Below are 60948 nucleotides of genomic sequence, written 5' to 3'. Positions count from 1 at the left end.
AGCTCCAGACAAAGTATGTATCAAGCATTTGTTTTCCAAATTGCCTTTCTAAAAGAGCTTCTTGGCACTCTGTAAGGCTTATTGCTAAAGTTATCATTGCCTTCAAGTGCTATCAGAATGATTGTGAATAGGAATGCAGTAGTTAAAGGTTGCGTATGAAAGCAATGTGAGTCGATCGCTTGAAGTTGTCGAGCTCATAATCAGAAGTGAAACTTATAAAGTTTGTGATAGCATGAGACCAGCTATGTTGTTATTTTTAACCCGCCGTGCTCCCCGTCTGTGTAATTCATAAACGCAAATTTATTATGTACAGTATAATCAGATGACTGACTTTGAAACCGTTTAGTTTTCTGTAAAGATAACAGGCTTGTACTAATAGTGAAATGTTTAATTGCAAAGGCTAGCACTGTCTGCTAATGCAGAGCTCTTGAAGCTCCGCCCTCTTCTCCGGGAGCACCAGCTCATTTGCATTTAAAGCAACATACTCAAAACAGCAAGTTTTGGCTCATACCCTAAAAGTGGCAATTTTAACAAGCTATAAAAAAAATTCTGTGGGGTATATTGAGCTAAAACTTCACATATACGCTCTGGGGACCTCAGAGACTTATTTTACATCTTGTAAAAAGGGGCATAATATGTCCCCTTTAGTCAGTCGTGACGTATTGTCAAGTATGGTTACCCATACTCGAAATTGGTGCTCTGCGTTTAACCCATCCAAGTGCACACACACAGCAGTGAGTAGTGAACAAATGCACACACACACACACCGTGAACACACACCCGGAGCAGTGGGCAGCCATGCTGCGGCGCCCGGGGAGCAGTTGGGGGTTCGGTGCCTTGCTCAAGGGCACCTCAGTCGTGGTATTGAGGGTGGAGAGAGCGCTGGACATTCCCTCCCCCCACCTACAATTCCTGCCGGCCGGGGGCTCGAACTCGCAACCTTTCAATTACGAGTCCGACTCTCTAACCATTAGGCCACGACTTCGTAACACTTTAATGTCTTACGAAGCAAAAAGCTTTGAGTTTGTAAGAAACAAATAAATCATTAACGCAAATTTAACTTCAAATCATTTTCTTACAAGTCCTCTATATATAATATTTTTTTCTCAGAGTCCTCTTGTCTGAATCAGGAGAGAAATACATACAGACCAAGGATGATTTACAAGGCAAAACAGTCCAAAACAACTCTAAACAAGGTGGATTTGTATGTGAGAGGACAACAGAAGATGGACTTTATCACTCGAGGAAGCATTATTACGGATTTTTTATGGATATTTTGCCCAGAAGCCAACTCATTGGGGTCAATCATTCAATGTAAAATAAAAATTAATTAATTAATTAATCAATTACATTTAAAATAAAACTTTTTTTTTTTTTTTTTTGCAAGAAAAATATTTTATGTGACCCTTTATTGACAGAACCATGAATATTAAATATTAAATTAAAATCTCAGGAGGTATGTCCTCTACATATTTTATGCCAAAGGGGTTCGGCTGACAAAAACTTTCATAGCAGGAATCCCTGCTATACTGTAGGTGATATGGGGGTCGCCTGTGTCATGCATGTCAGGAGTCCATAGTATATTCATAATTCACTATATCTGACCACAAGGGCTGGGAGGAGGTGTACCTCAACATGCTTTCATTATTTCATCATTATAATTAACAATCTAACCTATTTAACTCTCAAGCCAACACTGACAAAATATACCCTGTGCATAAAAGATTTACAGTTTTGAATTACCAACACAAGACATGACAAATAACTAAACACAAAAGCAGCAACAACATTCAGTTCTCAGAAAGCGGCATCATTTATTCAGCATCATTCAGACTCCTGTACTTTATGAAATACTGTTCATTAACACTTTACAATAGCGTCCAATACAGTTGGCTAACATGAACTATACACTAACAATGCATTTATAGCATTTATTAATCTAATCTACATGTACTGATACAATTTTAGCATTTAAGATACATGAATAAACAGTTATATTAACATTGCTTTTGTGAATTAACATTAAACTAGATAAATAAATGCTCTAAAAATTGTTGTGATAATGCATTAACTAATGTTAACATTGAATATTTTTGTAAAGTGTTATCAAAAATCAGGTAATGTTTCACATACATTTTTAGAGAGACTGTTCCTCAAAGAGAAAGTGTACATTGCAGACAATGCCTCAGGCCCTGGGCACCCTACACCCAAACCATCAAGATGACTGAATTTAAAATATATCATCAGTCCTTAAAATCATTGGTTGAAACAAACAAAAACTATTTACAATACAATGAGCAATATGAAAGAAACAGATGAATATTACATTGTGTGTAATGTAAATCTAACATGATAAAAATTAATTCCAGCCACTCTTCATAAAACTTCCCTATACAGTGGAAAAAACCCAAGTGAAGAAAGGCCCTTTGAGTAAACGGGGAAGAGAGATGTGATCAACAGTGCATCACTGCCACCTGCCAGACTCTCAGAGACTGTTGAATGATGGCAGATCTTTACTTTCATTTTCTATCCCTATTGCTCTGCGATAATAGCTTCTGCTTGTTCTTCATCGTCCTTAATAACTTTTGCCGTTTTTCATGCTAAGTCACTCAAAAATGAATATTCAGTCGTTATTTACTCACCCTCACATTGTTCAAAAATTGTATGATTTTATTTCTTCTATGAAATATAAAATACATATTTTGTTTTGACCAGTCAATGGGTTTGTTGGAAATCAGTGCTTTTTGTTTTCCAATGTCCTCCAAAGCATTTTTTCATGTTCCTCTCCAGAAGAAAGTGGTTTGTATGGAAACTTAGCCTATTTCAAAATGTATATGTATAATGGTCATTGCTTCTTTTTTTTAACCTTGCAATTTTAACTTTTTTTTCTTCTCAAAAATACGAGCTTCTCAAAATGCAGCATGACCATGTGGTCAGGTGTCTAAAAAAAAACAATCTGAGAGGAATACCTACATTCCAAGATGTAAATCAAAATGCAGAGAAAGAAGTCAGAATTGTGAGATACAAATGTTCAACGGTGAGGAAACAGGTACAATATATTTTATTTTGTGGTGGACAGAAGCTTCTGTATAGGTTTGGATAGACATGAAGATGAATAAATGATAGAATTGTCATTTTTTTGCTGGACTGTGCCTTTAAATACACGAGTGATTCTGCAGTGCAAAGTCAAAGTGCACAAAACAATATGATAGCTAAAGGCAGCAAGTGCAGGAAAACCCCAGACAAACACTATCTGCATAAATAATTGTGGTACGTGGCTTTGTGTTTGTGGAATACAAATATAAAGGATCAAAAAAAAAAGTAGCCATGTATTCAGCCCAAGCAACCATGTCAGGCCATCAAACTGTCAGGCCATCAAACTGGTCACAGCCAAAACTACAACAGTCCAAGCCACCCACCGCTTCATTTCAGAAAAGATGATGGGATGCAGGCACAAGTTTTGATTTCAAGCACCCACAGCTTATATCCATAATCATCCTGTGCCTGTACAGGTGTCATGGTGCTCAAATTCAAAGCATGTCTTCGAGCAACAATGGCCTAGAGCACTGTCTCCCAAAAAAATTTCATAGCACAAAAACAAAAAAAACCCCTGGAACCCCTTTGCAGCTCAGCTGAACAAGCATTGTACAAATGTGGAGCGATACAAAGCCGCAAATCATCACCCACATTCACAGCCGGACGTTTCTGTGCTCCATTCTCTGTTTACAGATCTCACCCAGAGTGTTGAACTTTGGCCCAAGGTTCTGCAGGAAGTCCACGTTATCGCCGAGGTTGCTGACAGTCAGCTGATCCAGTGATTGACCGTCACTGGCCCTCCCCTCAAATGCATACAGATGCGGGACATGCACTGGATTGATCCACGACTCTTCTGCAAAGCCACTGATTTTCTATGAAATAACATAATGGAAAGAGAAATCTAATCAAAATGCTTATGTTGATACAGTGTGAATTTCTTTCTTATCTTTTTTTTTTATCTGATGCTGCCACCTTGTGGTGTCTGCATGGTCTGCAGGTCTTTGTACATTAATATTATGTTGTGCTATGAGGGATCTGGCAGATAGGTGGCGACAATGCATTGAATTTTCAACTAAGAACAAGTTGAAGCAAGGTCACCTTTCCACCAATAGTGTCAAAGGAATATCATGCAGTGCAAGATTTCTTTATTTTTATTTTTTTACACATTAAAGAAAGCTTTGTATATTCACATTTACATTTAACTTTAATAAGTTGTATAGTATAAAATTATAAGTTATAATTAATTATAAGTTGATAGTATAAAATAAGTATATTTATTAAAACTGTACTTGCAGATAATGTAATGTTAATCAAATAAAAGGCCGCTTAAGTGAGAGGGACACTTTAAGTTCACTTTTAAAAAGCGCACTCTATCAACTTAAAGTTTTAAAGTATTTAAAGTAAAATCTTTTGTCATACTTTATATATATATGTATATATATATATGTGTGTGTGTGTGTGTGTGTGTGTGTGTGTGTGTAAATATATTCAAATACACTAAAATACATTATTTATTATACATAATATGGACATTTATTTTTTCCTTAGTTTTTAATTCATAAATTGACATTAAAGTAACTGCATTTCTGAGTATGTTTACATATGTACATCTTTATATCAGTATAAATTATATGTGAAAATTAGCATTATAAAAGTTTCTCTCTCTCTCATGTACTCCAGGTTTCTGTAAAATCACACTCGTCGGGTGTTTTGTGTATTGGACTCACCTTATCAATGTGTTCTACCAGGTTCCTATCTGTTCGTGCCAGGCTGTATGAGCGGGGCATCCGGTGACTTTCATTCTTAAAAACAAGCAAAATTTAATTTAGATAATTTATTTAATTTCACTTGTTATTTCTGAATTTAACATTTTTAGCTATTTCTACTATGCTCTAAAAATATCTCGGTAGCACTTTATCTTACAGTACATGTACTTCTCTGGTACATACATAGTGAATATCTTGTACCTACAGGCAAATGAGTGGTAACAGAAGGTACTTACCTGAGGTGTATGTACATGGTAACAAATAAGAGACACGGCTGTATTTATCAGTCGTACATGCATGGTAATTAGTTTGTACAGACAGACAAGTGTGGGTAAGAATGGTCACTTACAGGAAGTGCCCGTACATGGAAACTAATTAGATACTATACTGTACTTACTAATGTATACACGTGGTAAATATGTAGAACTTACTAACAAGTGTGTGTTAATGTTAAATTGCTCTCCACAACAGGGCTTACAAAGTTTGAAGAACTGGTAATTCCTGTTTAATATTTATGTAAAACGGTGCACTTTATTTTACAGTCCTATTTCAATATACTTACTATGTAAGTACTGGTGTATGTACCTATTAGTTAATGGACAGAATAAGTTATGCAGTGCTCAAGTTGGGGGTATATAAACATGGACCAAGGTACTTATTGAGATGAATTGATGGTAGATGGTACATAGTAAGTATATTTAAATAGGACTATAAAATAAAGTGCACCATTTTACATAAACACTACACAGGAATTACCAGTTCTTCAAACTTTGTAAGCACTGTTGTGGAGAGCAATTTAAAATTAACACACACTTGTTTGTAAGCACTACATATTTACCACGTGTATACCAAGTACAGTATGTGTCTTGTTTGTTACCACATTATAGCACATTTTTCTGTAGGTGCTACACATTTATCATGTACATATCATTAGTATCTACAGTAATGTGTCTTATTAGTTACCATACATGGATACTGTAAGGACATGCCTGTTTGTACTTGTCCTTAATTAAGTACTACATATATACCATGTATATACATTAGTAAGTACAGTAAAGTATCTAATTAGTTTCCATGTACGGGCACTTCCTGTAAGTGACCATTCTTACCCACACTTGTCTGTCTGTACAAACTAACTACCATGCATGTACGACTGATAAATACAGCCGTGTCTCTTATTTGTTACCATGTACATACACCTCAGGTAAGTACCTTGTGTTACCACTCATTTGCCTGTAGGTACAAGATATTCACCATGTATGTACCAGAGAAGTACATGTACTGTAAGATAAAGTGCTACCAATATCTCAGTACTTAGTTGATTAGTGTTTGAAAATTATTTATTTTTTATTTTATTTTTTTATTTATATGAATCATTTGAAAAGCTTACCCTAAAGCTTTCCCTATCCCTTCGGACCGATGACCAGCTGGGACGGGACTTTAGAGAAAGAGGAAAAAAACACCTACATTATTAAATATCCATCATAATCATGACACTTACACACTTACTGTATATACACTATTGTTCAAAATGTTTGGGTCAGTAAGATTAAAAAAAAAGGAATTAGCAAGGATGCATTAAATTAAAATAACAATAATAATGAAAATGTATGATCATAAAATTGAATCAATAATAAAAAGTTCCATGTGTTTATATTACAATGATACACCAGATCTTGTTGCCGATCTACTAAAAATGCCTTTTTTAAGGCACTCTTTTGCAGACAAAAGAGCATAACTGAGAAAGGAAGACCTACACCCAAACTGAATTCGCTAACAAAGGCCAGCAAAGTTTTTATGCGCCATTTCAAAGATTGCAACTATGAGTGCTATGAGTGGCTAAAAGCTAGCACCGAGCACAAATTATTTTGTTTACTTTTTAATACGAGTAAAGGGGCATGGAATGATAGACCCATGGACTTTAATTACAAGTGACAGGTGAGTGCTTTATTATTTGATGAGTATTGTATCATGCACAATGTTATGGAGGTGTACGTGGTACGTTGATAATACTGTGGTGTGGTCTGTGGATGTCCAGCATTTGTACAGTTTTGCTGCTTTGGGTGTGTCGTCATTTTAGAGTGACGTGAATGTGCATAGTGAACTGTGTATTGGTGGATTACTTTTACTGACCATGAAGGGAAATTTACTCTGCATTTAACCCACACTAATTTAGCCTACTGTTGAAATTGTTGATCAGCTGTCATTGTTGTTGAGAGCCTGTGTGCGGCATAATATGTGCATTATATGCATATGGCTGCAATTAGCTGTAACAGAGATGTGTGCATGTAGTTTACAGTTGCTTACTGAAGGCCCTGACTGAAACCCCACGGTACGCCATTGCTTAAAAAACAGCTGTTAAGAGGAATTGCACATAGAAAAAGAACATGTTCTATGTGAACGGCACCAGTCTACCTCGGATACTGACAAACCCGATTGTAAAATTGATAGAGTGCTGAAGGTATGCCATCAGAGCCCGGAAGAGTAATTCCACTGGATCCTTCGACATTTTCGTCTGGGGTTTTCTAATGGAGGTTTTCAGTTTATGAGTAAAATAAAGCCTGTGGTTAACAGAACTTGATGATACTTTGATGTTTTGTTCTACATCTTAAACTGCACACAGCCATGCCCAAAACATGAATTTTGATGCAGTTTTAAAAACATGTTTCTAATAAGTAACTACATAAGACCTTTGGGTTGTGAGTGTGTGCAGTTTAAGTTGTAGAACAAAACATCAACAATTTAAAAACCCCATTAGAAAATCCCATAGGAATATCTCGAAGGGATCAGCGGCAAGTTAGTCTTCCTGACGTTAGGCTGCATTAGTATAGATAGACATATGTTGAATGATATAATGTAACCAAGTACAGGGGGGAAAAAAAAATATATATATATATATATATATATTTGATCCCCTACTGATTTTGTATGTTTGCTAACTGACAAAGAAGTATATAATTTTAATGGTAGGTTTATTTGAACAGTGAGAGACAGAATAACAACAACAACAAAAATATAATGAAAAAATAAAGGCATTTCAAAAAAGTTATAAATTGATTAATTGTCATGAGTTAAATGCGGTTCTCCCTCTCACCACCAGAGGTCGCCATCATTCCTGATCCTATCGTAAAGATACGATCTGTTTTTGGTTCTGTTTGTCTACCTTTTTGTTTATTAAACTGAAGTTTCACCTGCATTTGGACCCAGAACTTGTTTTCCACGGTGCTCCCTTATTGTACCGTGACATTAATGAGTGAAATAAGTATTTGATCCCCCATCAATCAGCAAGATTTCTGGCTCCCATATGTCTTTTATACAGGTAAGGAGCAGAGATTAGGATCACTCTCTCAAAGAGAGTGCTCCTAATCTCAGTTTGTTACGTGTAGAAAAGACACGTGTCCACAGAAGCAATCAATCAATCAGATTCCAAACTCTTCACCATGGCCAAGACCAAAGAGCTGTCCAGGGATATCAGGGACAAGATTGTAGACCTACACAAGGCCGAAATGGGCTACAAGACCATCGCTAAGCAGCTTGGTGAGAAGGTGACAACAGTTGGTGCGATTATTCGCAAATGGAAGAAATACAAATGAACTGTCAATCTCCCTCGGACTGGGGCTCAGTTCAAGATCTCACCTCGTGGAGTTTCAATGATCATGAAAACGGTGAGGAATCAGCCCAGAACTACACGGGAGAATCTTGTCAATGATAGTCACCAAGAAAACAATTGGTAACCCACTACGCCGTGAAGGACTGAAATCCTGCAGCGCCCGCAAGGTCCCCCTGCTCAAGAAAGCACATGTACAGGCCCGTCTGAAGTTTGCCAATGATTCAGAGGAGAACTGGGTGAAATATGACCCATACTCAGAATTCGTGCTCTGCATTTAACCCATCCAAAGTGCACACACACATTAGTGAACACACACACACCGTGAACACACACAGCAGTGAACACACACACACCGTGAACACACACCCGGAGCAGTGGGCAGCCATTTATGCTGTGGCGCCCGGGGAGCAGTTGGGGGTTCGGTGTCTTGCTCAAGGGCACCTCAGTCGTGGTATTGAGGGTGGAGAGCGCTGTACATTCACTCCCCCCACCTACAATCCCTGCCAGCCCAAGACTCGAACCCACAACCTTTGGATTGCGAGTCTGACTCTCTAACCATTAGGCCACGCCATGTACTGTCAGGGCCAGGACATTGAAGCCAGTCAGGGCATTGAAAATGGGTCATTGCTGGAATACCCATCCACGACCCATTTTCAATGCCCTGACTGGCTTCAATGCCCTGGCCCTGACACACACGGCCAAGGCAACAAAGGAGTGGCTCAAGAAGAAGCACATTAAGGTCCTGGAGTGGCCTAGCCAGTCTCCAGACCTTAATCCCATGGAAAATCTGTGGAGGCAGCTGAAGGTTCGAGTTACCAAACGTCAGCCTCGAAACCTTAATGACTTGGACAGGATCTGCAAAGAAGAGTGGGACAAAATCCCTCCTGGGATGTGTGCTAAGTCATGTTTTGCGAAGCGGTCAAATACTTATTTCACTCATTAAAATGCAAATCAATTTATAACTTTTCTGAAATGTGTTTTTCTGGATTTTTTTGTTGTTGTTACTCTGTCTTCAAATAAACATACCATTCAAATTACAGACTGATCATTTCTTTGTCAGTTGGCAAACGTACAAAATCAGCAGGGGATCAAATTATTTTTCCCCACTGTAAATCTACCATGAATTTACATTTGATTAACAACAGAGATAGTGCAGTCTTCTTCATTTTGCGCCTGAATTTTCTGTTGAATTCCAGATTACAATGCGGCCTCAGGCATGTGAAGACTGCTCTACTGTGTATTTTAGCACATTTCACAGACTGCTCTGAAGCAGGAACTCGTGTCAAGGAACACCTTGGGCAAAAGCCAAAATTTCATAGTTGTTTTTTACATAACTCTTCCCCTCCCAGCCTGTCATGCCTCAGGTGTTATAGCCAAATGTCTCTATTTGACGGATGCTGTCACTCACCATGCTCACTCCTCCACCACTGGACATTTCCTGGACGTTGTACTGAACGTTATACTGTGAGAGAAAGCATGCATCATCATCATCAAAGAACAATGTGACTTATGACCATGATTTATGATATTTAGTATTATTAATTTTTGAATTAAGAGTTGTAGTGTTTTGAATAGAAAATAAACAATGTCACCCAAACACAACACAATCTCATGGCAACTCCTGAATTATTTTACATTTTGCCAAATTGGTAGCCAATTTGAATGAATTTGTATAATCTCATTTGTACATTTTTGTATACTCTGCTTACATCTGATTTGATCTGCTGATGGTTATGTTTAGGGGTGGACCTTCAAGCTAACTTTTTTCCCTAAAAATCACACTTTGGTAACACTTTAGAATGCTGTTCCATCATTAATGAATAACTACACAAGAACACATGAGTAACACAATATTAGCACTCTAGTAACTAACAAGAAACTCTGATTAATGAATTAGTAAGTAATAGTGCTTATTCGAAGTGGTAGTTCACTATTAGATAATCAATAACAATTATTTTTTCATACTTCCCTAAGAACTACAGGTTCATAATTAATATGAATAATACATAATGTATAATTAATTCTAAAGTAAAGGTCATGGTAACCCACTAGTAATGACTCAAGTATTACCAAATCCTTCAGAAGAAATTACTAATTATTTGGATCAGTATTCTAAAGTGAAGATCATGATAACTCCCTAGTCATGACTGAAGTTATTGTAAACTTTTAAGTTTTTTGTAAGATTTAGTTTAGTTTATTATCGATGATAATAAATAATATGATAATATTGCACTTGTTTTTGAAGCTGCGGTTGCTTATTTATCTTGCAAGAGCTGGCAACCACCCTGTGCTAATTGAAGAAGAACAAGGGTGGAATATGTCATACAGTTTTAACATGTTTTCACATCAGTTAATTTTATTTCGGATAAAAAGGAGGGGAATCAGATCCAAGCTATTTTTTTCCCCTCAAAGGCTGAAATTGTAGCACAAAATATATCTGAAATAATGTTACATTTTTACCATATTTAAATCTATTTTGGAGATTTGTGAAACACGTGTACTGTGCGTTCTGGGTGTTGCACCACAGGTTATAGTTAGTTTTTCCATAAATGTCAGCAGAATGATCTAGGATTAATTCTTGGCAGTCAACACATTTACTTCATTTGACACTCACCCCTGCAGAGCTTCTCATCATACCATTTTCACCCCTCATGTATCCATCAGTAAACGCGTACTCAGGCTGGAACAACAGGCAAACAGTTAGTCGCTTATTAAATTATGAGATGAAAAGAGCCATGTCATATTATTTTCTTTTAGATCCTGTTGTTACTTAACAGTTAAAATCCCAAAAGTGACTAATCTCGCATTAAAGGATTAACGTTAGTTCACTTCCAGAACTTCCAGTTTAAACCGTATTATCTGTATTTGAACGTGTTTAATGTTAACTGTTTACACCAAGGGTCTGAGGGTAACGCAATTTCAATTCTCTGTATGTATGTGCTGTACATGTGGAAGAATTGACAATAAAGCAGACTTGACTTGACTTGAGAATAATAAATTCCTGATAATTTACTCACCGTTCATGTCTTTCTTTCTTCAATCGAAAAGAAATTAAGGATTTTGAGGAAAGCATTCTAGGAATTTTAGTGGACTTCAATGGGGATCAATGGGTTGAAGGTCCAAACTGCAGTTTCAGTGCAGTTTCAAAGGGCTTTAAATTTGATTTATTTTAGATTTTTTTAAATGTATGCTCTTTTTAATCACAAATGCTCATCTTGCACTTGCTCGACCTCACGCGTTACATAGTCATGTTGGAAAGGTCACGTGCCGTAGGCAGAAGTACTGACCCAGTGTTTACAAAGCAAACGTGCAAAAAAAGTCAAACCCCCTTTACAAAAAAAAGGTAAAACAACAATGTCGAACGATTTTGAAGTTGCAGGAGAAAATGATATGGAGTACACTGAAGTACACAGATAACCGCGCGTGACCTTTTTTAACATTATTATGTAATGTGTGAAGTCGAACTAGTACAAGACTAGCATTCGTGGTTAAAAAGTAAATACATTTTTGTTTTTAAGAAAATCGTTTTCCTAAATAAGACTCTTATTCCTCGGCTGGGATCATGTAGAGCATTTTGAAGCTCCTGTGAAACTGTATTTTGGACCTTCAAGCCGTTGATCTCCATTGAAGACCACTATATGGAGAAAAATCCTGGAATGTTTTCCTCAAAAACATGAATTTCTTTGCAACTGAAGAAAGAAAGTCATGAACATCTTGGATGGCATGGGGGTGAGTAAATTATCAGGATTTTTCTTTTATTCTGGGAGTGTACTAATCCTTTAATGCTTATACGACAAAACAAAATTAAAATCCATGGACACAAAATAAGATTTTATCAGAATCTTCTTCTTATGTATATATACTGTACATACTACAGCACAGAAGATTGGGATTGGTAACGTCTTGTTTCTTATGCTCACAAAGGCTGCATTGATTTGATCCAAATATATTATAAAATGCAATTTATCCATGTGATCAAAGCTAGATTTTCAGCATCATTACTCCAGTCTTCAGTGTCACATGATCCTTCAGAAATCAGTCTAATATGCTGATTTGCTTCTCAAATGTCTTTACTGTCACTTTTAATGAATTTAATGCATCCTCAATGAACAAAGTAATAATTTATTTTGAGGACAAAACAAATTACTGACTCCAAACAATACAACAGTAGCTGTAGCACCATACAGAAGTTAACAGACACTATGTGCCAAACTGCCACTGGTGCCAAAAAAAGTGCTTGGCACCCTGTAACTACACATAAATAATTTTATTATAAAATTAACATTTGGCATAACCAGTCCAAACATGTAATAGAACCTCAAAAGCCAAATTATAACAAGTGTGTTGTTAACAACCTGCTGTTATGTTTAAGTCTTACAGACAGCATGTAGCAACATGTAGTGCTTTTTCATTCAGTATAAGTCATCTTGGGATCTTCTTCACGGTGCCAAAATGCGACAACATACATCATCTGGCTTTTGGCCATGTAGGCATTAGGCCAATGAGAAAAGCAACAGAAAAAAAAGAGAGAAAAAAACTTGTATGTACCGGTGCAGAAGGAGTGTTCAAGCTTACCGCCCGATACGCTGGCCCAGGCTGAGGAGAAAAAAATATATATAATCACAGGCAAAATGATGATCACATGTTCAGCTCTTAGACCACATGTGCTGCTTGTAAAACTGCACCAAATATTCTCAGGTAAACAGGTCCAGGCTTTACTTGCAAATATCAGTGCAAACACTTTACAATGTCCTGGAACAAGTTATGGGTACACACAAATAATCTGTAGTCGATCGAAATTAATTTTTAAACAGATACAATCTCATTCGAAAATACCAAGTTACATTTTTCAAAATGTGCAAAATGCAATCAGATTTAATTTAATTTAGACAGACACATATCAGCCTATGAAAACAGTCTGTGAAAAAATGATTGTGTCATATATTTGTGTAAAATTTTACTATATACATATGCAATACAAGACACACAGCATCAAAGGGATATCAAATACCAAATTATATTTCTTGAGATATGAAGCGCAGGCACACAGTCGATAGTTTTTACAGCTCCTACTAAATTCATAACTCTAAACTCTCGACAAGCCTGATAGTTTTGCATACCTTATAGATTGAGCCTCCTCCCTCTTCATTGTATTTGACAAGGGTTTGGTTACCCTCATCCTGCAGGTTCAGAGGGATGTGTTGAAACTTCTTGCTTTGACAATCACAGAACAAAGGAAAGAGGAACACCACTGCAAAACAACAAGGTGACATTATATAACATACAGTACATATTACACAACATTGGAGGATGTGGAGAGTATGTGCCATAATAAGAACTGCACTCTCGCAAAAGTTCTTATATAATCAAATCAGTGGAACAGAACTGTTGTTGTAGGCTGTATTTGATATTTTTGTCTGTCTGTTGTGTTGTTGAAACTCACATCCCAATAGGAGAAGTCCAGCAAACAGGAGACCGATGGCTGCTGCACCCAGTCTTGAGGAGAAAGGAAGACGGCTACGGCACGTGTTCATTCCTGTGCACTCACACACAACTACCTGAAAAACGTCTTCTCCTTGCTGACCCTGCTGATCCTGTATCTTCAAAGGAATGGAGTAGTTTCCATATGGCAGACTCGTCAAACTTATCAGAAAGGTGTTTATTCCTGCGGTACAAACCCAGCAATAATGATTGAAACAGGGTTAACTAAAACCATAACAAAACATTTCTGTTTCTTGAAATAAACCTATTTTATTTCAGTTAGTTGCCAAGGAACTACAGGTATGTCTCACTGATTACACTTTTGTATAGGGACCAATTCTCACTATTAACTAGTTGCTTATTATCATGCATATTACTAGCATATTGGCTGTTTATTAGTAATTAAAAAGCACAATACCTTATTCCAACCGTATTTTAGATCTCGTAATCCTACACCATACCTAAATTTAACAACTACCTTACTATTAATGAGCAGCAAATTAGTAGTTTGAGGGAAAAGACATACAGTCAGGTCCATAAATATTGGGACATCGACACAATTCTAACATTTTTGGCTCTATACACCACCACGATGGATTGAGGGTATCTACATCCAAATCAGGTGAACGGTGTAGGAATTACAACAGTTTGCATATGTGCCTCCCACTTGTTAAGGGACCAAAAGTAATGGGACAATTGGCTTCTCATCTGTTCCATGGCCAGGTGTGTGTTATTCCCTCATTATCCCAATTACAATGAGCAGATAAAAGGTCCAGAGTTTATTTCAAGTGTGCTATTTGCATTTGGAATCTGTTGCTGTCAACTGTCAAGATGAGATCCAAAGAGCTGTCACTATCAGTGAAGCAAGCCATCATTAGGCTGAAAAAACAAAACAAACCCATCAGAGAGATAGCAAAAACATTAGACATGGCCAAAACAACTGTTTGGAACATTCTTAAAAAGAAGGAACGCACCGGTGAGCTCAGCAACACCAAAAGACCCGGAAGACCACGGAAAACAACTGTGGTGGATGACCGAAGAATTCTTTCCCTGGTGAAGAAAACACCCTTCACAACAGTTGGTCAGATCAAGAACACTCTCCAGGAGGTAGGTGTATGTGTGTCAAAGTCAACAATCGAGAGAAGACTTCACCAGAGTGAATACAGAGGGTTCACCACAAGATGTAAAGATGTAAAGCCTCAAAAACAGGAAGGCCAGATTAGAGTTTGCCAAACGACATCTAAAAAAGCCTTCACAGTTCTGGAACAACATCCTATGGACAGATGAGACCAAGATCAACTTGTACCAGAGTGATGGGAAGAGAAGAGTATGGAGAAGGAAAGGAACTGCTCATGATCCTAAGCATACCACCTCATCAGTGAAGCATGGTGGTGGTAGTGTCATGGCGTGGGCATGTATGGCTGCCAGTGGAACTGGTTCTCTTGTATTTATTGATGATGTGACTGCTGACAAAAGCAGCAGGATGAATTCTGAAGTGTTTCGGGCAATATTATCTGCTCATATTCAGCCAAATGCTTCAGAACTCACTGGACGGCGCTTCACAGTGCAGATGGACAATGACCCAAAGCATACTGCAAAAGCAACCAAAGAGTTTTTGAAGGGAAGGAAGTGGACTGTTATGCAATGGCCAAGTCAGTCACCTGACCTGAATCCGATTGAGCATGTATTTCACTTGCTGAAGACAAAACTGAAGGGAAAATGCCCCAAGAACAAGCAGGAACTGAAGACGGTTGCAGTAGAGGCCTGGCAGAGCATCACCAGGGATGAAACCCAGCGTCTGGTGATGTCTATGCATTCCAGACTTCAGGCTGTAATTGACTGCAAAGGATTTGCAACCAAGTATTAAAAAGTGAAAGTTTTATTTATGATTATTATTCTGTCCCATTACTTTTGGTCCCTTAACAAGTGGGAGGCACATATGCAAACTGTTGTAATTCCTACACCGTTCACCTGATTTGGATGTAAATACCCTCCAATTAAAGCTGACAGTCTGCAGTTAAAGCACATCTTGTTCGTTTCATTTGAAATCCATTGTGGTGGTGTATAAAGCCAAAAATGTTAGAATTGTGTCGATATCCCAATATTTATGGACCTGACTGTAGTTAATGGTTAGTTAATAGTGAGAAGTGTGACCATCTCTTTTAGTACTAACTGTGCTAAATGTACTACTTTAGAATTTGAAGTACTAAAATAACTACAACTAAAACTAAAAATATATATATATATATTGGCATATTAAAAACTTTAAAAAGACAAAACTACAAAGTAAAACTACTAAAATCTTAACTATAATTAAAAAGAAAACTGAAAATATAATAATGATACTAATTTAAACTTTAAGTATAATAGTGTCTCAATACTAAAATAACACTGGCATGAAATATGTGAGATGTTTACAGCAAACACCTCCTTAAATTATGTTAGATTTATATTTTTCATCAAGAAAAAAACAAACAAACAAAAAAACAGTAAGGCTTTAGTTTAGGGACCAATTCTCACTATTAACTAGTTTCTTATTCGCATGCATATTACTAGCACATTGGCTGTTTAGTAGTACTTATAAAACACATATTAATGACTTATTCTGCATGACCATGATTTAGATCCTCTAATCCAACCCCAAACCTAACCGTAACTACCGTACTAACTTTTAATAAGCAGCAAGTTATGAGTTTAAGGCAAAAGTCATATAGTTAATAGTGAGAATTGTTCCCAAAACTAAAGCACGACTAAAAAAAGCTTCTTACCAATATAATTAGTAAAATTCAAGAAATGTTTTGGATAAAAAATTCCTAGTAATTATCATGTAAATGTATCATGTTTTTATATTTTTACTAGATACAAAAAGAAAACAATTTTTATTGTGCAACCATCTGATGGAGCCAGAAAAATCCTCAACTATTAACTGTGAATGAAGTAAATGCAATGTATGTGACCTGACCTGTGGTGGGATCCAGCTTCCACAGATTCTTCAGTTCTTCCTCTCCTCCCAGAGAGAAGGTGAAAGGACCAGCAAACGGAGCGCCGTCAATGTCTGTTGGTTTCACATCCACACGATTGACTTTGTTCCCGCACATGACCGCATTTTTAGATACGAGATAGGGAGCGTTATCGTTCTGGTCACCTAGGTAGACCACTACAGTGCATGTGCCTGTAGCTGGAGGCTGTCCTGTGAACAGCATGTGGGAAAAAGTCAGCGACAGCTGCGTTCACAGATTAAATTAGTGTTTTTAAGAACAGTAAAATTACTTTGGTTTGGACTGTGTTGAACATACTGAGAACAGATAGCTCGGTGCTTACCGTCATCTATAGCATGCACTACGACAGTGTAGGTGTCATTTTTGATAAATGGAGACTCCCGGTCCATATTCTGAATTGTGGTGAGCTTTCCTGTCTTCGGATCCACACTCACCCATTTGGCTGGGTCTTGAACTAACTCATACCTACATAAACATACAGACTGTAAAACACTTTTACTCTCTGTCAGATCACTGTCCAGTTTACCTCTCTGGTGTGTGTGTGTAACTAAAACTGTATATTTACATTTTATATAACACAAAGTTTATATTAGAATTTTTTTCCATATACAGTATTTTGAAAGAGTTTGTGGTCAATATGCCTTTTTTAAACTAAATTAATACTTTTATTCAGCAAGGATGCATTTATTTGATTCAAAATGACAGGAAAGACTTTTTTATATTATTACTATATATATATATATATGTGTGTGTATATAGTGTGTCACAAGATCCTTCGGAAATTATTCTAATATGCTGATTTGCTGCTCATGAAACCTTTTAATAAATATGGACGGATGGATGAATATTAAATAAAATAAATGCAGCCTTGGTGAGCAGAATTTTATTTTATTTTTTTCTCAAAATCATTTAAGAACCTGACCAACCCCTAAAATTTTGAATGATTGTGTATATAATGAAACTGGAATATAATTTTATATTTATTATATTTTTTTACTTTCTATAATATTTTAATTTTATAACATAATAATTTGATTTGATATTTTAGATATTATAAAATAAAAGTAGCATACAAATCTTCAAAAATGAAAAGTTTTAATTGATGGGTAATTTGATGCTGTGCAGCTCAACCACACCTGAGTTTGTCAACGTCCGAGTCCTCATCTTTGATCTCGGGTACTAATAACACATCTCCCAGAGGTCCGTTTTCATTCCGGTAAACTTTTTCAATTTGCTTTTTAAACACAGGAGGATCGTTCACATCAATGACTTTCACTGACACTTTGGCAGTGTTTGGCTTTGGTGTAGGTCCTGTTACAGCCTTTCCATCAACACACCGAAATAATTTCTCCACGTTCTCTACTGCTATCTCCAGCTCTTTGATCTCAGTTTTCTCAAAATTCTTCCCCTGTGAAAATACAAGCATATTAAATGCTGTCTATCTTTTTTTTTTATTCAGTCCTGTTTTTCAGCCCACCAACACAATGTAAAACTAACATGTGTACTGAAAGAAGTAACTGTCATATGTAAGTAAATCTGTGAAATCTGTTTTTCTTACTATTGAATTCTCCAGATAAAGAAGCAATGGCTACCATCAACAAACAGTTGACGGAAGCCATTGAATTCTTTTGTGTTCATCAGAAGAAAGAAACTAAAACAAATTTGGATCGACAGTGCGAGTATATGATGACAGATGAAATATTTGTATGAAATAAGTGTATGAAATATTTAAAAGGAACAGTGGCATTTACCTTGATAACAGACAGCACACCTTCATTGGTTTTGGGGTCTGTCTCTATCTTATAATTTCCCTCCTCATTGCCCTTCAGGATGGAGAACACTGCTCTTGAACCAGGCGTGTTCGGTGTGTCCTTGTCTTTGATGCCGATTCTTAGGATATCCTTTAATTCCATTTCCATTACTTCAGCGTTGTACTGTTATACACACAAATATTCATTTATATCAAAGTATATCATATCACGTTTATTAAAAAGACAAGTTTTTTTTTTTCCAAAAATCATAGTATTTATTAATAGAAAAACTAAAATGTTCTAATAATGTTTCTTTATAAAGTTCCCATTAAGTTATGAACATATCATTTCTGAATGTTAATGTTTAAATGTTTAGTTTTTTAAATATAAAAAAACAGTTATGAACATTCCAGTTAGAACATTCCATTTTATTATTTTGCAAGCCTTATGGGAATGTTACATTTAAATGTTCTGTCAAATAAAAATAAAAGTTTCAGGAAAAAAAAACAAAAAAAAAACGATGTATAGAAAAATATTTTTGTGATAACGTTTTGAGATCATTATTAAATACCAGGTAACTTTGAATGAATGTTCCATTAACGTAACTAGCAAGACAATGGGCAAAACTCCCGTGTGTGTGTCTGTGTGTGTGTGTGTGTGTGTGTGTGTGTGTGTGTGTATATATATATATATATATATATATTAGTGGTGTTTTCCCATTCAAAACTCCTTGAAGTGTTGCTTTGACATTGAGGAGTACTGATTGGTTTTTAGTGTGTTGCTATGCTGCCGTCCCTCAGCAAGCACCCAACTGACTGTTTACAAACAGGTTTCCTAAACACTTCTGTCACTGGTCAGCCCAAAACTCACACCTTTGGCTGATGCAGTGTTGCTATGTCAGACAGCAAACACGTCACAGTGTTTACATTTTTTTCACATATCAATCTGCACATGGCTTCCTTATAGTTATGTGCATATTAAACTGGGATTGTGCGACTAGCCAGACTCACCGTGGGCAAACTGAATTCTGGGGGATGGGTGTTGGAATCAGTGATATCCAGAATAATAGTGGCAGTTGAAGACATTGCAGGTGTTCCTTGATCCCTTGCTTCAACTAGCACTTTATATTGTTTTACTTTCTAAAATACGGGAGACAGAAGAGATGAGAAATGCTGAAAAATGCTGAAAACGTGCATTCACCATTAGTTACTCACATCATAATCAAAGCACCCCGTGAAGGCCAGCTGTTTGACTGTAGTGGCAGGTAAGTCCTTCAGGGTAAATGTTGGTGAAGCAGGGTCTTGTGACACCACCTTCATGGTGAACTGGGAATTAGGAGTATCCTTCTCATCATTGTCATGAGCTTGTAATGTTGCTTGGACTGTGCCTATTAGAACAAGGATGATTAGAAAGAGAAAACAATCTCTCTGCTTATTTTTAAAAGTTTAGCTTCAATACCTGCTCCTTTTGGAATGAAGAGTAAGTTTTGACTTTTAAAAGTGTTAGTATGTATAAATATTATAATGAATTATTTTATCTGAAAAGATCAAGAACAATAAGACTTCTAACAGCATTAGAGTGTGTAATTTCTGTGTCGCCAAATAGAAATACTAAAAAATAAATAAAAAAATAAAAATGTACAAATGCTGCACCGGGGCAGTACACTTTCAGAAGGTACAAATATGTTTAGGTTCTAACATATACACTGTAGATACTAATATATATATATATATATATATTAGTGCTGCCAAACGATTAATCACATCCAAGATAAACGTTTTTGTTTACATAATATATGAGTGTGTACTGTGTAATTTATTATGTATTTATAAATACACACACATGCATGTGTATATAAGAAAAATAAAGTTTACGTTTATATATTAAATATATTTAAATATGATATAATTTACATGAATATGCATATATGCATGCAAATATATGTAATTATTTTCAAAATATTTGCTGTATGTGTGTGTCTTTATATATACACGTCATAAATATACACAGTACACACTTATATTATGTAAACAATTTTTATTTTATTTCGGATGCGATTAATCGCTTGACAGCACTAATATATATATATATATTATTTTATTTATTTATTTATTTATTTATTTTTCAGGTACTAATGTGCACTCTTTAGTAGTAAATAAGGTATAAAGGTGTACCTTTTGAAAGGGTCCTGGCCCAGTGACAGCTTTTGTACTTTTTTTTTTTTTTTTTCCCCAGAGCATGCAGACCCCTCCCCCATTTGTCATTGGCTGGCAAAAGAGTTTAGCCCCACCCCAAACTTATGCCATTTGTTTAGCCTATATTATTGTATTGAGCTGATCTGGATGCTTAAACAAACAGAGCAATGTTTAGAAATCACCACAGAACGTTATGGTTTACACTTTTCAAGGTAAGTCACCATACAAATTACCATATTACTATATTTAGCCATGATTAAAGAAAGCATTATAACAGAAAAAAAAAAAAAAACTGCACACTTTATCTTCATATATATGCAGTAACCTTCAGGTGTGTTCTCGGGAACAGTTGCACGTATAAAGCTCGGAGTGAACTGAGGACTATTGTCATTCTTGTCCTTTATTTCTACATTAAATGACAGCGTTTTGTCCAATGTTTCTCCAGACTGCCTGTCCAGTACATCAAAGTCCACCTACAAAAGAATCAAAAAGCCACAGTGAACTACATCGATATAAACCGAATCAGTCCTTCCTGTTGTTAGCATTAGTGTCATGACAAACTCAACAAATCTTGTTTTGTCTTACATGGAAAACGGGGTATTCTTCCCTGTCGATGGTCCGGTGTACATACACAGTCCCGCTGTTTTCATCAATGGTAAACAAACCAATAGGCTCTTTTGTCACTCCGTCTCCTTTGATGCGGAACTTAACGGTGTTGTCCACTTTTTTTTCATTGTGTAGCTAGCATCAATTAAACCAAAAATATACATGAGAATCATGTGCAGGTACAGTATAATTTATGATGATTTATTTGTATACATTATTAAGAATGTAAATCCATTATGACATTCGCCTACATAATCCAAATGACACCTCAAGAAAAACCCTATGAAATCAACACTGAGTTTTATGGATTTTAGTTTTATGTCTCAAGCTTTGAGGACATCTGCTATAGTGAACCAAAGTAGACACCAAAGAGACTTTCAGATTTCCAAAGAGTTACATTGCTTATTTTTCAGTAAAACGGGGCAAAAATATTTTTTACCCAACAAATGTTCTTCAAAATAATGCTCCTCTGCCTAACACTATTAGCTGGTAGCTTTATCATGTGCTATAATGAAAGCCTGTGAGCTGTCTATAAATATACAATCAACCCAAACATCCCTGCAACACAGAAAAGAAAACGTGCTCGTGAAGAGATTTTATGAGGAACACGAATAGTAGTAAAGTTACCTGTGTTACTATAGTGGGATACGGTCCAGGCATGTTCTCTTCCAGATCAATGGTGGACAGAACCCATCTTCTCTTTGAACGAATAAGAACAGCATCCTTTGAGATAGAGAGAGATATAATGAGTGATCAGAAATGAAAAGCTACAGACAAACTTCTTGTGATTCAAACGGAACATCTCTCTGATTCTGAAACAGGCTACAGAACTAAAAGTTTTGAACTAAACTATTTTTTAATTTGTCAGGACAGAGTTGTAACTTAAGTTATAACTTAATGTATCAACTCTATTTTGGATAATCTAAAGTAATAACACTTCTTATCCAAAATAAAGAAAATAAATAAATACATAAAGCTCATTGGATCCTGAGTGACCTTGTGGAACTCATCAAACCCAGTATGGAAAGATGAAGTCTGAAGATTTCATCTAATTTTTTAAATATTCTGTTTGATAGTAAGATGTCTTTCAAAGCTACTGTTTTAGTTAATGTTTTTACTTACATTATGTAATATAGGTGTATTTAAATTAGTGCTGTCAAATGATTAATCGTGATTAATCACATCCAAAATAAAAGTTTTTGTTTACATAATATATGAGTGTGTACTGTGTATTTATAAATAAATACAAACACATGCATGTATATATTTAAGAAAAGAATGTTATGTAACATAAATAATGTTATGTTTAGGAATGAAATACAATAGTAAAAATATACAAATGCATATACATGTAAATATTTTCAAAATATATACTGAATGTGTGTGTTTTTATATACATAATAAAAAAACACAGTACACATATTATGTAAACAAAAACTTGTATTTTTTGATGCGAATAATCGTGATTAATCAGTTGACAGCACTAATTTAAATCTAAATTAAGTCTTGTATTGTGGTCTGATGATAAGTGGGATTTAAATTTTTGAGACATGTTGTGTCAAGACTGAGCTGAGCTGAGATATTACATGCTGATTTGGTCTTTTAGATTACCTACCCGCTTTTCCCGTTTGCTGGTATCATTTTTGCTGGAAGCGGCCACATCAACAAGCTGATGAATAGACAAAAAAACAGGGAGATGCATTATATGATAACACCTTCCTGTTAAACTCATAAACTTGAGCTAAAATGCAAAAAAAATGATAATAAAATGAAATAAAAAATAAAAACATTTTGATAGACATTCTTTCCGTTGTCTTTAATTACACACTGTCATGTTGGTCAGCTTGTTTAAAGAATGCTAATCACAGTCAACATGAAATGCAGCAACCCATAAACACCATCATACCAAATGCCTTACTAACATCAAAGGCGTTATAAAAAAATGCCATGCTTAAACCTTTTCACACCCAATATAAAAAAAATATATGTATTCATGGTTCACATGTGGCTGTTGTCAAAAAATAATTACCAGTTTTGTTCTTGTAATCGTCAATGAAAAATGATGCCAGTGCAGTATGAACACTTTCTTAAATATCACATTATTTAATTAAGTTATTGCACAGGAAACTCTTAAAAAAAAAACAAAAAAAAAAAACCTTTAAATATTTTAGGCTTAGGGTGTTAGTTTGTCTGTGCAATCCAGGCAGTATCAGGCACATGGTCTCAGATCCTCCTGTGGGATATCAGAGACTGAATTTGGATAATATCCAGTGCAGAGTTTGTTATACGGCTCGTTCAGTGAATCGCCATAACACGGATTCTGCTCAAATCCCTATAAAATCATAAATGATTCCCTTTGAGCTAATTTAAACTATTGCTTTAAATTACATATTAATATTACTTGTATTACGCTTACATATTGGTGGAGAATGCGGGAAGATTAATCTAAATTATGAGCATAAACCAAGTTATTTAATCTTTTTCTATTGCCGTGGATGAGAGACGAGACTAGTGTGTGTGTGTGCGCGTGTGTGAATGAAGACAGCAAAAGAACTTCTCAAACTGCAGTAAGTGAACTTAAAGTTAACATCTGAGATCGTACAATAAGGATGAAATTGAGCGTGTTCCTCTCTTTCTGTAATGCCTGGTTTTATAGCTGAAGTGATGTCCTGCGGGTTCCAGGTCAGTCAGTAGCTATTCTCATGAATCTCAGTCTGTAGCCGAACGAAGCTAAACTGCAGTGATTAAACGGGAAATAAATCAGTGGATAAAGAATAGTTTTGAGCGTGTTCCTCAATCCTATTTATCAAAGCCATTATTATTCATAGTTTGATTAGCAGTGCGTGTCCCATTGTTAAATCATCTATGACTCCCTCAGTTAAACATTAGAGAATAATGCTTGTCTGTTTGTGTAACTGTTCACTAAGTGAAGTTAATCTCGCTTAACACTGCGTGTGTCCGAGAGATTTTAATGGGAGTTTTAAAAGCTTTATCAAGTAAAGTTTAACTTTGAACCAACAGCGAAGAAAACCTGTTGTTTATGTGTCCAGAGAAACTGGCACGGGCTTCTGATACACCAGCACTGTTTCCCTGCAGCACCAAGCTGCTATTTTAATAAGTTTAACTCTGAACGAACTGAGAGTTTAAGCGCCACATCGCAGAACAACTAAAAGCGTTGTTGTTTATTTGTACAGTGTTGAAAGACTAATCATCTTTACAAATTTGATTGTAATCGTTCTTCCTAACCTCCCTACATTAAAAACGCAATCAAAATTTTAACATCTCATGCAACGCTGAGATCAATTTTAATAGAGATGTTTTGAGCAACCGTCGCCTTCGCAGCCTCCCTGGTGAGCGGTCCAACTGTAAGGTGTACGTTGTCAATCCTGTCAGACTAAAAAAAGAGATCAGAATTATTATTATATTAGTTTGTCTAAAACAGATTTAATAATCTGCACCCTGGAGTCAGCCACCATCTAGGCGTCATGGCCTGTCCACGCTCCATGACCATCCAACAGTTGCGTGACCTAACACAGAAGGCCTACAATAAGCAGAAGATGGCCTCAAAGAAAGGTAACAAAACCTCCACACTCTTGAACTCTGTCAACAAAGACTCAAGCTTTGCACTGGACGACACCCAAGTGCATCACAACACCAGAATTCTCCATCAAGAGCATAGGGAACGGACCCCCATGTCCACGACAGCTATCAGCCCAACCGCTGGAAAAATCCATGGGACCAGCCACGCTTCTCAAGAAACCACAACAACTGGAAACCTAACCAGACATCCAAAGGTAATCGCCTGACTCATCCAAGAGCAACTCGTGTGGGTAAGCGACAACGGAACCCACCTCAGCACCACTCAGACATGCACAGTGCTGAGTTTGCACAAGAACAAGACAGCTTACCATCAGAAGACATGGAACAAGTCATGAAACAACTGAAAGAGTTCCTTCAAGATAAGCTGAACATGGATGACTACAAAATTGAGTCATGCTCGCTGTGACCAGCGACAGAACGGAAAGCCGATGATCACATGGTACAACATCATATCAGAGATGACAAGCACCTGTTCAACAACCACCCAGAATGAACAAGTCTCTCACGGCCAACCATTGATGAAAACTGAGGTACCAGAGAACATCACCCATCACTCACTAACAAACTGCTAAATGAACTTAAACTTCAAGAACCACATTCATGTCTGTGCAACAGCAACCACCAAAGCACAGAAGGTCAGAAAGTCTGTCACATCCAGAAGGCAGCACAAGAGGAATTCAACATAGGAGACGAAGTTTGAATCCTAGCTTCACACAGCCATGCCAAACTACCTCCGACTGTCTGCTTAAGAACTTCCTGCCTTGCTGGACTGACCCCCATTAGATCATGAACATGCCCTCATCCAAGCCAAGGATGCAGAGAGCCGGTCTTCACTGACATACCAGAAAAGGGGGGAGACAACACAGACTGAAACAGATCTGACCACACCTACACTACACCATTAACACACATAACATTACCTACACCCAGAGGTAACCACATCTACTGATAACACATTCAAAAAACATATTCTTCCCACAAGTAGAATATCCACATTTTAGCATAGCATAAAGTTACATACACCACCATGAAGAAACATGCAGCTATCCTCACAATAGGTAGAGCACCTGACACTAAGTGAAGGTACATGACTCCCTAGCTGCACATGACATCCTAGCTCAACAGAAGTTGCAAACCACGCTAGGAAACCCCACAGCAGCTTTGTTTTGTTTTGTTCTTCTTTCACCTATCCTTTTCCTTCCCCTCTTTCTTTAGTAGGTGAAACACCTAGACACCCTGCCAGGGTCAAAGGTCTGATATTAGGATTGACTCGTCACACCTAATATTCGCAAGCCACTCTAAACTGAATGGAAGCCAGAGAGCTCCATGCACGATAGGTCAATTCATTTTACCACAAATGATGCCACCAGAAACTAAAGGTGAACATTCTTAAGTTAAGACAACTTAGAAGGAACAAACTAATTTAATCACAAAACTTGATCGAAGAATCAAAGTATTGAACCGAATTAGAACGACAATTTCCAAATTGAACTGTTCAAATTACTAAACTATATTGACTGATTTAATATAACCGTCTGTACCTCAAATAACCTGAGGACCTGCACCAATACAGTAACTGTCATGGAGGTGTTGTCTTGTTGTTTGCTGTGTTTTTGTCTGCTTCTTCTGCCTTTGTTTTCAAGCGCTCGACGATGTCTTCAGCTAAACACCTCGCCGATCGAAGGGGGGATATGTAGGATATCGAGACTGACTCAGACAATTTTAAGATGCATCAGAACATTGAAACCTGAGGAGCTAGAATGCAGAGAGGCCTTAAGGAAACAGGATGTCATAAATCTAGTTTGAAGCAAGCAATCTAACCAGCAAGCCTCTTTCACAAAACAGCTTGCAACGTTGAGACAAAAGAACACTTATTGATAATTCCAATTCAAGAAGGAGACTGTCAAATTTGTTGTAAGTAATCAAGACTGATGTTCACATGTAAACCTGTGATAGAAAATCACGAGCTACAGACTTCCCCCATACAAGACAAAACAGACTTGAATTCCTTTCTCTAAAGAACACGCCTTCGTTCACCATAGAACTATACAAAGACTTTATTTTTCATATGCACATAAAATCATCCTAAAAGGACATTTCTATGCAGAACCCCATATTATGTTGTACCCACATATCATGTTTTAATCAAATAATATGTATGTCTTTTGAATCATTATTGAATAGCTGAAGGATTCAAGTTCATGTTTAGTATGTATGAGTTTGTAAAATCATGCTTTAAATGTTTCTTCCAATCAATTCTTTGTCAAATGCATCATAGTCTTGTTATCGAAATCGATGTTAAAAGTATACTTTGCAAGAGCCTGTAAAGTTCGAACCTCTGACTGAACCGATAACAAGTTGATTTATGATTTGGTGGAGACACAAAGCAACTCCCCAAGCAAGGACAGTATCTAATTGGTCAAGACATCCAGATGGGACGGTCTGAAAGCCGAGTTTAAAAGCTCAGGACACCATCTTTTATTTATCTTTGGCTCTTACTTACTCTTTTCCAAAACTCTTTGTTTTGCCACCGCATGCTGCTCTTTGAGCGTGCTCTGGCCCACATGCCAGCTGCTACCGCGATGGAAAGAAAACCAACCTAGTCTCGTTACATCCTTTTATTCTTTTACTTTAGTTTCTTTTCTTTCCGTGGAGATTCGTGTTCTAATGTAAGTTTGCTACAAAGTCTAGCTCCGACTGCACTCGCTTCAAACTTCGACCAGACCAACTCTGCATCCTCAGCCAACGCCCAAGACCTCACTTCAAAGACTACTGAACTCTCAACCCATCAGACACGTCGGGGAACCCCCTGTCTGCAACGACGACACAACCCCGTTACACAGGCAAAGCAAGCAAGTACACCTCCAGATTCTAACTGAATCAGGTGCAGTTAATATAAATCTTAGCCTCATTGAGAAACTCAAAGCGAGGGTTAAATAAGTGATTGATGGTTGTTCAGGTCTATGCACTTGAACATATTGCTGTAAACTTGGGATTTCACATTTTCATTCTCTTAAACTCATCCTTTCCTCACTTTCTCTCTTTGTAAACTCATCCTTTCCTCACTTTCTCTCTTTCTGCAGCGTGTGAATGCTTGTGTTCATGTGTTAGGTTAGTTTATGTCTTAGGTTTATATAAATAAAATCTGATTTATATTGAAAGAGAAGTATCTTGTGTTTTCTGCTCACAAGTTAATGTCTTAATCTGCCGATTTTGTTACTGTGCTATTAAAAAGTGTTTTCACTATATTTCGGATTTTAATATCCAGTGCAGAGTTTGTTATACGGCTCGTTCAGTGAATCGCCATTACACTGATTCTGCTCAAATCCCTATAAAATCATAAATGATTCCTTTGAGCTAAATTAAACTATTGCTTTAAATTACATATTAATATTACATGTATTACGCTTACACTCCTAAAGGTTTGGTGAGGTGAGATGAGTTTGGTTTGTTTGTACGTCCTTTTGTAGTTCCATTGATTCATATGATGTCCCTTTTAAGTTCACTAACACTGTGAACACCAAAAGCAGGCAGCTGGTTCTCTTTTTGGTTCAAACTGGATTTGTATAGTATTTTATATATATACTGCACTGTGTCTGAAAGCATGCCTTACTAATCCATTAAATACTTCATGAAATTACTGGTGAAGTTTCTCAAGGTTAAATAGACACAATGCAAATGCCGTTTGTACCTGCAAGACACCACCACCATCGCCGCTAAACTGTTTCCCTCACATTAAATACGATTTTGTTTTTACCACCTGCTAAAGATGAACAATGACACTCTTAAAATGATAGATTCCATAAGGAGATTTTCAAAGGGGTGTCATGAAGAACCATTTTTAGTTCCACAAAGAACCTTTCACTGATTAGTTCTATAATAATAACAACATTTTTTTTCTAAATATAAAGAACATTTTAATAATTGAAAGAACCTTTTTCAACTCTAAAGAATCTTTTGTGGAATGCAAAGATTGCACGGATGTTAAAGGTTTTTCATGTAATCATCACAATTCCAAGAACCTTTATTTTTAAGAGTGTAGACGTCTTTAAAAGAAAAAGGATGGGAGCTAATTCATAAATTATAAACACTCAAAGTGAAACTGACACCACACTAAATATCTATGGAAAACAAAAGGAAGCAACATCACAGGTAAACAAATCACTAAAAAAACGTCTGTCACTACAGAAATGTCAGAAATGTCTCAGCAAGTGTGTTTCATAATCATAAACCATTGATTAACCTTTTCCATGTTTGACTGTAATATATTCCTCCTCAACACATGACTCTTTGTAGCTAGTGCACTCTATCTGCTGCATGCTAAACCACGACACACTTCCTTCATGATCACCAGTATTATATTTCCCACAGATCTGATGTACATCCTGAACTTCGTATTCATTTAATGTTTTAAAGACATTTATACATAGAATTGCAGTATTTCTCTTAAATGTGGTTAAATTAACTCGATTCTGCATGTACACGTATGTCTGCACTCGTACTTTTAGCTTCACTTCTTATCATGCGCATATTATTAATCTGGTTTATTGTGGTTGTGTTATATGTTAGATTTCTAAAAGCTCCACGTAGACCATTTTCAGCACTTTATTAAAAAGAGACTGGAGGATACAATACAGAATAAACCCAGATTAGATTAAAGATTAGTCACCATTGTTAATAAAATGATTAACAGTGATGATTAAAGTTGACTCTTTGAAAATAAAAAGGTTACTCACCGCAAGTAGAAACAGGAATAAAGTGCTCTTCGTCATTCTGCTGCACACCTGTTAGCAAGCGCTCTCGAAATGTCAGATCAGCACCTGTGGCAATCACCTTAACTGGGATTACATGTAAAACGAGACAGCATTACACACCTTTTGTGTACTATTGTGCATCTATGTGGACGTGTGTGTTTGTGTGTAAATGGTGCCTGTGAATCCAATGAGTCATCTATCAACACAAAAACCCTTCAGGGCAGCAGCCTGGGAGTGGCTACTCCGAACAGCAAGTGAGGTTTCACGTCAGTTTTCCCTTCAGCTAAAACAAGACAAACTGGCTGCTCGGCTTGCCATCTGCCAAGTGAAAATGAACACTTTTGGCGGTAAGCCTGAGTTTATGTGTGGATGAAACATTCAACTCTACTACCTATATGCAAATGACGTTCACTTCAAGCCTGGGCCTGTATTTACTGATGCATTTATCTGAGGAGGACGTGAACTTCGTCTCAAGGCACATGCTGTGGTGTGTAGCACAAGAGTGTGTTAGGATGTAAAAAGTGGTCTGAAAATGGGCCTTTTACTTTAAAATGTTCCTAGTAACTAGGAAAACACCCTAACACACAGCAATGCTCTGGCATGGCAATCACCGTCAACACCATTGTGGTGAGCTTGCTATTCACATTTCTTTTTTGTTTGTTTTTTATATGCTATTTCAGAATTTAATTTTAATTTTTTGTAAGTTTGTCCTTTTTTTCTGTAGGAATTTTCAACATAGGTGAAAATGTGTTTTTCATGTTTTTTATTGCAGCTTTATATTTATTTTGTCATTGTACGTTACTAAATTTTCAGGGTATTTTAAGTGAACCACTACATCAAAAGTATTTTGTAAAAATCCAAGATTAATAAAGTTTAATAAAAATGTTAAATTTGCTGAAAATGTACTCCTCCTCATCAATGATGTAAATGGGTTTGATTCTTCATAGAAACAGGTTTGCATCACTTGTTCATCAGTGGATGCTCTGCAGTGAATGGGTGCCGTCAGAATGAGAGTCCAAACAGCTTATTTTTTTTTTTATTCTTATCCATAAAATCACAAGCAGAAAAGGGCCTTCAAATATTGTGGACACAGAATAACCTTGGAGACAAAAGAGGATGGAAAAAAAGCCTAATGAAAAATATGTCTGTCTTCTGATCACATGGGTTTAATTGTTTTATATTTAGATTGTTTACAGGTTAGATATTTGTCAGATAACTGCCTCAAAAAAAAAACACATGCACGTATCTGTGTGCACACCCCAGGCCTGTCAAAAGGTAATGTGCGTGACTATTAAAACCTGATTTTTATGGTTAATACATACAGACACTGTGACTCATGTATATCTTCTGTGAGAACCTTACCACTTACCACCTCTGAGAAAGTGATGTACTCTTCTAAACTATATCCACTACCTGAAACTGCTGCAGTTTAAACAGCAACAAGACATATAAAATAGCACTTTTAATTGATTTCATCATTCCAATACTGTGAAAAATTAAGTCTGAAAATGTTAATTCCAAAAATCCACAGAATGTTAATCAACACAAACATAATTTGAGATGTGATGGGTATAACCCCAATTAAACACACCTGAACGAGCCAAACAAGGTTAACAGGATCACTAGAAACTTCCAGCGTGTATTTGGAGCTAAACTGCAGGACATTGGCCCTCCGGGAGCAGGATTGGATTCTCGGCTGTAAATGATGTGATTCACTGTGTTTAACAGACGGACATCCTCAGGCATTGCTTTTCTCCATATTACCTAATAACTTATCGACTTTTGCACTTATTGAAATGCTGCTAAAACTCTTATTCAGTTTAATTAAAAATGTATTTATAGTCAAATCATTGCAAAGCAGCTTTCCTTACAAATTCCACAGCGAGCCAGTCAAAGACAACAGTGGAAAACTCATAACCTGAGATGTTAAAGTAGATAAGAAGAAACATTGGGAGGAGCACATCTCATCAGTCTGGCATCTATACCGATTAAAGTTACACGTATTATGTAATTATGTAATTATAATACTAATTCATTTGTCAGTCAAAATATGTAATGGATAATTATTGCATTCTGGAATATTTTGTTAAGATAGGATCAGAGACGGAGCCAGAGGGGAGTCCAGGGTGGCACACTGTTAATTTATAAATGTTCAATAATAAGAGAATATTAACATTGGCTGCAAGATACAGAAGAATAAGTTAAAAGTTGGTCGCACATTACACGAGAAGCACATTATATTTGTCTCACATTATTGTTAACGTACAATGACTGCAAACTCGGCTGGAAAATGTGTATAGATATTTTTTTACTTTCTATGGACTGAATAAAGTCTATTCTTTATTTAGAGAGATACATGTTTTTACAGCAAAACTCATTGACACCCAGCAAACGTTTTGGCTGTAAGGTGATTAGATTCGGTGATTAGATGTTGGACTTTTGAATTGAACGTGACAACATGATGGCATGGCACTTTTCATCTGGTGTGCAACATATTTGAAGTGGTTTCTATCAGGTTTAGGTTTCCTGAGCAACTTCTACCAAAGTTGAGTCGCTGTATAAATTAATGTTAGATATTTTGCTTCATTACAGTTAATCAGATAAGAGAGACAAGATCATTCCAAATTAAGCCTAACATGCAATGTTGTGCTAGTAATACATGAGGTCACAGTATCGTAACTACAACTGGACCACATTTGCCACATTAAAATTGTGTTTATGTGAACTATCACTTCTACCTCTAATCAGCACAGGCCCGGATCCAGAATCAAATCACTAAGGGTGCTTCTGAAATTAGTGCTCTAGCCTTAATAATCTATTTTGGCATTTATTATTTTTGTCCCATCTATAGCTATGGTTATTACGTGTCAATCATTGCAATTTTGAGAGTAAATCTCTCATTTATATGCTGATTAATTTACAGTGTGTGGCCACAGGTCCTCTTAGCAGCATGAAAAACAATTTTAATTTATTCAAATTCTGCCTGAATAATATTGTCACGAATCCGGTCTATGAACTTCCATTCACTCACCACCAGCGGTCACTGTTGCACTATACCCTGGACTACATTTCCCATCATCCATTGCACTGATTTCACTCCCAGCTGTAACCAATCACACACCCTACATAAGCCATGGACTTCCTCTCTCTCACTGCCGAGTATTGTTTAGCATTTATCACTCTTCTAGCAATAGCTACTTTACGGAGCCAGTTCCCAGTCTAGTTCCTAATTACTAGTTTAATCTAGCCTTGCCTGTTTTCCTGTGTGAAGATCCTTGCCTGTGTATTATGGATTACCCCTTTTGTCAAATCCTCTGGATTCTGTTCGCTGATCGAAGACCCACGCTTGTCCTAGGATTACTCTTTGTCTTGCCTGTGTTGTACCTGTCTGCCATTGTCTGAACCGTGCCGGATTTATGACTACGCCACTGAATAAAAGCCTTGCAAATGGATCCACACGTCTCACGTCTCGTTCGCCTCGTAACAAATATAGGCTAAAAAGTGCAACAAGACCACACTGTAAAAAAAAAATTGAGCCATCTTAAAATTTTAAGGCAACCAGCTTCAGCAGATTTTTGAGTTTTCTCAACTTGTTGTTTTAAGTTTATATAACAAAAGTTGAGAATCTCCTACAAAAATAAGTTGGCTCAACTTATTGCAACACAATGAATATCTTACATCCTGTCTACAAGTTGTTATAATAACGAACACTGAACACTGAACAAAAAACTCAGGCGTTTTGAGCCATATTGAGTGGATTCTGATTTAAACGCCTCTGATTGGCCATTGCGTTCAAGAAATCAACAGGTATGTCTGTAATTGGCTACAGTGATAAACACTGCCAAAACACTGATGGTCTCCAGAGTGCTAACACAAATACAGTACGCACTATAAAGCGTTTGCTAAATGACCAATATGCCATAATTACAGCTTCAGCTAATGGTGCTTTTTGGTCATGTTTCACACATGCGAGCATGACAAAACTTTTTTTTTTTTTTTTTTTAATCTTACTAGTTGCTAAATCAACACTATAAAGAAAAAAAAGAAAAATGCCCAAAAATTATTATGAAATGATTATAAAATTTTTAAAGATATCACTGAACTTAATCATAGCAAAGGTACATTTCTTACTGGAGTTAAATTTTATTCTCAGTTTTTAGTAGTTCTTAATTTGAAATGGTTCCAATCTGCTATTTAGCTGATCAGATCACAGGTTTTACCACATGCCCAGCTATTTGAACTATTATTCAATAGAGTCAGCGATGTAATTCACATATATAACTGTTATGAATTCTGTTGGGAAACCATGTGAATAAAGACTGAGAGAAAGAACTTCAATAATCAGAAATTATTATTTCAAGAAATTAAGCATTCTTACTGTCTCTTGTTCTGTGAGAGCTGTGTGTGGAGGGAGGGCTGTGTGTTCAGCTCTGTATTTTTCTGAGTGTCTCTAAATGTGTTTCTTCATTTATATGCTCACATTGTTTTTAACTATGCTTTACAGTTGTGTTTGGTCATGTTATAACGTGACCCATATTATAACGTAACCCTTACATGTTACAACCCATATGGGGCATGTTGTCACATTTCACTTCCATTCTTTCAGGGTAAATAAAAAAGAAAAGAAAAGTGTATACTGTATTAATAAAACAAGACCACATATTTCTACAAGACATGTGAAATTAATGTGTAAAAAATAAATAAATAATCTAAACCACAAGTGAATTTACATACAAAATAAGAGAAAGCTAAAGGTGCCTAATAAAAGAAGATATTTTAAAGAATGTTGGTAAGAAAACAGTTGCAAAAAAAAAAAAGAAAAAAAGTATATTATGAAAGTCAATGGCTACCAGAAAATGTTTGGCTAAGTCTATAAATACATGGGGAAATTGTACTGTAAGTCACTTAATGGCCCACCTTCCCTAAAGAACTAAGAGATCATAGTCACCCTGCCATATCACCCTGCAGCCCAAGACCGGTTGCCCCATGAAGCTAAGCAGGGTTGAGCCTGGTCAGTACCTGGATGGGAGACCTCCGGTGAAAACTGGGTTGCTGTTGGAAGAGGTGTTAATGAGGCCAGCAGGGGGTGCTCACCCTGTGGTCTGTGTGGGTCCTAACGCCCCAGTATAGTGATGGGGACACTATACTGTCAAAAAAAGCACCGTTAAACCGAGGTCCTGACTCTCTGTGGTCATTAAAAATCCCATGGCACTTCTCGTAAAGAGTAGGGGTGTAACCCCGGTGTCCTGGCCAAATTCCCTCTACTGGCCCTTGTCTATCATGGCCTCCTAATAATCCCTATACACTTGATTGGCTCTATCACTCTCTCTCCTCTCCACCTGTAGCTGGTGTGTGGTGAGCGCACTGGTGCCGTTGTCCTGTGGCTGCCGTCGCATCATCCAAGTGGATGCTGCACACTGGTGGTGGTTGAGGAGGAGACCCCCCCCACATGATTGTAAAGCACTTTGGGTGTACAGCAATACACAATAAAGCGCTATATAAATGCATCATTCATTCATTCATAGTCTGGAGCACAAACAGTGTGAGTGGGAATATTGTGCCAAAGCTTAATGCTGAGGATTAGGGCTCCGTTCTTTTCATATCCTCATAAAAGAGCAAAGCTTGTCTTAACAAACACCACAAATTTAAAACACAAATCCCTGTAAATAACACTACCAACTGAACAAATAAACAATGATAGAGTAGATGCATAGCGGGATAAATGGAAGATTCTTCTGTCTTGACAGAAACAGAGAAATCCCATCAGGAAGGCTATTTCAAAACTTCTGTTTCCTCTTGATACTGAAAGACTAGGCCATTAAAGGAATGAAAAATGACAGTTCTGTCATTATTTACCTCACCCTCATGGTATTACAAACCTGTATGGCTTTCTTTCTTCTAAAGAAGGTATTTTGAAAAATACAATGAAAGTCAATGGGGTCCAATGTTGTTTGGACTCTATCTTTCTTTAAGAGTTCAAAGTTCACTACATTGTAGACCAAAGTGCAATAGGCTACAATAAGAATAGATGAAACATACCAAACGAACTTGAAATTATAGATTTATATGTATAAATCCTAAATAAACCTTTATTTAGGTTTTATAACCGATATGGAACTAAACACTTGAACCATTTTCTGTCTCTTGATGTTCATAACAAGCCTGCCTTTACATGCACAGCACCGTGCTGCTCAACAGCATCTCACATAACCTTTATTCTGAATCCACATTTACAAACAATGCCCTAACCAAACCTTACCATAGATTAGCAGTCTCCCGTGACTGCAGTCATTCAAGACGAATGTGATTTATACAAACTGTCACTCCCTGGGAGGAGGAGGAAGAAACCTTGACTTTTGCCTTCTTGGTGATATTTCAAGTATTTTTCACTCTGAAAACACAACTGAAAACCATATTCCATTGTGAAAAAGATTATTCAGTTTAATTAAAAATGTATTTATAGGCAAATCATTGCAAATCAGCTTTCCTTACAAATCCCACAGGGAGCCAATCAAAGACAACAAAGACAACAGACAACAAACTCATAACCTGAGATGTTAAAGTAGATAAGAAGAAACATTGGGAGGAGCCCATCTCATCAGTCGGGCATCTATACCGATTAAAGTTACATGTATTATTGTAATTAAGTAGAATAGAATAGAATAGAATAGAATAGAATAGAATAGTTAAATAGAATAGAGTAGAATAAAATAAAATAGAGTGCAATGGAATAGAACACAGGACAATGGAATAGAGTGGAGTAGAACATAAAATTAGAATAGAATAGAATAGAATAGAATAAAGTGGAATAGAATAGAGTGGAGTATGACAGAACAGGAAATAGTGCAAAATAATCAAATTGAACAGAATAGAAAAGAACAGAACAAAATAGACCAAAGTGGAATAGAATAGAGTGCAATGGAATATAACATAGGACAGTGGAATAGAGTGGAGTAGAACAGAAAATTAGAATAGAATAGAATAGAATAGACTAAAGTGGAATAGAATTGTCAGACCTCTGTTGTGTGTGTCTTGTGTTTCCACGTGCTCCCTGTGTTTCCATGCCCATATTTGGTTTGGTTCCTGTCCTTGTTATGTGATTAGTAGTTTATTCTGTTCCAGATGTGTGTGTTTGAGTTAATTATCCCTGGTATTTAAGTCCTGTCTGTGCAGTTTTATTTCGTCTGCTCTACTCGTTACTCCCCGGTGTTCCTGTCTGTGTCTGCCTTGCCTTGCTGTGATGTCTCCAGTAAAGATATGTTAGTGATGATGATGTCATCAGAATAGCTATTTATTTTTGATTAATTTATTCTGGAGCATCTGCATTTTTATTATTTTGTACCGCATTACAAACATTCAAATAATCACAGAAGTACTGGAATAAAAGTTTATAGTTCAGACATAAACTTTGTTGTCTACAGGGTGAGCTGTAACACAGGCTGGGGATAGATGTAAGTGTAAAGTCATTTGCTGAAATAAGACCCACATTTCCAATTTATGCAAAAATTGTATTTTATTTTATAAGAACAAAGAATAATCATTGGTCTGCCAGGGGAAACACGGCTCTAATAATAATAATCAGTTCTGAATAAAGTGAACCATTTAAAATGATAAAAACTTTATATTGTATTCCTTTTCAATTTAGCACAAAAACAATTTATGTGTGTGTTTGTGTGAGTGAGTGAGTGTGTGTGTGTGTGTGCACTGTGTTCCTGTCACATAAGAGTTCAGTCACTAACTGTGTTGCCATCTACCTATTTTTATGTGCAGCTGGAATGCTGGGTGGAAATATCAAGATGCGCAGAAATTCTAAAAATGTGCACAAAAAACGTATGTGCTCATTTGAGACGGATAGTGTTTCTCTAATGATCACATAAAACAAGGACAGGAAACAAACCAAATATGGAAACATGAGGCGGGAACACATGACACACACGACAGAGGACTGACAACGTTATTTAAGACAATATTTGCAGATTTATTTATTTAGAAATACAGTTTATTACTTCTCTAAGTCTTCCTTGTCCTATTTAAAGGGGACCTAACACACACAGTTTCACCCAATCTCATGTTAATCTTGCGTACCTATAGAGTAGAACTGCATCCTTCATATCTCCAAAAAGTCTTTAATTTTATCATATTAATAAAAGAAAGATACAGCTTTATGATTCTCTCCGGGAAAAGCCGAGTTCCTGGAGGCATGCCATGGGCGGAGCTAAACAGTGCCGAGCACGTGCACCGATCGCAAACAAAATAGAGACATTTGAAGTCGTTTCACTTACCATCTGTTCTGAATCATGACTGGGATCTTTTATAGAAATCCTGCGTTGAACTGGGCCTTTTTTATAAAACGTTCGTCAACAAACACACTTGAGAAACTTCGTTGCTGCCCCGAAAAAATAAACTGTATCCACTGTTCACGTAACACTGTGTTCTTTTGGGAAGCTGAACAAGGTTATCTTTCCCTTACAACCAAAAACATCTCGGTTACATATGTAACCCTCGTTCCCTGAAGGAGGGAATGGAGACGTCACGTCGGATGACCGACGAAATTGGAATCTCGCCAGAGAGACCAATCCACTTTGAGTGTAACTAAACGAGCCAATGGACATTGGCATGCGATCATTGCATCCAGCTGCCGCTGATCACAGCGTGAGCATAAGAGGCAGCAGGTGCACCGCATTAATTCATGGTTTCGCTTAGGAGCTGAGCCGGTGACGTCTCCGTTCCCTCCTTCAGGGAATGAGGGTTACATACGTAACCGAGACATTCCCTTTCAGTCGGTCACTCCGAGTCACGTCGGATTACCGACGAAATTGGGATCCCTACCAAAGCTCTACAGAAGCTGCCCCTTCCAGTTCCCTGTGTAGGCCTCCTGATCCTTCCTATAAGGCAGACGATAGGACTGGGCTCTACACAGAGAAGGTCAACTACTGTTGTTCCTTGAGCAACCCACCAGTAGGAATGGATAACACTGGGAAGCGTGCCCTTCCGCTTGAAAGAGTCACCTCCTCCCAGAGGGGGTTAAGTGAAATTTAGACATGTGAAGTAACCCCATAGGGCCCTAAAGCACATGGAAGTCTCTGAGATGGCTTAGGCTACATCATTAGAGATGGCAGAATGTGGTCTGCCAGGGGAAACACGGCTCTAATAAGCATACCGTGGGATACACATATGGGATCCCAATAGGGTATCTCACATGGGCACTAGCCTCACACCAGATTTCAAGAACTCATTGGCTGAAAGGCCTGGCGCCGGACGTTCCGCCACGTCCGGACGCCGGAGTGCTGGAGGACTCGACAGAGTTACCTGGTTAAGGAACTCTCTGCAGAATTAGGCGAAAGGACGCCGCAAGCCGACTCTGAGCCGGGCCACTCAGTGCCACTACCCGTTTGAGGTGAGAACACAGGAGGAAACCGGTTCGACACGTAGGCTATAAAACCTAGCGAACATGTTGGGAGTTGCCCAACCCGCAGCTCTACAGATGTCTGCTAGTGAGGCACCACGAGCCAGCGCTCAGGACGATGAGACACCCCTAGTGGAGTGAGCACGCAACCTGAGCGGGCAGGGCACACCTTGTGCTTCATAGGCCAAGGTGATGGCATCCACTATTCAGTGGGCCATCCTCTGCTTGGAGACAGCCTTCTCCTTCTGCTGTCCTCCGTAACAGACAAAGAGATGTTCTGAGGTCCTAAATCTCTGAGTTCTATCCAGGTACTGTCGCAGTGCGCATACAGGACAGAGCAAAGCTAGGGCTGGGTCTGCCTCCCAAGTGCAAGTATGAGCCAGTCGTCGAGATAGTTGAGGATGCGCATAGTTTGAGGATGATAGTTGGCACAATGATGTAAGGGCTGTAAAACCCCGACCTCATATCGGCTGTAGGGACCAGCTCTATCGCGTCCTTTGCCAGCAGGACTGTGATTTCCGCATGCAAGACAGGGGCATCGACGGCCTTGACTGAAGTGAACCACATGCCTCTGAACTTGGGGGGACGCCGGGGGAACTGAATCGCGTAGCCGAGTCTGATGGTCCGCAGGAGCCACCGAGACAGACTGGGGAGCGCTAGCCAGGCTCCGAGAGACCGTGCCAGCGGGGCCACCGACGTACCCACAGAGGGGCAGCGAGGTGGTACACAGGGACCCGCCCTGGGGCCTGTGACGGAGGGGGCGGGGTCTGGGTGTGTAGTGTAACACTCACCTGATTCCTCCTCGTGTGGGAGGAAACACAGGAAACCGGCTTGAGGCTTGTGACAGCCCGGCGTTTGACGACTTGAAGCGGGGACTCGAGTGCTACCACCCTTACCTGGTTCCACGAATGAGCAGGAGTGGTGCTCTTGGGCAACCACCCGCTGCCTGGCGAGAGAGGAGGAAGGAAGCGATCTCGTGATGCACGGTTCACCACTCTCATCCTTTTGAGACCCAGAGATTGAGGAAATCGCCCTTTTATTGACTAGATTTGTTCCGGGCAGTAAAAGGTGCCTTCCACGATCTCGTAAGCTTCTCATGCACTTCCGGAAAGAATGGCACCGGAGGGGGCCGCTGAGAACCAGTGCAAATCCCCCCCCCGAGAAACCACTCGTCCAACCTCGAAGGATCGGGACGCGGTAGAGGATTCCACACGAGCCCGACATTCTCGGCGGCCCGGTAAAGCATAGCCGTCATCTCTGGGTCTGGCTCGGACAACTCTACCACACCTGAAGGGGGCAACGCAGCCGAGTCGTCATCCTCGGAGAGAGAGGGCTCGCCCTCCGATGCAATGATCGACATCTGGTCGTCAGACGGGGCACGGAAGGAAACGCGTGGTGCACCCCGTCCAGCAGAGGGCCCAGCACGCTCCTTCGGCAGCTCCACCGGCAGCGGAGTGCTTGAGGGGTGAGGAGCTCCACTTGGGGAAGCCCTCACCGTGATCCTCAAATCACCTCTGACTCCACCCAACACAGCGTCACCCCGGGTGCCAGGACGAATGCTGGATCGCGGCACAGGCAGAGGGACTCCGCCATGTTTGACATAACGGAGTCTATTACGCAACTCCGAGATGGTCATGTCCCCACAAGAAGAACACGAACCATCCACGAAAGCTTCCTCAGCGTGCTGAATGCCACGTGAGGCAGCAATCGTGACCATCCTCAGGCGCCAGGAAACGACCACACCCAGAAACGCACAGGTGATAAGACATCTTTAAAAAGACATGATCACCGTGTTGCTCTTTTAGAGAATTGCTCTTTCAGGGAAATGCTCTTAGTGCTGAAGCACGCAGGGGAGCTGGCCACTGCACACTCTTAGTGTGGCTGTCAGCCGGAAGACGATCTTTTTTCCTCCTGTCCGACGTGACCACCGCTGCTGCGCCGTAACGCCCGCACTCGCTCGTTCAGAACACTCTCTGGAAGGCTTGACCACTACCGCTTGGCTCCGCAGCGAAAGGATGAATTAATGCGGTGCATCTGCTGCCTCTTATGCTCACGCTGTGATCAGCGGCAGCTGGATGCAATGATCGCATGCCAATGTCCATTCGCTCATTTAGTTACACTCGAAGTGGATTGGTCTCTATGGCGAGATCCAAATTTTGACGGTCATCCAACGTGACTCTGAGTGACCGACTGAAAAGGGAACACACTTCTTTAGAGACATTCTTCCCGAGCGAGTCCCGTGCAGTGCAACCGGATGAACCGCGTTCTTCCGGGAGAAATGCCCATATAAGGAATTCCACCGTTGTTTACGTCAGCAAGAACCATGATCGAAAAAAACTCTCCGAAACTTGTAGGAACCTGGAAGTGAGATTTTTCGCACAGAAATACTCTGTTATACATCCAAATTGTTTTTGAAACTTTGTCCATGCTTAGCATGAGACTCAAACTATTTAACAGTGTAAGCAACTCTGAATGCATGAAACAGCATTGTACCCCCCCCCCCCCCCCCCCATAAAATAACACTAGGCATGAAGGGGAAAAAATAATAATAATTATTATAGGTAACACTTTATAATAACGTCCAGTTATAAGTAATTTATAAGTGATTAGTTAATGATTAACTAATCGTTTACAAAACATTCATAAGCAATTAATAAGTGATATGCTAACAATTTGTGTATGTTTTGTTAATTCATTTAAAAGTCATTTACAAGTAATTAGCTAATGATGAACTAATCATTTACAAAACATGACTATGCATTCATAGATGATTAATAATTGATATGTTAATATTTTTATCTATGTTTTGTAGAATAAGTTTTGAATCATTTACAAGTGATTAGATGATGATGAACTAATCATTTACAAAACATAACTATACATTCACAAATTATTAAGTATATGCTAACAATTTATAAATCTGTCATAAGTTATCTTTAAATATAGCATCATGAAATAATCAAACAGATCCTTAATGGTTAATAGTTAATAGTTAATATATTATTAATCACTTATAGATCATTGAAATGTCAACATTGTACTATTATCTCAATAAACATTATAAATCATTTACAAAGCTTTCTGCATCCCCTAATCTAAAGTGTAAACTACTCATCAGTTGTAAATGTTTTACAAACTTTATGGTTTCCAGTCGTGTGTGCGTAAATATATATATATATTCACAAACAACCTGTAACCTGGAAGGTTTGTAAAACATTTACAACTGATGAGTAGTTTACACTTTAGATGTACACTTTAGATGTAAACTAAATGAATAGGGTAGGTCTGAGAAGTTGGTGGTTTGAATCATTTTTAACTTAAGACTGCTTCTCATAAGTTTATCTATTCAACCTACAGATTAGGTTGTTCTGATCCTACAGAGGTGTTAGCATACACACATAGAGATGATAAAGAAAAACATGCCCGGACATAGCACCTTTTTTCAGAGGTGGATGTAGACGGGCCGGTAGGAACAAATTGGTGACTAGGCATTAACATCTAACATACAGATCAAACGACATTGATCCTGTTAAGTTGTCAATATGCACCCCTTTGCCCCCCACTATTTTTCCACAATCAGGAAGAACCCGACACCTCCAGACTGGAAGCTAGCTACAGCTCAGGAAGGAACACCATAAAAACCCCATGGCACAGATGAGAGATAAAAACATCATAGCCTCCTGAGACCCCCCAAAAAAAGTTTTGTGAATTTAGTATTTTTTCATGTAATTACATTGTTTAGAGCATTAGAAAAAATAATTAAATTAAAATTTTTGAAAAATTATATTTTATTAATTGTTTTTCTATGTCCTCTGTAGAGGACACTAGGACTAAGTTTTTCTAAAAATAAAATGGCATGAATAGACATAAAAAAGGCTAAAACAATGGGATTTTTAAAAAAATCAATACATTTTTAGGTTTCAGGATTTTTTTCTTCTAAACTTTGTTTAAGGATGATTCTCAACTATATTATAAAATATATAACAAAATAATTTGATATACCATTTTGGTTTATGCAATATGTCTGTAAAAATGTCCATAAACTGGTTTTCCCTTTAAACACAGTGTATCTATACTGTATGTAATTCGCATATTAATGGGTTGCTGTTGGGACAGCATGTTGAAAAGAGAATTGTCATAATGGGAATAATAATTTTCATAATAATATCTAATATTTCATAACAAAATAGATATATAATTTATTTTCCTATTCAATTGTAATGTCTCCCAAAATGCATAATAAACATAATTTTAGTCCTGGTGTCCTCCACAGTGCACATGTATGAAATGATGTCATGTTTCATAACAGGAAGTCATATTTGAATTTGAAAACCCATAACATTTTCCTGAGATGTTGCTTTATGACAAACAATTAGAAAATTATTCAGATTTAAATGACAATTACAAAATATAATCATATTTCCATAAGGATGTAAAATGTTTCACTAAATTAAATTTAGCCATCTTTAAAGACCTAGGAGAGGGTGTGGTCATGGTGAAACGTCCAATCATTTAGTATGTAAAGCCCTGAATGTGCTCTGTACAGGACATCCAGACTTACAACTGTGACATGTGAGGTCTCAGAGAAATTCACTAAAATAGAATGTCCACTACAGAGGCAAAAACTCCATAGCTGGGTCTCAGGAGGATAAATCCACTCATAAATCCATCAAAAGTCAAATCTAACATCTGGTTTGATCTTTGATTTACACACCCTACTGTCATGTCAGTCAGGGACCCTGTGACGTGACAGTCAGGGTGATTGAGGGGGTAACATAGCTATAAATCAGGGGCATAAAATCTACCCATGTACACATCTGACATATAATAACCTGTCAATCAACGCTGGCAGGGATCATAAATCAGCTCATAAATCATCATTTTGGACACGAGGTATAGGATAGAACTACTGAGGCGTGCCGCGTGGTTATAGTTACAGCACTTGCAGAGATCGAGCAGCTTTTACTACTGCTATTGTATACACTTAATAAAAAAAAATCAAACTGCCTAATATTTTGAGCGCAAATTGTAATACAAAAAAAAAAAACATCAATCTTCAGCATGACGCGGGCCACAAAATTAATGCAGATGGGCCAGATGTCGAGTACCCCTGCTCTAGCATGTTCTACATTAAAATGTCATTTGTCTTGCTGTCATTTTATGCTCATGTTTTATTTTAAAGTTGTTATGTATTACAGTGTTTTGAACTATTTATTTATATGGTGACAGTGATATCTTCATAAACCTGTTCTGAACTAGTTATTTGATTTTGCAGTTACGCTGCAAAAAATAACACTGCCAGTTAAAAGACACGCCTGCACATTCTTTACTAAGGCTGTTTTCCACATTTCACAATAATTAACATTTAATCCCACCGGTCACAACAGTGAGTGAAAAAGGTTTTCATTTATAAAGCTCTAAAACCCTTACTGGCTGATGTTTTAGTGCACTTCCTGCAAATATGGAAAAAAATTGAAAAACGTTGATGGTTGTAATTATTTTGTCTTTCATCTCAGTATTACTATCAGTGTTGTATAAGGGTTTTTATGCATAATAGTAACCCTAGAATATGATCAAACAGTGGGCAAAGATATATAACAATTTTTATAACTGCAGAAATATGTTAATTCAGTACTCACCTTATCCCACCGGTCACAATTGTGAAAAAAAAAAAAAAAGACTGATTATTTCAAAGGGTTACTAATGACACATCATCTGGATATTTTCATATCTGGGAGAAATTTGGGATGAAACAGGTTAAGTCATCAAAACTTTAACACAATTGGGAGTGTGAGATGCATTCAAACATTTCTGAGCTCTAGATTTCTGGACTTTTCGTTACCGACCTCATGAGATGCATTAGTGAAGAGTATCACAAGAGTATTATGTGTTTCTGTTTTGGGACCAGAAGTTTCAGGACACAGGCTGGTCATCTAGCGTTAAGGAAAGTATTTTAACACACCTGCTCTATTGTGTTACCTGTTACTCTAAAACATGCAGTTAGTGTATTACTTGTTTCTCATTTTATAGCTCCTCTTTAGAAAATGTCTGCTCTGCCCATCTCACACCCTCAGTGACAAAGAAAATGAAACAAAAGACAGAACTATAGCAGGTAAAAACATGCATTCATGATAACCGATGTCCATCCTATATACTGAGAGAACTGTTTAATTTGTTTATTCTTCCATATGTGACTTAACACAGAGATCAGATGAGATTATGATAAATATATGTGTGTTGTAACTGACAGACTACACTGTAGTCTAAACTTGTCAAATAGCTCTCAGCAATGACAATAAAAGGTGGATAATTTTAAGCTTACAGTAAAAAAAAAAAAAATATATATATATATATATAAATATATATATACACACTGTATTGCCAAAAGTATTGGGTCACCCCCTTCTAATGAACATGTTTGACTACTTTAGTAATTTCTATGAGTACAAATCTTAATGTTTAAGCATATAATGATATTTTAGGGAATTGTGTGCTTCTAATTTTATAGCAACAGTTTGGACAGGACCCTTTTCTATTCTAACATGACAGTGTCTCTGTGTATAAGACATGGTTCAGAAAGACATGATTGATTGAGTCAGTGTGGAAGAACTTGACTGGTCTGCAGAAAGACAAGTCCTAATCCCAGCTGAACACCTCTGGTGTGACTTTAAATGCAGACCTTGAGTGGAACACTCATCACCAAACACCAATGATTTGTACATACACTATAAGGACAAAAGTATTGGGACACCCCCTTCTTTAGAACAGAAGAAGACACTTCCAAAACTGTGGCAACAAAGATGGAAGCAAAACTGCATTTCCATCTCTGTTGCAACAGTTTTGAAAGTGTCTAAAATGGCTGTACCCATATACAAGTCCTTGGTATATAATTTTTTTCTCAAACATTGTATGAGAAAACAATTATGTCATTCTGAAAACATTATTATATTTTTTATTAAATAACACATACTCTCTATCTACAGGCCCTACTGTTCTCATATCATATGTAACTGTGATGTCCTACAACAGGCTTTAAAACAGTTGTTTTCTTACTGCTGAAAATGATATCATTTACTGTGAAATCTGTTTTCTCTTCGGTTCATCACCAACTGCTCCCCGGGTGTGTGTGTGCACTTGGATGGGTTAAATGCAGAGCACAAATTCCAAGTATGGGACACCGTACACATCACGACTTTTCCTTTCCTTCCTCCTTTCCTCTACCCTACTGTCCCACGTTCACATTTTGCCACAGACAGTTGTTTATAAAGTGGTAGAAAATGAATGGATATCATTCTGTGATGGTCTATAACGGGTGACGAACGTCGGTCCTGGAGAGCCGCAGCCCTGCAGAGTTTTGCTTCAACGCTAATCAAACACACCTGAACAAGCTAATCAAGGTCTGAACGATTAGGAAGCTACAGGCCGGTGAGTTTGTCTTTTTCTCTGTCTTTTATGACAATGTAAAGCATTTTTTTGCTATATACACTTACACACTTACACAATTTACAAACATTTCAGCATTTATTTCATAATATTGCAATTGATAAATAACTAAACTTTTACAAGACAAATTATACAAAGATATAATACATACATTTCAAATGAACACTGTTCTTTTGGAGCAGCATTACTGTTTTCAGCATTGATAATAATAATTAATATTTATTGAGCAGCAAATCAGCATACCTGGAGTAATGCTGAAAATTCAGCTTTGATCAAAGAAAAAACATTTTAACATATATTCAAACAGAAAATTAAGTTATTTTAAATTGTAATGATATTTCACAATATTACTGTTTTCATTAGTTTTGATCAAATAAGAGCAGCTGTGGTGAACATGCGACTTTTTCATGAAAAAATAAATAAATAATAAAAAAAAAACTCCCCTCAATCTTTTGAATTGTACTGTAACAACAACAACAACTGTGTCTCTCTGTGTGTGTGTGTGTGTGTGTGTGAGTGTGTGAGTGTGTGTGTGTGTGTGTGTGTGTGTGTGTGTGTGTGTGCACCTGGTATTTATCACGTCCTGGGGACCAAATGTCCCCACAAGGATAGTAATACCAGTAAATCTTAATCTTGTGGGGACATTTTTTGGTCCCCATGAGGAAACAAGCTTATAAATCATACAGCATAAAGTTATTTGAAAATCTAAAAATGCAGCATGTTTCCTGTGAGGGCTAAGTTTAGGTGTAGGGTTGGTGTAGGGCAATAGCACATACAGATTGTACAGTATAAAAACCATTACGCCTATGGGATGTCCCCATAAAACATGGAAACCCAACATGTGTGTGTGTGTGTGTGTGTGTGTGTGTGTGTATGTGTGGATATGTCATGGATGTCTGGCCCTTTACTGCCCTCTACTGTCCAGAGACACTGTTCTTATGACTCCCACACAGGGTTTGTTTATAGTGCCAAAAATGGCTGTAAAGAAGGCAAACAAGCTGCAAACTATTTAGTAAAATAATTCATTTGAATTCAATAAGCTCACATACTTTTGTGTCAGCCATTCAAAACTAAAGTTCTGCTCGTTTTATGAATTTTTGGCTTGAATAAAGAGAGACACCACTGGATTAAAATAGGCTACATGCAAACTCATACAATTACTGAATCAATTACTGCCATTATATATTATCTGTAGAGTGTCATGTATAATCATTAGGGTGTCCTCTTGGGTCATTCCTACGACTACAGCTAAATAATACTGAGCACAGGAAAAATCTAAACAATATTAACATTAAAGCACGTCAGAGAAAGAAAGACAGTATTTCATCAGTTGCCTGCATTTCTTCTTATTCTTCTTTCTGCAGTGTTGCCAGATTGGAAATGTCCAAGTATCGTACCAGAAGCTCAAAATGATCGTATTTGGAAGAACAAATGCGATAATTATTGTACATCAACACAGCTTTGAAGTAATGTGGAGTTTATTTTCTGCAAAGCTTTTCTACACAAACTCTATACCACCATCTGCTAGTCATAGAAATGAACTGCAACTCAGGGGGTTTCATTACAGCACCTCATTGCTTACTGAATGCATGAATGAATGAATAAATACATTAACTAACTAACTAAACATGGTTTTATCATCTTGTTGTGTAATATGCATAAGAATACAATTACCCTGTCTCATTGTTTGGTGTATTTAGTTAATATATTGTCTAAGGGGGTATTATTTTATTTCCTGGAAAGGCCTCATAGAGGCAAACATGTAACTGCTTAAACTCTTATAATTCATGAATGCTTTGGAATATAAACATAAGGTTGGACTCTTTGTAAAGATGACAATCAGCAGATTTTATTTTATTTTAAAATATGAAAGTAAAAAAAGTTATAGAAGTTTAAATTTACTGTAAAGAAAATACACAGTTCTAAATTTTTTATATTTTATTATATTTTACATAACAGGTTTTACTCTATAATTGATATAAAATGAAGCTTTATGTCTACATAAGTTATATTGAAGTTGATATTAAAATATCAAATATGGAATCCTGAGAGTCAGACCTATGTTTCATACATAAAACAATCTGCACTGTGGAACGTGCAGAGAATTATTATTATACCAATTAATTAATAATTATTATTAACCAAAGAGTGATGACATAATGATATGTGGGGTTATAAACTCAGAAACATTGGTTCAAATCTGTGTTGTGGTTGGCACCCTTATAAACTATAAAAAAATGGATGTACATAAAACAAAGATTATTGGAGTACATTTAACAAGAAAATACAATTTCAGTTTAATTCAAAACATTTAATTCAATGTGTTACCAATGTGTTAATAACAATGTGTTTCTTTGAAATTATTTGTGAAATTTACCAGTAATTTCTCAGTAAAAACTGTTTCAAAAGTAAATCATACGTTAGTTTGTCAGCGTACCTGAAGAAAGCTATTTGTTAGCATTACCCTTCATCTCAGTGATGTGATTGGCTGGGGGGATATTATGTTACTAAAACGTTATTAGTTACATTCATTATTATACATATTTGTCATTACATGTTGCCGAAAGAACACATCAATATGCAAATTATAGACAATTAATATCTATTGATTAGGCCTTTAATGGGAAAATCAATTTTTGGCCATGCTTACGCATACATTGTATAAAGGAAGAGAAAAAAATCAGTGTATTTCTCTAACAAAAAATATATATATTTCAGAAAAGCTGCAATATTGTGCACAAGCCCTATTCGGGCAGGACTAGTTTTCTAGGAGGGTGTTAGAGAAATTTGTGTTTCACAGATGTACTTTGTGATTTGAATCCCGTCCGAATGTGTATTTTTCACACAAATAAAAATCCAGAACAAATGACCTACTGTGTTTTGGCAATTGTTAACATCCTCCAGGTCCAGGATATCTAATCCTGTCCAAATGTCTGTGATTGCTGATATATTGTATCACAATGCCTCTCATGCATTTTTTGACTAACCTGAGCTACCATTCGTGCACTCTTAACACATGTTGCAGCTTTTAATATCGAAGGCATCCAACAAAAAAAGTAATATAAATAAAATTCATAAAGGAGAGCCAAATCACACAAACCTGGCTATTTTAATATCGGCATCAGGTGAACTTTTATTCTTCTTTTGTAATGATGCTCTTTTGTTAGTTTTTGTGCTTGGCAATAAATATCATCACTATCAAAGATATCATCACTATTAAAGAACAGCCCAGATACTCTGCAAAATATCTCCTTTTGTGTTTCACGGAAGAAAGTCGTATGGGTTTGGAACAGCATAAGGACAAGAACAAAACATAATTTCCCGAGTATCAGATAAACAATGTAAATTCAGTAAGCATTTTCATTGCAGCCATGATCGTTCTCTTCCATAGGATGTGAATGTTGGACTCCCGTCTGAGAATCTCACATTTTACCATGCTGCGCCTCCGTCTGATTCAGCCCGAGGTCCTGTAGAGATGTCTGGACTGAACACAGCAATCAGCCCTTTAGCTGCCATGGAGCCTCCTGTATTTCCAAATGCACCAGTACAGGTTTGTTCAGTCTCATAATACTTGTTTAAGTTGACAGCCAGTGTTACCTCAGTTGATCTATGCATCTATTCAATGCATAAATTACACAGTTCACCATTCAGTTGTTGCACAGATCAAGTTTCCTTTTTCCTTAACGGCCTAATTATTTTCTAAACCAGAGCACATCTGTAGTGGGGGAGGATCAGCAGAATATACTACTTGAGGTCCTGAACCATTGTAGGGTAAGCGCTTCTGTTCTTCACACTAGGGATGTTACAGTCGCCATAACAACCGCGTGATTGCCACCGGCAGTAATGTGTGTGATGTCACGCACTCTATAACCAGCATAAAATACAAAGTTTTGTATACAAGTGCAATAATAGTAACCGTTCGGTATTTATAGCATATATCATTTAGCTGTAAATTGTTTTATTTAGACTGTTAATTCACGAAATTCACAAATTACCTCAAACGCCATACATGGCATTTCCTTTACACCGTGTCTATACCGGATGCGAGAGGCGTTCCGCAGCACGACAAAATACAATAGTCAATAGAACACAATACATTATAATCAGTGATGCTGTCTACACTGGATGCGGCGCAGCACGACAAATCCCCGACAGTAAACTGATGCTTCGTTTTATTTATGACGTGCTGACACAAAGTTCAAATGATTTTAACAGTCGCTAGGTCACGTCCCATGTAGACCGACTTTAGCTGTTCCGGTGCAGCGTGTTAAATGGGCGAGCACTTCATATCTCGAGCCGTTTCCAGTTGCTATTTGCAAGAGGAGGCCAACGAAGACCTGCTTGCTTGGTGGTGGATTTTCCAGCATGTGATTGAAGTTGTTACGAATTATTTACAGTCATGACCAAAAATATCAGCACCCTTGGTAAACCTGATCAAAGAAAGCTGTGAAAATTAATCTGCATTGTTAATCCTTTTGATATTTTATTTAAAACAAAATCACAAAAATCTAACCTTTCATTGGATAATAAGAATTTAAAATTGGGGAGAAATATCATTATGGAATGTTTTTTTTTTCTCAAATACACGTTGGACACAATTTTTGGCACCCCTAGAAATTATTATGAGTAAAATATCTCTGAAGTATATTCCCATTCATATTCACAATTTTGAGCACTCCAGGGTGATTATGAACATGAAATTATCCAGCCATGGCTTCCTGTTTCACAGAAATATAAACAGGAGGGAAAACAAAGCCCAAATTCTCTTAATCATCCATCACAATGAGAAAAACCAAAGAATATATTTCTGATGGGCAGCAAAAGATAATTCAGCTTCACAAATTAGTGAAGTGGCTTTAAGAAAAGAACTAGAGCAGTCAAAATTCCCATTTTCAGGGCAATAATTAAGACTTTCCAATCAACATAAAATTTTACGAAACTGAAAAATCATTTAAAACTACTAGTAATATGATTGAATGACTTTTCACTTTTGATCAACAGGTGGCACCGTCATCAAATTGATGTGGTGTGTTCTGTGTGAGGTGACAATGGCACACACAAAGTTTGGTGTCAATAAGCCAAAGCATTGCAGAGATACAGCCTCAAGTGTCATTTTGGCATCATGCCTCAAATTCGTTGTTGTGGTATGTGAAAACTGTTTTGTCTATCAACACAAAATGCATAACTTTCTGTCAGCATGGTCTGAAGATGATATGATTTGATTTTGGTGAAAATCGGACCAACGGTCTAGGAGGAGTTCGAAAAAGTACTTTTGTAAAGAAAATCAAAAGATCAGAGAGGACGTTTGGCTGACTATGGCAACGTTGGTATCCCTGTTCTCAAGCATGACCCAAGGAATCTATTAATAACAGTCTCATCACAATAGGCAAAATTCACAGAAAGCTATTAGCATTTATTTGACATTTCATTTCAACTTTTGATCACAAGGTGGCACTGTCTCAAAACATTTTGAGTACTTTCAGGTCATGGTCTCCATGGTACATATACAGTTTGTAATGGTACAGCAATGCATTCATAAAATATAGAATTTTTATATCATAAAACTATATTGTAGTCAATGGCAATTTCATGTTTTGTTCAATTATAGCGCCTCCAAGAGGCACAATCCCACCTTTTTTTTTTACGTGTCCTTAGAGAGTGCCCATACATGTGTGTAAAATTTGGTGAACATATCTCATTTTGTTTTGGAGTTATAGACATATTTGTGTGTAAGTAGATGAAAAATGACTGACTGTTGACTTTGTTTGCATTTTTGTGCCACTTAATATCAAAATTTTGGCAATTGGGCATAAGTATATAGCCAGGACTTTCGAACTTCCTATGGTGGTTTCGTGTCTATCAGAGTAACGTTTCTAAGATATTGGCAAATGTTTTTTTAAGCGCTACAATGCAACGTAGCACAAACCATGAGCCAAAATTTGGCAAGTTTGTTATCGCTGGACTCGGCAAGGATTTAGGAGTCTAAAAATGTAACTCTTGTGAAAATAAGTCAACCCCACTCAAAGTTATAAGCATGTGAAAATTTTAGTTTAACACTAGGTGGCGCTGCCTCGACACTTCTCAGGCTCTTTCAGGGCATCGTGCTGATTACCCATACCAAGTTTCGTTAATGCGTTCGTAAAATATAGCATTTTACAACAAAATTCAACATGGCTGACGCCCAAAATGGCTGACATGGAAAAATTGTATATGGTTCGACTCGGCATGATGCACCAAATCGAATGAGACCAATGAGTTTTGTGATTTTTGGCCAAACCATTCATACGTTATAAGCAAAAATATGCTTTTTTCATATCTCCTGACCACTAGGTGGCACAGTGCCGAAACACTGCAGGTAGCCTCAGGTTATGCTTGATATGACACACACCAGCTTTCGTCTCAATATGTAAAACCCTTGCGGAGATATAGCCTCAGATCCATTTTTGTGTGCTTTTCGGCGAATTCATTAGTGTGGTATTCGAGAACGCTTGGACTAATCAACTTGAATTCCATAAATTTTTGCCAGTATGGTCTGTAGATAATCTGTGCCAAATTTGGTGAGAATCGGACGAACCGTCTAGGACGAGTTCGACAAAGTAGGTTTTACGAACAATTGAAGATAGCGAAAAAACTAAACCCTGCGATTTTTGAATTTTGGACTTGATTCGACTCAGCTTGAGCCAAGGATTCAGAGGAAAAAATATATTTCATTTTGTGGCTTACGATTCAAAAGTTATTAGCATAACAACATTTTAATTTTGGACTAGTGGTGGCGCTAGAGAGTTTGATTTAGAGACTCCAAATTTGGTGTGATTACTTTTGACAGTATCATCTATCAGTGTGCCAAATTGTACAACTTTCCCGCAATTGGTTCTATGGGCTGCCATTCATTTTCCGGCGGAAGAAACGGAAGAAGAAGAACGCTAACGATTTCAATAGGTGCCTACACACCTTCGGTGCGTGGCCCCTAATTATGCTAGCTCATCCAAAAACAAACTCCAGCATATTCAGTTGTCAGACACGACTGGAACTTCAAATGGGACTGGCTTCTATGGTCAGATGAAACTAACAAATTTGCTTTTTAGCAGCATAAACACTTAAGATAGGTTTGGTGAACACATGGATAAAAAGTACCCCATGTATACAATGAAATATACTGCTGTATTTTTGATGTTGTGGGCCTATATTTCTGCTGGATGTCCTGGACATCTTGTTTAGACACATGGCATCATGGATTCTATCAAATACCAACAGATAAAAAAATCAACAAGTGACTGACTCTGTTAGAAATCTTATAATGGGCCATGTTTGGATCTTCCAACCGGACAATAATCCAAACACAAACCTAAAAAACAACACAAAAATGGGTCACTGAGCACAAAACCAAGATCAGGGGGATCGTTCACATCAATGACTTTCACTGACACTTTGGCAGTGTTTGGCTTTGGTGTAGGTCCTGTTACAGCCTTTCCATCAACACACCGAGATAATTTCTCCTCGTTCTCTACTGCTATCTCCAGCTCTTTGATCTCAGTTTTCTCAAAATTCTTCCCCTGTGAAAATACAAGCATATTAAATGCTGTCTATCTTTTTTTTTTTATTCAGTCCTGTTTTTCAGCCCACCAACACAATGTAAAACTAACATGTGTACTGAAAGAAGTAACTGTCATATGTAAGTAAATCTGTGAAATCTGTTTTTCTTATTATTGAATTCACCCTATAAAGAAGCAATGGCTACCATCAACAAACAGTTGACGGTAGCCATTGAATTCTTTTGTGCTCATCAGAAGAAAGAAACTAAAACAAATTTGGATCGACAGTGCGAGTAAATGATGACAGATGAAATATTTGTATGAAATAAGTGTATGAAATATTTAAAAGGAACAGTGGCATTTACCTTGATAACAGACAGCACACCTTCATTGGTTTTGGGGTCTGTCTCTATCTTATAATTTCCCTCTTCATTGCCTTTCAGGATGGAGAACACTGCTCTTGAACCAGGCGTGTTCGGTGTGTCCTTGTCTTTGATGCCGATTCTTAGGATATCCTTTAATTCCATTTCCATTACTTCAGCGTTGTACTGTTATACACACAAATATTCATTTATATCAAAGTATATCATATCAGATCCCGTTTATTAAAAAGCCAAGTTTTTTTTTCCAAAACAATCATAGTATTTATTAATAGAAAAACCCAGCTAACAATAAATAAAATGTTCTAATAACATTGTTTTATAAAGTTCCCATTAAGAAGAGTTATGAAACATTCCAGTTAGAACATTCCATTTTATTATTCTGCAAGCCTTATGGGAATGTTACATATTAGTGGTGTTTTCCCATTCAAAACTCCTTGAAGTGTTGCTTTGACATTGAGGAGTACTGATTGGTTTTTAGTGTGTTGCTATGCTGCCGTCCCTCAGCAAGCACCCAACTGACTGTTTACAAACAGGTTTCCTAAACACTTCTGTCACTGGTCAGCCCAAAACTCACACCATTGTCTGATGCAGTGTTGCTATGTCAGACAGCAAACACGTCACAGTGTTTACATTTTTTTCACATATCAATCTGCACATGGCTTCCTTATAGTTATGTGCATATTAAACTGGGATTGTGCGACTAGCCAGACTCACCGTGGGCAAACTGAATTCTGGGGGATGGGTGTTGGAATCAGTGATATCCAGAATAATAGTGGCAGTTGAAGACATTGTAGGGGTTCCGTGATCCCTTGCTTCAACTAGCACTTTATATTGTTTTACTTTCTAAAATACGGGAGACAGAAGAGATGAGAAATACTGAAAAATGCTGAAAACGTGCATTCACCATTAGTTACTCACATCATAATCAAAGCACCCCGTGAAGGCCAGCTGTTTGACTGTAGTGGCAGGTAAGTCCTTCAGGGTAAATGTTGGTGAAGCAGGGTCTTGTGACACCACCTTCATGGTGAACTGGGAATTAGGAGTATCCTTCTCATCAATGTCATGAGCTTGTAATGTTGCTTGGACTGTGCCTATTAGAACAAGGATGATTAGAAAGAGAAAATCTCTCTGCTTGCCCTTTATTTTTAAAAGTTTAGCTTCAATACCTGCTCCTTTTGGACTGAAGAGTAAGTTTTGACTTTTAAAAGTGTTAGTATGTATAAATATAATAATGAATTATTTTATCTGAAAAGATCAAGAACAATAAGACTTCTAACAGCATTAGAGTGTGTAATTTCTGTGTCGCCAAATAGAAATATATAAGAATATATATATATATATATATATATATATAATATATATATATAAGAACATTTTTTTACGTTTATATATTAAATATATTTATATATGATATAATTTACATGAATATGCATATATACATGCAAATATATGTAATTATTTTCTAAATATATGCTGTATGTGTGTCTTTATATATACACATCATACAGTGCACACTTATATTATGTAAACAATTTTTATTTTATTTTGGATGCGATTAATCGCTTGACAGCACTAATATATATATATATATATATATATATATATATATATATATAAAATTTTATTTATTTATTTATTTATTTTTCAGGTACTAATGTGCACTCTTTAGTAGTAAATAAGGTATAAAGGTGTACCTTTTGAAAGGGTCCTGGCCCAGTGACAGCGTTTGTACTTTTTTTTTTTTTCCCCAGAGCATGCAGACCCCTCCCCCATTTGTCATTGGCTGGCAAAAGAGTTTAGCCCCACCCCAAACTCATGCCATTTGTTTAGCCTATATTATTGTATTGAGCTGATCTGGATACTTAAACAAACAGAGCAATGTTTAGAAATCACCACAGAACGTTATGGTTTACACTTTTCAAGGTAAGTCACCATACAAATTACCATATTACTATATTTAGCCATGATTAAAGAAAGCATTATAACAGAAAAAAAAAACTGCACACTTTATCTTCATATATATGCAGTAACCTTCAGGTGTGTTCTCGGGAACAGTTGCACGTATAAAGCTCGGAGGGAACTGAGGACTATTGTCATTCTTGTCCTTTATTTCTACATTAAATGACAGCGTTTTGTCCAATGTTTCTCCAGACTGCCTGTCCAGTACATCAAAGTCCACCTACAAAAGAATCAAAAAGCCACAGTGAACTACATCGATATAAACCGAATCAGTCCTTCCTGTTGTTAGCATTAGTGTCATGACAAACTCAACAAATCTTGTTTAGTCTTACATGGAAAACGGGGTATTCTTCCCTGTCGATGGGCCGGTGTACATACACAGTCCCGCTGTTTTCATCAATGGTAAACAAACCAATAGGCTCTTTTGTCACTCCGTCTCCTTTGATGCGGAACTTAACGGTGTTGTCCACTTTTTTTTCATTGTGCATCTAGCATCAATTAAACCAAAAATATACATGAGAAGCATGTGCAGGTACAGTATAATTTATGATGATTTATTTGTATACATTATTTGTATACATTGTATGAAAGCCTGTGAGCTGTCTATAAAAATACAATCAACCCAAACATCCCTGCAACACAGAAAAGAAAACCGTGCTCGTGAAGAGATTTTATGAGGAACACGAACAGGAGTATAGTTACCTGTGTTACTATAGCGGGATACGGTCCAGGCATGTTCTCTTCCAGATCAATGGTGGACAGAACCCATCTTCTCTTTGAACGAATAAGAACAGCATCCTTTGAGATAGAGAGAGATATAATGAGTGATCAGTAATGAAAAGCTACAGACAAACTTCTTCTGATTCAAACGGAACACCTCTCTGATTCTGAAACAGGCTACAGAACTAAAACTATTTTTTAATTTGTCAGGACAGAGTTGATATTAAGTTATAACTTAATATATCAACTCTATTTTGGATAATCTAAAGTAATAACAATTGTATATATTTAAGAAAAGTATGTTTTATGTTTACTATTGTATTTCATTTCTAATAGAAATACAGGCTGAAGGTCGACCTGCTGGGTCGACCACAGTGCTGAGGGTTCCAACGTTGCTGAGGGAAGGCAGGTAGAGGACACAGGAGGGTCCTTGGTTGATACGTATTCCTCTGAGGGTGGCACAGGAGAAAACACCCTTAGGAAATCAACATCAACAAACCCCAGCAACCAGGAGCCAGGCCAGAGGATAGAGAGGAAAGAACCTGGGCGGAGGAAGCTAATCAAATGGCCGAAAGCAAATGAGGCGGTAGTGTGGCAGCAGCTCGATAAGGACCTCAGCCTCATCCTAGAGTGCTCACTGCGTGGCCAGGTGGAAGCCAAGCTGAATTGCATTGGAGACATCCTGTACGAGGAGTGCAGAAGCAGGTTTGGAGTAGTGGCTGAGAAGCAGAAGTGCTCAAAGCAGAAGGGGAGGAGGGAGAGAAAGATCGAGCAACTGGTGAAGTGGCGACGCCAGCTTCGAAAGCAGTGGAGGAAGGCAAGTAAAGAGGAGAGGGAGGGCCTGAAGCCACTGTGGGAGGAGGTGAAGAAGAACTTAGCCAGCCTTCGGAGGGCAGAGCGCATCCGCAAACGCAGAAGGCGCAAGGAGAAGGAGAGAAGCAACTTCTTTAAAAACCCCTTCAAGCATGCGAGACAACTACTGGAGGATAAGAGAAACGGGAAGCTGGAGATCACACAATTACAGCTGGAGAGTTTCATCAGGGAGCAGTACAGTGACCCAGCAAAGTCAACTCCGCTGGGATCACCAGGTTATGTTCCTCGTCCAGCACCCCCCTCCTTCCTGTTCAACGCTGACCTTCCCAAACTCAGTGAGGTAGCAGAAGTTGTATGGAAAGCGAGAGCAGCCTCAGCTCCAGGCCCCAACGGGATATCTTATAAGCTGTACAAGTACTGCCCAGGGGTCCAGAGACATTTGTGGAACCTCCTGAGAGTGGCTTGGAAGAACCAAGTCATCCCGTCAATGTGGCGACGAGCCGTTACAGTGTTCGTCCCGAAGGAAACAAACTCTACCATCATTAGCCAGTTCAGGAGCATCGCACTCCTGAATGTTGAAGGCAAGATTTTCTTCTCCATTCTGGCCAAGAGGGTGACCACCTACCTCATAAGCAATGGGTACATCGACACTAGCTGCCAGAAGGCAGGCGTGCCAGGCTTCCCAGGGTGCGTGGAACACTCTGCAGTCATATGGGAGCAGATCCAGAGAGCAAAAAGAGAGAGAGGTGACCTGCATGTGGTGTGGCTGGATCTTGCCAACGCATACGGGTCTGTCCCCCACCAACTCATCGAGTATGCCTTGGACTTCTTCTATGTCCCTGTCTGCATTCGTGCCCTGGTAGCCAAGTACTTTGAGGACTTCAAGATGTGCTGCACCCATCAGGACTTCACGACAGGCTGGCAACAGCTGGAAGTAGGCATTGCTATGGGATGCTCGATCTCTCCCATCCTGTTTGTGGCAGCCTTCGAGGTTATCCTGATGGGGGCAAGGGCGATGGTCGGAGGTATGAAACTACCATCAGGTCAAAGGCTACCACCAGTGAGAGGCTATATGGACGATATTATCACCATTCTCCAGACAGCAGCATGTACAACAAGACTGTTGAAGAGGATTGACGAGCTTATGGGGTGGGCGAGGATGAAGATCAAACCCGCCAAATCACGCAGCCTGTCCCTCAGGAAAGGGGTTAGAAGTGACCATACCATCTTTGTCGCAGGCGGCGAAGAAATCCCATTGCTGGCAAATTCATTCATCAGGAAGTGGCTGGGTCTGCCGAGATGCCTATCAGAGGTAGGCCTCTTCGGCAGGAACACGTTACAGCTGCCACTGCGATCCATTGGCCTGGGATATAAGCAGGAGAAGGCTCGGATGGTGCTGGAGCTTAGGGAATCCACTGACCAACTGGTGAGAGCAGCTGGCCCTAACATACAAACTGGGAGGAAGTGGAAAGCCCAGGAAGAGGTTGACAAGGCAATTAGTAGGCTGAAACATCGTGAAATAGTCGGCAGAGTCCAGGAGGGTCGAGCAGGCCTTGGAAGGAGCGAGACCCCCCTCTTCTGGTCAAAGGCCTCCAAGCAAGAGCGGAGAGCCATGGTGGTGGCAGAAGTGACAAGGACCGAGCAGGAGCGCCTTAACATCAAGGCGGTGTCTCAGAGCCGGCAGGGAGGCTGGATGTCATGGGAAGGTGTCACAGACATGGTCTGATCTGTGGAAGATCCCCCAAGCCAGGCTCAGCTTCCTGATTAGATCCACCTATGACACTTTACCTTGTCCCAGAAACCTCCATCAGTGGTTCGGCACTGAAGAACTCTGCCCCCTTTGCAGTACCAGCAATGCTAGCCTCCAGCATATCCTGTCGGGCTGCAAGACAGCATTGTCCCAAGGCCGCTATAGGTGGCGACACGATCTGGTGTTGAGGAAGCTAGCAGAGGTGGCAGAGTCATGTAGACAGGAGGCTAATAGTAGACCTTCTGTGCCAATGAGACGTCCCATCCTGTTTGCAAGGGCCAGAGAAAACGTCAACCGCCCTCACCAGAGAACAACATCAAGAGTCCTCTCATCTGGCTGTGAGTGGAACATGAGGGTCGACCTGGGGAGGCAGCTTCAATTCCCCAGGGAGATCATAGAAACTGCGCTCCGGCCAGACCTGATCATGTGGTCAGAGCCATGCAAGACCATCTTGTTGGTGGAGCTCACTGTCTCATGGGAGGAGGGAATGGAGGCTGCCAACGAGCGGAAGCGTGCAAAGTATGCAGATCTGGTGGATGACTGCAGAGAGGCTGGCTGGAAAGCCACCATGTGTCCCGTTGAAGTGGGATGCAGGGGCTTCGTTGGGTCCTCAACGGTTCACCTGCTCCGCGACATGGGATGTACAGGAGCAGGGTGTCGAAAAGCCATCAAAGAACTGGCAGAGGAGGCAGAGAAGGGCAGATTTTGGCTGTGGCTAAGAAGGAAGCATAGGGGGTGGGGGCTAAATAACACCTAGGGCATCAGCAGGGGGTGGCAGGGAGTGATCCCTGCCATCGCTCCGCCACCAGGAGATGTACTGGGGTTAAAGGAGCGAAACATCCATGACTGGTGGTCCCCAGCTGATGATCCGTTTATGCCCAGAGAGGTGCTTAGAGGAGCACACCTGCACCAAAGGCACCGGTGGAGGTGCGTCAGGCAGCAATGCCCAGCAGGTCGACCATCAGCCTGTATTTCTATTAGAAATGAAATACAATAGTAAAAATATACAAATGCATATACATGTAAATATTTTCAATATATATACTGAATGTGTGTGTTTTTATACACACATAATAAATAAACAGTACACATACATATATTATGTAAACAAAAACTTATTTTTTGATGCGAATAATCGTGATTA

General features: G+C 38.0%; 2 protein-coding genes across 3 annotated transcripts in view; both read right to left on the bottom strand.

The window, feature by feature from the left end:
* Positions 1-1785: 1785 nt before the first annotated feature.
* On the bottom strand, positions 1786-30121 carry LOC306860267 (cadherin-like protein 26). 2 transcript variants are annotated; one of them, XM_079401881.1, is made up of 19 exons: positions 29781-30121; positions 23060-23113; positions 22072-22167; positions 21424-21579; positions 21164-21311; positions 19858-20030; positions 19654-19782; positions 18644-18826; positions 18029-18300; positions 17215-17357; positions 16856-17083; positions 13856-14077; positions 13533-13663; positions 12961-13008; positions 11027-11092; positions 9821-9874; positions 6193-6240; positions 4764-4838; positions 1786-3908 (listed from the first exon to the last, which is right to left on the bottom strand). In XM_079401881.1, exons 1-19 carry the CDS (start codon positions 29814-29816, stop codon positions 3690-3692), a joined length of 2481 nt encoding a protein of 826 aa, XP_079258007.1. In that variant the 5' UTR covers positions 29817-30121; the 3' UTR covers positions 1786-3689. The 2 variants fall into 2 exon arrangements, with proteins under 2 accessions (XP_079258007.1, XP_079258008.1); XM_079401882.1 differs by having other exon boundaries at positions 12988-13008; positions 29781-30004.
* A 21913-nt stretch (positions 30122-52034) lies between these two features.
* The window catches only part of LOC306860268 (cadherin-like protein 26), a 10719-nt gene continuing 1805 nt past the window's right edge, over positions 52035-60948 (bottom strand). The window contains exons 4-10 of the mRNA XM_079401883.1: positions 57224-57319; positions 56854-57009; positions 56594-56741; positions 55481-55653; positions 55277-55405; positions 54545-54727; positions 52035-54200 (exon numbers count right to left, since the gene is read on the bottom strand). Of these exons, the coding sequence (XP_079258009.1) occupies positions 53940-54200; positions 54545-54727; positions 55277-55405; positions 55481-55653; positions 56594-56741; positions 56854-57009; positions 57224-57319 (1146 nt within the window). The 3' untranslated portion in view covers positions 52035-53939. The remainder of the gene's footprint in view (positions 54201-54544; positions 54728-55276; positions 55406-55480; positions 55654-56593; positions 56742-56853; positions 57010-57223; positions 57320-60948) is intronic.

Source organism: Barbus barbus (assembly GCF_936440315.1).
Source record: "Barbus barbus genome assembly, chromosome: 41".
Taxonomy (NCBI): domain Eukaryota; kingdom Metazoa; phylum Chordata; class Actinopteri; order Cypriniformes; family Cyprinidae; genus Barbus; species Barbus barbus.
The sequence above is the reverse complement of the archived record's forward strand: the minus strand, read 5'-3'. Positions and strand labels throughout refer to the sequence as shown.

What these genes read in the sequence shown, in the direction of transcription:
- LOC306860267 (XM_079401881.1), bottom strand. Translation starts at nt 29,816, where the DNA reads ATGACGAAGAGCACTTTATTCCTGTTTCTACTTGCG. An exon ending in CCAGCAAACGGGAAAAGCGG is followed by an intron (nt 22,168 to 23,059) that starts GTAGGTAATCTA and finishes TCTATCTCAAAG; the next exon opens with GATGCTGTTCTTATTCGTTC. An exon ending in TCCCGAGAACACACCTGAAG is followed by an intron (nt 20,031 to 21,163) that starts GTTACTGCATAT and finishes TTGTTCTAATAG; the next exon opens with GCACAGTCCAAGCAACATTA.